Source organism: Thalia democratica, chromosome 4 (assembly GCF_965202585.1).
Source record: "Thalia democratica chromosome 4, ktThaDemo2.hap1.1, whole genome shotgun sequence".
Taxonomy (NCBI): domain Eukaryota; kingdom Metazoa; phylum Chordata; class Thaliacea; order Salpida; family Salpidae; genus Thalia; species Thalia democratica.
The window spans coordinates 30,106,598-30,178,686 of NC_139168.1; the positions used below are offsets into that span (position 1 = coordinate 30,106,598).

Below are 72,089 nucleotides of genomic sequence, written 5' to 3' on the forward strand. Positions count from 1 at the left end.
TAGATTTATTTTTTCGACTTATTGATTAAAACTGCAACAGGTTAAAATTGTTAGTATAATTCATAGAGGAAAGCGTGTTTTTGTTACAAACCCTGTCGTATACGGATGTGAACAAAACAGATCTAAAGTTATCACTTACAAACAAAACGGTAAGAATTTTTTCTACAATGTAACTTTAAGGATTGATAAACATAGGTGACAGTAGTAGTCTTAACTTTTATTTTTGTTACACTGTGTTTACAATAATATAACAGACTACGCAAAAACTGATACCTTCTTCATCATTGAAAACTGCACTGAGGAAGCTTTAGCGGCTGCTGGCAAAGAAATTAGTAGAATGACTGAGGGTGGAGAAAAAACTAATGTTGAAGTGAAAAGTATTGAAGAAATGAAAAACTTAATAATTCTGTGCTCCCAATGTGTTCAATTGTTTCATTTGAAAGTTACCTTCACTGAAATGGAAACTTATAATGATATGTTTGAACTACTGTTGAAAATCTTACAGCTCCAAAAGTTGAACGTAAGTTACTTTTAATTTTTTTAAAAAGTTTAATAACATCTAGAAAGAAAAATAACTTTGACGGACGAGATTAGAACAATACCTTTGTTAAATACTTTTATAAATAAAAGATTTATTATGTTTAAAGTATAGGAAAAAATATGTAATTTGCCATTTAAAAGTTCTTACAAGTTTGTCAATCTTTAAATAGCAGTTGTTTTGATCTTTTAGTTACAAATTTTAACAGTTTAACTAATACATAACTATCAAACTGTTTAATTTTAAGATGATAAGTTTTTTAATTTCCATATTAGTTTATAATTATTTTTTAAATTGTCATACTTTATTAAGTGATCAAGAAAGTTTTCTTATTTATACATTTGTAAAAAAAAGTTTATTGAAAATTAATTATTAATTTTTGTTGATTGTCAAAGTAATTTTAAACGTTCGAATACAAAAATATGTGTATAAAAAAGTTTAAAACTAGCTAATTGCTAAACTTTGTAAACATAATTAAAAGTTATTTTACGGTTAGGTTAAACTACTTCGTATTTTTCAAATCAAGTTTAATGACATCCAAGTGCTTGTTGAAAATTTCAAATGTTGTCAAGCTGATTTAGATTTATATTGCACGGAGGAAATAGATAAGTCTCAACTTTCTTTGATGAATACAACTGAATTCAAAAAAGCTGTCCTGCAATCTAGTGCAATGCTTGTAAGTTTATTTGTACTTAAAAAGTTTAAAAAAATAGTTAAAAACTTACCAAATAAAAGTATTTTACAAAGTATAGTAATTTTTTTAGTTTACTTTTTGAATTTATCTCCAAATCTGAAGTATGCTTTAGCTTGTCGTAAAATGGGTCAAACTACAGTTTAAATTTTTGATTTAGTAGGCTCTAAGTCAAAGTGGGTTCGGAATTAGTTAAATTGTAATTTTAAACTAAATATTACACTTGGATCTACTAAGGGATAAAAAATACTTATATTTGGTTTTTGTTCTTGTTTAACTTAATACGGTTGAAAACTATGAAATCATGTTATATTTAAACTACAAAGGTTATAGATACTTTTTTTAATAATACAAAAAACAATTTCAAACTAACTTTTTTATGTAATTACGCTATAACAAACCTTTTACTGCCAAGACGGAATAATAGTATAAAAAGTATTTAAAAACGGGTAATTTAAAGTTTTTTTGGAATCAAATCAAGTTTTTAATTTCCTGAAAACGAATCAAAAAATGATAAAAATTTATTTCAGGTTAAAGTTTCTACTTTGCCTTGTTGTGTGGTTTTCGACGAACAAGGAAAAGTGATCGGTTTGTCACAAGGACTAAAAGAAATGTTTAAAAAAATAGATATTTAGCTTGCTTCGAACAACAAAAAAACTGAGAGCTGCCTTTTCACACACAAAGTTATAAAACTTTAATAGTTAAATAAGAAACAACTATCTAATAAGATGTTTGTATTTGAAACCTTAAACTGAATTAGTTACACTATTGAACTTAGTAGTTGTAGACTAATTAAAGTATTAATTTTGACAAAATGAAAAATGTATCATAAAATAGGTAATTTAAAAGAAACATTGATAAAAAAAAGTTTTATAGTTAATACTAATTTTACTTGTTTGATGATAGTTTAATCTTTTTTTGTTTTATAAAACCATGTAGTTAACTGTTGTCAGTTTTTATGTATATAATAGGTTAATATTCATTTAGTTTAAAAGAAAATTAAACAAAGTTATCGAGGATATTATTAATTTTTGATTCAGTAAATTTTTTATTAAAAAAATATTTACGTTTAAAAATCAGTCTTAACACTCCAGTGTATAACAGACTATCATTTTGTTATTGATTCAAGAAGATTAGAGTAACATGTTAAACTTGTGAAACTTTTGTTTTTTTAACAAAGTTAGACGTACGCATAAAAAAATATTTCTAAAAGTTTCTTTTTTATTTCGTATTTTACTCACAATAGTGTTGAACTTAATTTGCTACGTCGAGAGTTGTTTACTATAAATCTGCAATTTTTTATGATCAAACATAATAAACTAAGTAATTAAAGAGTTTATTTTATTTATTTTCAGATTTGTGGTAAATAAATAGTGATTGTAATATTTAAATAGACAAAAGAGAAGCTCTTCAAACGACTTATTTCTAATAGAAGAGTAAAAAGTTTTAAATTTTTGCATTATTCAGCCTTGCTTATACCTATGTAAATTTATAATCATTTAAGAAAATTGATAAATTTTATTTCACACGCTCGTTGTACAAAGAATCAATATAAATTTTGTAAGTGGTCAATAAAAACTAATACAACCAATTAAATGTGTTTCTACTTAAAGTCTTTGTATCTACTTTTCTACTAAATTATAAAACTGTGTTGACACACTCATGAAAACGCAACTAATAAAAAACTCTGTTTTTTCATTTATAGCTTTACAATTTGTATATTAAATAGTATCTTAGTTTGTTTATTTTTTTTATATTAGAAAATTTGGAACATATTTTATCGCGATTTATATTTTTCAAACATGTGTGCAATCGGCTTTACTTATTATTTTTTTGGAAACTTAATAACTTGCTTAACAAAACTAATTTCCAGGAATAATTTTAATCGATAACTTTTGTTGGAAAGTATACTGTATGATATATATTTGTTTTAAGTCTTAGTACTGAATTTTTTTTTCTACACTTTGAAAAAATTAAGCATAGTTGTGAGTGTTCCAATTGTAATTGTTCTGCTTAAAAACTTATTACTGTAATCTTGGCATCCATATATAAACGTAATTATAGTTTCAGATAGGTTAAATAACCGTTGTATTGACATAATAATATAAGGAAGATCATATGAAAAAAAAAGTGACTTGATTCTAATTTGATGTGATTGATGTACCATTATAAGTTTTGAACTTATTTTGTAAAAACCATTTACATTTAAAGAATTACAAACATTATCGAAAATAGCAAACTAAGCGACGAGTAGAATATGTTTATTTCAACTTCCTCGTTTGCTTTAAATTTTGAAAACATGCTTTGTTCTGAACATTCTCGTTTGTGAGAACTATTACGTTTTTTGATGTATTCATCATGTATAAGGAAATATTTTTTTTAACAAAAATTAAATACAATAAACGTACCGTGTGTAAATAAATTTTGTTAGACTTTTGTTAATGCCGTTCTACTTTGAAGCTTGATGCTGTCCATAAATAGAGTCTAAAAGTAAAAAACTAATAAAATAAAAGATTATCTTTTATAATAACTTAAAAATTTTATGTGAGTTCTTGATCATAATGTAAAACAATGACTTTTCAGAATTCAGCATATTGTAAAATATTTAACAATACTTCTGTATTTTTTCTACCATTTTTTGTATTTGCTTTTATCAAGTACGAATATTAGTTAGTGTTTAGCATCTTATATAATGCTTGAAATCTTTTGTTAATCAATGTTTAAATTAAATAAAATAATAACAAATAACTATTAGCTTATAGAGTAATGATTGGAAATGTTTCTGTCTGCAGTAAATCTAAAATACAAGAAAAATCTATTCGAAGGCCTAACTTGTTAAAAAGTAATTAACGATCTGCATAGTATTATAAATTGTAGTTTAAAAAGAGTAAAACATACATTTTAAAAGTAAAATACTTTAAAAGACTACAACACATTTATCGGAAAATAATATTTTAACTCCAAAAAAGAACATTTATTCAGTATATCAGTACTTTTTATATCAGGAATTCTAGTTTTAATGTTGTGTTATTATGTATTAAAGTCAAACTAGGAGTAAGTTTTAATTTTTAGTTATTTAAAAACTCAATTTAATTTGACTCGCTGTTTTCCTTGTATTTCGCTAGCGGGCTGTACAATGCCAACTCATATTATATTAAGGTTACCTTTTATAATTTATTTAAACTGTATGCAAATTTGATAAACTTAGTGCTATAAACAATAGTATAAAAAACTCATGGTACGTAAAGGTTACAGAGAAATTAAATTTCATATAATTAAAATCTTTGAAAAAGTAAGTGTTACATCTCAAAATTAAAATTTAAATTAGACAAATTAGAATTGTTCCTTAAGTTTTAATAAATAAGTATATAATAGTATAAAAAATGATCTACTAAATAACTAATAGTACATAAAGGTTACAATAAAACTAAATTTCCTACTATTCAAGTTCTTTAAAAAAAAGTTGTGCTACGTCCAAAATCGGTATTTAATTAAAAAAAATTAGAGTTGTTACTAAGTTCTAGTAAAAAAGAATATAATAGTATGAAACTAAAAATAAAATTAAAAGTAAAAAGTTAAAAATATCTAAATACTTTATATTTTATTAAGTTTTGAAGTTTTTTTAGTAATGTTTTTAAAAATAACTTTAATCTGTAAAAATATACAATTTCCATGAACTTAAATACTTATATTATGACAGCAAAAAAAATAAAAACGAAAACAACATTAATAGAAATAGTTCACAATAGCTAAGAAGTATTGGAACATAAGTTATCGGTACTCAAACTATCTCAGAATCGTTTTTTAACTAATTTGATTTGTATAACTTCTTAGTTTTAAAAAATTATCCGAAATAAAAGTGTCTAGTATTAAGCATTACATATAATTAAGCAAACGTTATTTGCTATTCTGTCTTCAAGCTTTAACAAAAAAAAAAAAAAAACTAGCTGCACGAAAAACTTAAAAAATATTGTATCATTGCATAATAATAAAGTGGTATACATATAAAAAAATGAATACAAAACTCTGCCTGTCTAGTAAAAATACAGTAATCCGGTTTATTGCACAACAGTTATTAAAGGCGTATAAAAAACATTTGTATAAACTTTAATGAATTTACCGGAACAAATCAGTCTTGTATTTCATGTAACCTTATGTTTTACGTCTATGTTTCTTTATTGATAAACCCGTTTTTTGATTTAACTTGTTACTTATTTTTTATATTTTTATTTCAAATTTCGGGTCTTTTACTAGTTACTTACTTATAAGGGCAGATAAAGATTTAATTTAATCCAGGAATTAATAATTTAGAGTTGTCTTTAAATATATAATTTTTTATGTTAGAATAGTTTTTAAAATCATTTTTTATATAAAACTTCTTACTTAGTTCAAGTATACTATTTTTTTTACTATAAATCTGCAATTTTTTATGATCAAACATAATAAACTAAGTAATTAAAGAGTTTATTTTATTTATTTTCAGATTTGTGCTAAATAAATAGTGATTGTAATATTTAAATAGACAAAAGAGAAGCTCTTCAAACGACTTATTTCTAATAGAAGAGTAAAAAATTTTAAATTTTTGCATTATTCAGCCTTGCTTATACCTATGTAAATTTATAATCATTTAAGAAAATTGATAAATTTTATTTCACACGCTCGTTGTACAAAGAATCAATATAAATTTTGTAAGTGGTCAATAAAAACTAATACAACCAATTAAATGTGTTTCTACTTAAAGTCTTTGTATCTACTTTTCTACTAAATTATAAAACTGTGTTGACACACTCATGAAATTACTATCATGTTCTACTTAAATTATGTACATATATCATATAATTTTCAAAGTCCAATGCAGTGTAATACGGAAAAACTGGCAGTTGCAGAAAAAAATTGAAAAAGTTGTTAAATCTTATAAAATAGCTGTCTAACAATTGTTCACCATTTTAGTCTTGTATTTCATGTAACCTTATGTTTTACGCCTATGTTTCTTCTTTGATAAACCGGTTTTTTAATTTTACTTCTTACTTATTTTAAATATTTTTATTTCAAAATTCTGGTACTTTACTAGTTACTTACTTATAAGGGCAGATAAAGATTTAATTTGTTACAGGAAGTAAAAATTTAGAGTTATCTTTAAATATATAATTTTTTATGTTAGAATATTTTTTTTACTCATTTTTTTTATAAAACTTCTTACTTAGATCAAGTATACTAATTTTTTACTATAAATGATTTAGGGCATTGTGTATTTTTGTTTACACCTGATAGGTTGTTGATACAGCAAAAAAACTTGATTTGTTAAGCAAACATATGCTGATTACACCTACCTTGAAAAACAGCCACTTTTAAGGCGTCACTAGAGCTTTTAACCTAGCTTGCTTGCGAAGTTTTAACGTAGTATAATTTATTGAACAACAAAAAAAGCGCTCAAAATATTTGGTCCTAGGACCTGGTGCACGAAAAAACTTTTTCGTTTATCAAGTCGCACACGACGGATACCTTTCAACGTCTTCTCCAGGAAAAAAGTACAGAGATTAAGCATATTAAGTATTAATCATGAAAAATATAGCACAATAAAACCAACTGTAGCAGTAGTTTCATCATTTTCGACATTTTTTTATTGTCTTAGTGTCCTAAGTTGTTTAGCAATGAATGAATAGCTACAAAATTTATGGTACTAAGTAGTCCCTCAGTTGCAAATTTGTACACCTTGCTTATTAAACTAAAAGAAGTTAGAAAATCGGTTTTAAAAATAACTGATGTTGCAATTTGCAGTCTGCAAAAAAAAATATTTTAAACTTTTTGCTTTCTAGAAAAATAAACATTATTTCTTTCGAATGATGTGTTTGTTACTATCAACAATTAAATTAAAGCATACATGCTTGATTTAGTTTGCAGAATAAAAGTCTAATTTTTTAGCTTCATGAACACCTTATATAACCAAATAAATATATCTTTATAAGTAGCTTATTTGTTAAAAATTATCTACAGGTGTTGTAGACTATTTACAATCATACTACTTTACTTCTTTTTTGAAAGATACTACAACTTTGGGAAAAAAATAAAAATTGTTATTTTAACAGAGATGAGCTGAAAAGGTGTTGCATCAAGCTACAACTTCAGTAAATGTAACCATTGTCTCAGTGATGAAATTAGCCGACTTGGGAAAGGTTTTTAAAATGAGTCAACATAGTTATGTTACACATTTACTTTTGGTTGTATTTTGAGTTGACGTAGTTTAAAAAACAAGTTTACATAAGAGTTTTGAAACTTTAAATTAATTATAGTACTTTTTTACGGAATTTTTTTTTTATTACTTCAGATGTTTACAAAGATGTACATATATGGTGTTTAACAAAATTACTTTGAAAAAGTTATTTAAGTTCTTTACAAAAATATATTCGAAAAAATTAACTAAAAACCGTTAAAATGAAATAGAAAATAAATCAGTAAAATAAATATAAAAATGTTTTTGAGGATAGCTGGAGAGTACAAAAAGTAATAAAGTTTTTAAAGATAAAGATTTTTTTTTCTAAAAATTAATTAGACTTCAACTGTTTTATGTCTTCTTCCTTAGAAATTTTGTAAATTTTGTTGTTTGAGTCAGTCACTGTAAACTCTTTTCCATCAAAGCTCGCTAGCCTAAAAAATTCAAGTAACATTTACAGAAAGCTTACAAGTAACAGTAGTTTTAATATCTTAAGCTATAAGCAAATTCAAATAAAATACTTGTAACCGTAGTCTTTTGCTCTGCTTAAGATAAATCGTTTCAGTTTTTCAAAATAGTTTGTCAATCTTCGAAGGACAAAAACGTTTTTCCTGTTCATCTTCTTCTGATTTTTCATCAAGTTATTCTTTTTGCCGTGTTCTGAAAACCGAACAATTACGCTAGCGTTATTTTTTCTTCTCACAAAAACAACGTCTTTTTTCTTTATAAGTTTTTGAGGTAGCAATGATATGACCTGTTATGTGTAACGTAATCATTAAAGATAGAACAAAATTTGACAAAAAAGTTCACTATACATGAAAAGTATTTGACAAAAGACAAAAAAAAATTAGACGCTTAGCCTTTTTTAATGCACTTTTGAATAACCTATATAAAGTAAACTAGTTAAGCATTATATTTACTAAATTATCGAAAACAATTGTTATACAATACTACTTTTTAAACTTGATATTGCATAAAGACTAAAAAATTCAAGTTATTTACCCATGATAAATAAATTGTGTTTACATATTTCAAAACTTCAATCATGTAAAAAACACTTTTTTTACTTGTCAAAATTATTGTAAGTTAATTTTGATTTTAACTAAATGACATAATATTTATTATCTTGTCTATGCTTAATAGTAAGCTTCATAAATAAAAACTAGTTTGATGCTCAAAAATTGTTTTTCAAGTTTTAAGTTCTACAAACTTAAAACTTTTATATGCACTTAAAACAAAAGTAAAAAAAAACTTTGAGAGCATTTTTCAAATGATTGTTTTCGTAGCTCAACTGCTTGGTTAGACAAATGTCAGAAAAAAAAAAGATTAAATAAATATAATGTTAAACATCTTACTTTGTACATTGTACATTTTTGATGTATAGCATAAAAATAAAAGTACTAACAAAAGGCAATAAAGACTTGATAACATAAACGTTTTTAATAACTATTCAGTACACTGTAGCTTTACATATAAAGTTTATGGTATGTATATAAAAAAAACACTTTTTCTGCAAGCTCCTTGTGAGTTTCTTTCGCTGTCAAGTTAACTCCATAAACAACTACGTCATTATGAAATCTTAGTTGCTGCAACACATGCACGTTGTTAGACAGCTCGGTGTTTTTGTCTTCCAGTTCTTCGACTTTCATTTCCAGTTTGTTCAGTTGGTTGCTTATACCAGTGTAAGCAGCCTTGAAAAAGTCGTTTCTCATTCCAGAATCTGAGTTTTTTTAAACTTGTCACAGAAACGATTGCAAAAAAAAAAACTAGTATACTTTTAAAGTATATTTAAGCCTATTCATAACAAATTAAAGCAATTTTCGAAAATTTACTTTTCTTATTTAGCTTAGTTTTAGCTTTTTATTAAAGTTTTAAAATTAGTTTAGTAGTCATTGTTAGTAAGTAGTAAAAATATTTAAACAAAACTACCCATATCGATATTTATATACATTCATATAAGTAAAAATAAAACAAAATTTCAACTTATTTAACTTGATTGCATGTTTGAACTGAATAATAAATAAAAATATTTACCACATGTAATTTAGGGCATAAATTATAAGCATAAATTATGCCTCATAAAGCTTTTTCAGGAAATTGTTATAAAAAGAATGCTACAAAAAACTTTGACCATTCAAATTTGTTTACACTTTGTATTTAAGTTAATATTTTGAGTTTAGTTTACAAATTAACTTGAGCTGCGGCAGAAAAATCTACTATTTAGAGTTTAATGGTGAAAAACACGTTGCGAAATAACATCCTATCTTGTTCGTTACAATAATTGTCAAAAATTGAAGTTGTTACTGAAAAGTTAGTACCTCGTTTAACTGATGTAGTCTTGTTGTGGTCTATATTTTCTGATCCGGTACTAATGATGTCGAAGTCCAGGTTTTCTTTTGGAACTAATTTTGACTTTAATTAAATAGATAAATAAAACGTATTTCATTATTTGTTTTGTATGAGTAAAATGTACTTAATTTTTAATAGAAAAACTTTTTGTAATAAACTTGTAGCCACCGCAAGTTATAATAATAACTTTTACTTAATCATTTACTTTTTTTTGACGCATCTTTCATCAATTTATACTTTGAAACAAACGTACCTGATACATCAATTTCCTTTTTCGAGCCCCTCACAATGTTCAGCATTCTTTTTTCTATGCTTTCGTAAACTTCCATGCTCGGCGGCCTGATGGCGTGAAAGCTCATGGTGGCGAACTTTAGTATTTGCGGCAGCCTCACCTCGTTTATCCGGTCTAGAAGACAACCATCGCATCGGTACCTGCCGAAAACAAACTGGTGCGACATGACATTGTTCCACACGTGGAGCGCTGTTGAGAAGGAAAGCAGTTTAATTTAGATTTTAAGGGTAAATCAAAGACAAATGATGTACCGTTTGAAACCGATTGACTTTCTTCATTCAGTTTTTTGTTTAGTTCAAGGGACAAGCCTGTAAACGTAGAAAAATCTTTTAGAAATTTACTCATAAATACAGCAACAAAATTTTGTACACAATTTTATTTTTTTAAGTACTTAAGGTTTTTGATTTATAGAATATTTTAAACATTTTCAATATAATGCAAGGACAAAAAAAAACTTCACCTTTTGTATTTCTAGGAAAAACATGCAAATTCTATAATAAGTGCAATAAAATAATTTATGCATTGTATTTAAGTTAGTTTTAACTGAAAGTGTATAAAACAGTATAATTAAAACTTTTAAAGCATGGTTTTTAACTAGGAGAAATATCAAAGAAAACCTTTCCTCGTAGCGTCAGCAACTTCGTTATTAACAGATTTGAATACTGAAAAAATACTACAATCAATAAAAACAAATTAATTAATTTACAACCAAAGGCGATTAAGTATAAAAAATTTATATGTTCATATGCAAACAAACTTACGTTGTTTAGTACTGAACAGGGTAGCGTTAAATGTTTCTGCTTTTAAAAGCATCGACTCAATGACTTCAACAGATCTATTCAAAGCTGCAAAGGCTGAATACACCCTGGAATATTTGGCGGGAAAATAAAGTTTGCAGTATTCGTTGATGTCTTTCAGAATTTCAGTTTGTCTCAGCACGCTTTGGTTGATTTTTTTGTTAAAGTGAAAAACAAACTCTTTGTTGTAGATGTTGATAAAGTACCTAAAGTACTTTTCGTTTACTTTTGTGTTAGTTTTTATTTCTTCTTCAAGCTTTTTTCCAATTTTTATCGCTGGTTTGTTGTTTGCTTTCAAGAAAATATCTAGATTCAAATGTAAAATTGCTTTGTTGCATGTTTACTACAATAAAAAAATTTAAGTTTTTTTCCATACACATACATCATTGTTATTTTTCTTCTTAAGAGGTTTAACAACTTCATCAAAGTGTAGTTTTTAATAATCATTACAAGTCTACAAATAAAGGTTTATCTTTTTCACTTACTAATGATTTATGTAAAATTGAAGCCGAAATGTGAAAGTTAAAACACATATATAATTAAAGTGTTATTTTTTATGACGTTTGATAAAGTATGTTAAACACACACTTCTCAAATTTGCGAACTTCTTAAGTCTATAATTGACTTTCCAAATCCTTCCCTGAGCTCAAGTTACAAAGTTTAACTCTTTAATAATAAATACAAAATCTTTTTTACATAACAGTGAAAAGTGAAAATACGTTTTTAAACCTAAAAATTGTTAAGTTTTATTTTAAGAACAAAACCGTTTGTTTTTATAAGATTATTGACAAAATATATCAAAATCGTTTTTTGACGAATATAAAAATTTACTTACATACAAAGAACGCTATAATAAAGTAGTTTAAACTTTTACCTTCTGATTTTTGAAGTATTTTACTTACTATAGACTTCGTTGCATTCAAATTTATCTCTGTGAATTTGCCTAAAATATTTATTTAAGAAGTCTAAATGTGATGATTAGTAAACAAAGAAAAACGGTATATATTTTTCGAACAAGTTTTATGAATATTTTTGATATTAATTTTTAATATAAAATGTATGAACAAAGTTATTTAAAGTATAACCACTCTAAGCTTTACTTAAATGCTTCATTTCTCAAAAAAAAATTCTACAGTATAAGTTTTTGTATATTTAACTATTTATATTTCAAACTTAATACAAAGTTACTAAAAAAAAGATTACTTGTAGTTTTGTTTTCTTTATTTAAGAAATTCTCAATGCTTGCTTTAGCTTCGTAATACTTATTTTCAAGTTTTTCTACGTCTTTAATGTAGCTACTTAAATTATTTTGTAGTTCGAGTCTATGTTCAATGACTTTAAATAGGGTCTGTTTTATTACGTTTACTTCACTGAAAAGCTCTTTTTGCGTGTGTTCGTTAGTTCGAAATATAGTTGAGTACCCGGGCATAACTGTGGAATTAAATAAAGTTAACTTGGATGTAGTACATAACTATTACTCATTTATTCTACAACAGCCCAGTTAAATTATAACTATTTCATACAATTACTATAGTTTGTAATGTCTAGAACTGTAAATGTTGCGATAATAAAAGAATGTTAGATTATAATTGTCAAGTTAACTAAAAAAATGCAACTTGTTGAAAATTGAACATTATTGAAGCATATTCTGTTTGTTTTTAAAGTATCCGGGTTGTACAATGTAACTTTTGCTATCAGATTTTTTGTTTCATCTAACTTATTTGCTGGCACCCAAAACCATGTTTGAATTCTTAAGTCCTATAGTTAAGTCAAAGTTTTAATAAATAATAAAAGTTGTTTTTATAGTATTAAATGTTTTACTATATAAACTTATAAATTTCTATTTATTTGCTTAAAACTTGATAAAGTAAAATAATCAGTTTTGTTTTTTTACAAGTTTATAAGAAGACTATTAAAAAAAAAACTCACGGCCTAAAAAAAATTTAGTATAATAAGGCCTTTGTTAAAAGTATGATAAATAAATTTAAAACTAATTAAAATTTAATAAATTGTTTTTTGAAACAATGAATAGAATGATTGGTATAACTTCTTTGTCTTGTGGTAAGGAATAGAGCGGTGGAATATCTATTGAATATTTTGAAACATCTAAAGCTCCTTTTTGCGCTAACGATAAAACAAATCTTCTTATTTTTAGATGCTGTTCTGAAGATAAAAGTTTTTTGTTCACGTTTAATACGTATATGATAAGCAACTTAAATTTACTCGCTTGTAAAGCTAGCGTACTAAAAAGTAAACAAAGTTAACTCAAATACATAATCTGAATTTTTTATAATTTACTTCAAAGAAATGAGTTTATTAAGTTTAAAGATTAAGTTAGCAAAATAATATTGGTTTAGCAGAATAGTATTGCAGACTTTCAGAATACTTGAGTTCCCAGAATACTCTGAAGTGGTAGGCGGGCCGGCCGTATTTGAACTGCTTTGTGAACTGAATCAAGCACTTCGGCGTGCCAGAGTGGAATATCTCGTGTGAGCTTTCAGTGTTTGCTGTTTAAATATGTTACTATTACTTGTTGAACGATTAAACAAAAATTTCATTTTAATAAAGTACAAGTACAGCTGCATATTACAAGTTTTAAAGTTTTATTTAAAACAGAGCGTCTCACTACTAAAAGATCAGCTATATAAAAAGTGTTTCAACATATAAAGCACTGTAAGAAAACTTGGTATCTTGTTAAATTGAGTTTTAACATTTAAAATTTCTATTGTTTCAAATTAGTATTTAATTTTTTTCTTGAGCATTTAGATTAAGTTCCTAACCGCTTACTCCTCTAGTTACTTTACAGCCACCCTGCCTTCCTAAGTTTTCTTCGAAACAAGATAGTTGGTGGCTTGATACTTTAAATACAAAATAAAAAAAAGTTAACATCACAAAGTTGAAAATTATCTTAGCATCAGCCATTTTTGTGCTTATTTTACTAGCTTTACTACTTCTAAGACTAAAAGAAAAGTTAAAGTTGACCATTAAATTTTATTGTTCATCAGAATAACCAGTCTATTAAAACTATAAAAACCGGCAATAGTTCGAGTTGTTTTCATCTTAACATCGCTTATTTTATAATTTCAAAAAACTGCTAAGCTTCATAAGAAAAATAATATTCTGAAAAGTATATGGAAAACAACTAGGTAAAAACTTTTAATAAAAATACTAACTAAATATAGAAACTTTAAAAATTTTACTAATATTTAAAATATCAATACTAAAGTTTTATTAGTATTCACAGTAATTTAATTTTTTGAATAAGAAGTTAATAGTTTAAATTTATAAATTATTAACGTCAAAAAAAGATAATCTAGTTTCTACATTACTTATCAACAAAAAAACAAACTTAAAACGTTCTTTATTTTGTGTTAGTATATTAATGTGGTATAATTTTTTTTCTGTCGTAAACTATAAACTTATTCGTGATGAACTTGAAAAACTATTAAGCTCAGGATGTGTTTGATCTTTTATTACGTTTTAGCAATACGTAATGTTACATTATTGAAACGGAAACGAAAAACGTTGCATGACTCAATTGGAACGCACTTAGCTTCAAACCAAGTCTGGTTAAAAATAATTAAAAGTTCTAGAAACTCGTGTTGGCAACACAACTCACGTAAAGCTAGTCGTAATTTTGGTAATAAAGTGTAACTAAAAAAAAACGTAACAAAAGTGTTTAGTAAATTAGTATCTCAAATAATTAATAGTTTTGTAGGAAACGTCGTTAAAGTCATATATTTTAGACATTACACGTAAGTATTAGTGTATACGCTAATTGTTGAAAAGGTTTTATTTTGTAAATCTATATTTTCAAGTTACGTTGTTTTAAATTGGTGCTAGTTTACCTGTTTGTTAACTTAATGATTTATACAAACTAGTATAACGAAAATTCTAACTACTACTAAAAACGTTATGGGTTTAGGAAAAAAAATACTTGAAATGCAATAATGGAATTTATAAAAAGGTTTAGTTAATAAGAATAATATTGAAAAAAAATAATAATAATTAAAATTCGCAATTACTAAAATTAACTTTAAATTTATAGTTATGAACTATACTTATTTTGAATTGTTTAGTAAAGTTTAAAATTTCTTTTAGCCATATCAAACAAACGACTTTAAAAAATAATCTACTATAAAGTCTAAATAAGATTATAGTGGTAAAAAATGTTCTATAAAGTTATTAAAAGGGATAGTCCTAAACAATTAAAAGACTTTAAAATGTCGGAATTTGAATTTTGAAATGCGGTGCACTTCTAAACTGTAAGATGTTTAAATTCTAGTCTTATTTACTGAAAGACAAAATATCGCAATTCTCATAATAATAACTTGTTTGTGTATAGTTTCCAAAGACATTGCTCAAAATTTATTTTCTAGTTTTATTTAGAGTTTACAAGTACAGGTAAAATTTGTGCAAAAGGCTAAACATATTTTACATTAAAAAGTTACGATTTTTTTAAACACGTGTAGAAATAAGATCGTGTAGACGTACGTAAACAGTAAGAAGTATAGGTCAGAGGTTGAAACATACTTAAAACTTGAAACTGATACGTTGGTAGTATTTTTAAAAATGTCATATTTGATTTTAACTAAATAATTTATAAATACGCAAAAACTAACGATAGTATAAGCATCTTGTATAAACAACATTAGTTTATTAAAAAACTTTAAAAAAAAAAAAAAAAATTTTGTATCTTTTTATTATTTTACTCTATAGTTTTAAAACACAACAAGTCAAAAGGGAACTTGATAAAAAAAAGTAGTTTAAAAAAATTATTAGGTTTTCAGCTTATATATTTAATTAAGATTATTTTAAATAGTTTTAGAAAAACCTCTATAACTTGAACCTTTAAAATTTACTTTTTTAATGTCTATATTGGAAATTATATTTAAGTTTTCTGAATTATACTAAAATAAAATTACTTTTGTCGCTTTTTATTTTTAAATAATTCACTTGTATGAAAAAAAATAAAGAAACTAACTAAATGTTTAACAAATATTTATTAAAAATTAGTGTCCTCTTATGTGCAAACTTTTTTAACAACTTTCTTATATTTAAAGATGTTGCAATTTTTGAAAAAAAAGGACTTAATTATGTATAAAAGTAAATTAATCAGTTTCAATTAAAATCTCCACAAAAATCTAAAATAAGTTATAAACAATTAAAAAGAAACCAATGAAATGATACAAAATTTTAATTTTCAATAAAAAACGCGTATAACTGTTATTATTATTTCAAAATTTTTATTGACTTAACAAAGGCGTTTACCTTTTCAAGTTTCAAGTGTTAATTAGTTTATATTTTTCACCAAAAAAAAAATTTAAAGCAGAAATATTTTAGTAGTGTAGAAAAAATAATTTAACAGTGTATTCTAAAATGTTTTGTAATTAGTTTTTTAAAGAAAAAAATTACAGTTGTATCTGAAATTTTTAAATTCTTCAGTGGTTTCAAAAAATTTTGAAACATTTCTAAAAAAGGAACATTTTTGAAACTATGGAACAAGTTCGGACTACTACTTATTTAACACGTAATATTAAATTTATTTTTTACGTCATTATCTAATTACAAACATAAATGTAATATTTGTGTTTAAATTGTTCTTGGTTTTTATAGCTTCCAAAACAAGGACAACATTCATTAAAGTCTTCAACCAGACTGTACACACAGCTATAACTAATTGTAGTGTTTTTTATATGATTCGTTTGAATTAATCTGTAAGAATATTTAAACAATTTCCGATTTCTAAATACCTTTTTTTTTAAATCATTTAAACGTTTTTTTTAAGTATATAGTGAATAATAAAAAATTATCAAAAATTTATCTTTTCTTGTTCATAATTTCAGCCTGATCGTGGGTAAACCATTGTGACATAACTTTTTTTATTAAATATAACCAAAAATTTTATTAAATAAACATGAATATGCAAAAGTTAAGAATAAGAAACTAAAATATTACTAAAATATTGGAGACACAAAGCAACCTTGATAAAAAACAGTACAAAAAAAAAGGTCCGTTGTGAAAAAAAAACAGATTACCTTTAAACTTACTAGCATTACTTTAGTACAGCATTACAGCATTAAAAGTTTGAACCGTTATACATTTTAATTATTACAAAAACACAAACATCTTAACAAAAATAAGAATAAACCATTATTTTTGTTCTTTTAACTTTTAGATCGTTAGTAAAGATTTTTAATAAACATCTGTGTATTTTTTAAGCATATCTTAAATTATAAAGGTTTACTTAAGTTTACTTTAACGGTTTACCTCAGCTGAAGTACGTTTAAACTTTACTCATATGTTTTTTTTGTAAAATATTATAATTGAGAAAAACACATTTTTCTAAAATTAATACTTTCAATCAAATATTAAAAATATAAATCATATGTATAAAAGTTTTGGAAAACACGTATTTATCACGATTAGGTAAAACCGCTAAACGAGGAAATTTAATTTAATTTCGTATACAGGTCGCCTAGAGGCAAATATAAGCAGAATAAAAGATAGTTTTTGTAAGTCAAAATCACACACATGTCAAGCTACAGTAGCTTAAATGCAGAAAATGAGTCTTAAACTATTCGTTAATTGGCTATTTGAGTTTTATGAAAAAGTACACGATATATTATTACAAGTCCTTGCTAGTAAAACATTTGTGTAATTTATCAAACTTAAGTTAGGACAGTACATAAGTGCAACTGACATTTTAGAATGAATTTTAACTTTGAATTAAAATAAAAAGCTTAATAAAATACCGTAACAGGTAGATATTATAATGAAGTCACTTTCAGTAATTTTATTGGTGCTTGTGGGCACTTGCCTGTCACAGGACATAGACTGCCCTGCCATTAATGTGTGCATCGTCGACGGAGAAGAAGTTACGTACGATTGCAATCACATCTGTTGCGGTTTGTGCTTTGATTATGTACTTTGTTTAATTGAAAATTATGGAAACAATTACAGTGTTTTATATTTTTTAGTGGTTTATTAGTGTTGTATTTGTAGTATTAAGCTATTAACTACTTAAAACTACTTTTAATTTTATTTTTATCAAAAATATTTTTATAGTTTATTATCCTGCAAACAATATTTTTAGAGCAATGTTAGCTTTATTATAAAGTTTTATATAACTATTTTAACTCTAAAAGTAATTTCAGTTGTTTAAAAAAAGATCTTATAAAAACAGCTAAGCACAACTAAGAACAAACATTAAATTAACTTTCCTACAAAGTTTAAATATAAAAACTTTCAAAGAACTAAATTAAAAAGAAAATTAATATTATTAAAGTTTATTCTAAACCAGTTAAGTTTAAACAATGAGTCAGCGTAAGAGCTTTAAAAACTTGAAGCGTAAGCATATAGGTGGCAAAAAGTAAAAAAAAATAATTTTTGTTAATAAAATTAAATTTTGATTCTTTTACTAACTTCTTTAAGTTTCAAACAAACCAAAAAATAATTTCTTAAAATTATTTCATAATGCAAGGTTTAGTAGTCAAAACAAATCAAAAATACAAACCTAGAGACTTTGTCTTACTTTTTGTCCGTAAAAGCATTTAAAAATTAATCTGAAACAAACCAGTGAGACTGCATTCATGTTGACAGGCGGGCAAGTGGTCGAGAAGTCGCCGGGGCTGGCGTGCTGCGGAAGCGAGGAGCTGGGATCCACGTACGTGGAGGGGGAGCAGGTCTGCTGCAGCTGGTGGTTCACCGGGGAGTACGCCGTGTACGACAACAACAACGAGGTTCGAAATTAATTACACAAAAGTAGGAGTTTATTAAAAATTAGGTTTTTAAAATGTCATGCCAGCTTGATTTTAATCTGTTTTAACTTTAATTTTAAGCTTCATATTAGTAAGCGATCCTTAAAACGTGTTGTGTTTTGAGTAGAAAGTTATTTGGAGAAAAGAAGTTTTCAGTAAACTTAAAAAACGACTTAACAAAATAATAGTTCTAAATAAACACGTAAGCTTGATAAAAAATGTCAATTAAAAAAAAACATATCGACAACAACAATGTGGTAGAAAAGTAAACTATTTGGAATTGTACTCAGTCCTTGAAACGTGTAATATTTTGAAAATAAAATCGTTTGGACAAAAATTGCTAGTACACTTGAAAAAGCGTATATTGGTTTTACAAATACCATGTAAGCTGTTTAAGACAAAAACACTGAGGTTTGGAATTAAATAGTTTAGCGCTTCAAGTCGGTTAATTAGCAAGTAAAACGTGTAGCACATCGAGTAGAAACATGTTCATAGAAAGGTTTTTTTATTACAATTTATAGTAAAATATGTTTATCAAAACAATGGTTTGAAAAACGTCGTGTAAGCTTAGTTTAACATAATGAAACAAAAATAGCTCTAGTTTAAAACAAAAAACTAAAAAAAACGTATATATATTTACTACTTCTGTTAAAAAATAATTTTGATTAAATAATTTTCTGATTATAAAATACTTACATTAATCTTATACTTTTAAACTTTCTCAAAATTGGTTGAAATTTAAAATTAGTTTCAAATTTATCTTGATGCTAGAAAATTGACAGTAAAATTCACGTTGCTTGTTGTTGTTTATATATAAAGTATAATCTATAAACTTACTATTTTGAAATTGAGTTAAATAAAGCTAAACATACCAGTATAACTTTATTTTCATTTATAAAATATACTTACGTTTTACATTTGCTATTTAAATATAGCCAAAACAAATTGTGAGCCAAGTTTTAATAACTTTTATAAGTACATTTCATAATTTTTCATAATTTCATGCATTTGTAAATTTAAATTGTTGCTTGAAATCAATAAATAAAATTAATATATTAAAAAACACAGGGCGAGCAATGTTGCGGAACAGAGCTGATTGTAAACTCGATGAGGGGAAACTTTTCTTGTTGCCAGGGATGGAAAAACGTCACTTTGTTCAACTACAGAACTGAAATGTGCTGCGGCGGAATCGCCACTTTTGTCGGTTTGTTTCTCCTAAATTTTATTGTATTTAAAAATATTAGTTTTTTGAAGCGGAGTCTTTTTTTTACAAGAGAAAAATAATTTGAAGTACTATAAATATATCTTTTATTTTTTATACTATCGAGTAGTTTTTGGCGATACGTTCATCGTTACAATAACAAAAATAATTTTATCTATTTAACTTTTTATACATTAGCTAGTTCAGTAAAACTTATCAAAATAATAGTCACCTAAAAAAAGACTTACTTCATAAAGCTAAAACAAAAAAACTTATTCAGATATTTTAAAACTTATTAATAAAAAAAAATAAAAAAGTTTATTTTTTCAATTCGAAAAAATCTCGGCATTCGACCACCAACTTTTTTAAACAGTATCAATCAGTCAGCTATAGTTTAGATAAAAATACTAAATTAAGACAGACAAAAAAATTACCAAGCATAAAATCTCAAAATCAAAAAAAAAAATTTCCTTCCGCAGAGGACACCGCGTTCGGACAGTGCTGCGGCGACGTCGGCTTCGACAGGAGGACGCAGTCGTGTCCGTGCGGGCAGGCGCCCGTGGCGGACGTGCCCCAGAACGAGGCGCAGTGCTGCAGGAGCAGGGACAACCAGGTGCAGACCACCAGAACCAACGACCAGGGGTGCTGCGACGGCCAGGCGTTCGACCCGGAGAGCCAGTTCTGCTGCAACGGCGTCCTCGGAGACGGCGCCACTTCGGTGAGTTTAAAAACAAATTTGAAGACCAAGTGAATTTCAAGTGAATTTTGACAAGCTTATACGGCTCATGCGTTCTGGTTTACAAAAAAAAAGACTTTGAGTATGAAGTTGATGAAATGGTTTTATACGTACTGTTTTATAAATGTTTTGATTATACAAACTTCTGTAAAGAAATATAAATGTTTAAAAAATATTAAAATGACGGAAAAATATTTAACAGGCAGCGCCACTTCGGTGATTTAAAAGAAGTTAAATGTGAAGTAAACTGAAACTAAATAAACTTAAATCAAACTTTTATAGCTTATACGTCCCAGTTTGTATAATAAAGAAATACATTGAGTAAGATTTTTTATAAGAAAGTAATATGTAATATGCACCACTTGATACTGTTTTAATTACACGTACTTTTCACAAAAACTAAAGCATTTACAAATAACTGAAAAAAAGGCAATAAAAGAAAAAAAATCAGGCATGCTGCAACGGCGACATCCTGCCAACGGAGCCGGGAATGGGGGGCGCCGGCATGGGGTGCTGCACCCTCGAGGACGGAAGGAACGTCAGGTACAACGCCGACGAGCAGGCTTGCTGCGGCGGTCAGCTCACCGATCTCCAGGAAGGGGTTCGTTTCTTAATCTGACATCAATTGAGTTTACAAAGGTTTTGTACAGATTTCATAAACTGAATAACTGTAACGGGTTTTATGCCTGCTGAGGTGGTAAATTGACTGATCTTGGTCTGTTACTTGATCTTAGTCATTTTTATGAATTATACTCATTTGATTTGTTTGTGAGCTCTTTTAGCAAAACTTTGTTTGCAAAAACTCATTTAAATTTTTTTTTTTAGGTTTTGTAAAGTTATAAAAAAAACGTGTAATGTCTGAGAAAGTTTCTTCTTTAGAAGTTTGTTTAATACAATAACTTTTTTTTTCAGATTAGCCCGTATAATTCTTACTGAGCTATTAAACCTACACATAAGCGTATTATAACTTTGTTGAAAAGTTTTATAAAACAGCCTGTAATTTATTGTTTTTATACAACTCTGTTTTTAAACTCTCTCTTTTGAACGTTGATAATGAAAATAAAAGTTGGATACATTAAGTAAAATAAAAAAAAAATCAGGAAAGGGGACTCTGTTGCGACGGAAACTTGTACCAAAGCCCGTCTGATGGGGATTCCTGCTGCAATGGGCTTCCTTTCAGTAGCAACGGATCTGTTTGTTGCCAGGGAGTTATCGGGGTTGGTTTTAGTATAAATAAAAAAACGTTTAAGTAGATAGATTTTCAGACTGATGTTCAAGTTTTATTTTTTTATTTACTCAATCTATAGAGACAAAAAAGTTATCTTTAACAAATTCAGGTAGGAGATTCTTGTTGCGTGGAGGAAGCTTTCTTCGGCGACGAAGCTAAATGCTGTGGTGAAATGATCCAGGTAAGCTCTGAAAAAGTATAATTTTCATATTTTCAAAAAGTCTGAAAAAAAAACTAACTTTCAACAAACAACAGAGCACTGAAGGGTTCCACCAGGCGTCCTGCTGCGTCAACGTCACTTTCGACGCCACTTACGAGACCTGCTGCGGGGCAACTGTCTACGAAAACCCAACTATTGAAGGACCTGAAGTATGTTTGAGTTGAAAATAAATAGTTTGACACTCGATTTACTAAATATATTCGAAGTTAGCAGGTAGTTTTGTTTTTTAAACAACTGGAAAAACTGAAAATTTAGATGATTTAAGTCATAAAAAAAAATATATTATTACATTAAATTTTAAAACGAATTCTAAAACAGACTTATTTAAAAACAAATTTAGTTTTTTAACTTTAGTTTTAAATTTTTCTTACTAGAAAGGTATTTTTCGAATGTTTACTAGTAAAACTTACAAACTTTATAACTTTAACTTTATTTTTAAAGGGGTTCATGAACAACACCAGTACCCACACGAGGTGCTGCGGGGATTTTTCCGAACCCGAGACCCTTCGCCCCTACGACTACTTCAACTCCATGTGCTGCGGCGGAGTCATCCACGATCTTGGTAAGTCTCCAACTTGTTTCCAACTCAAAGTCATGGTTTTATATTTTTTTAAAAGTACAGTAGACTACCGCTTAAGTACGCAAATTGAACCCGACCAAAAAGTGCGTACTTAGCACGGGTAGTGCGTACTTTTTGACAACATAGTATAATATGAAATTTAATCGTTTGTTTTCTTTCTTACAACTAGCCACCAAATAATTAAGCCAAAAAAACAAGTCTTTTTATTTTAAATAACATTTAATACATAATTCTAATATGCAAAATTTTTTAATAGATTTTAAAATGATTTATTTTTTCTATAAAAAGTTTCTACATAATTAATACATACATTTAATATAGAAAGTCAACGTCAGTCAATGATATAAAAAAGAATATTAAGCCATATTTTTCATATTTTGTTTTGTTAGAAGCAAAGTACCAAACTACATTGTGTTTACCAAACATTTTCAAATATTAATGTGTGTACATTTGAATTAAATTATGACTTTACTATGTTGTATTTGTAGGTTTTTTTAAATTTGTCATCTAGATTTATTTATTTTATAGCATTACAGCTAAAATATCATTATTCTTTTCACTTTTCTGCAACCACTTTATAAATATTAAGTTTATTAACATTTAATAACAGGACTGTCACAATCTCAGGCCACTTAGACTACTCAGGATTACTCACCTTAGTTTAAAAGTTGTGAAAGTCTCAGGCTAACTCAGCAGGTTGGCCATTCTACTTGGAAGCATAAAATAATCTGGAAAAACTTGATAATTGAAAAATTAGGCAATAAAACTGGAATCATTCTGGATAAGTGCGTACTTAAGGCGGGGTGCGTACCAAAAAAAGTGCGTACTTAAGCGGTAGTCTACTGTATCTGTTATTTCAGCACTTAAAACAGTTTTAAATGCCGTAAGCAATTCCAAAACGAGCAAAAACGTAAGTATCTAAAGTTGATCTAAAAAAATATAACTTAACCTACATACTACAAGGAAGGAAAGTACACGGTGATTGCAATGCATAAAATATCTCTTTTACTAGTTAAGTGTTTGTGATCAATTATAAAATTAGTAAAAATCTATTAACGTATTTAAAAATGCAAAACTTAAAATTTTACTCATTAAGGACCGATTGGATTATTTAAACTAGAACTTTTTATGGATGTTATTTTAAAGCACACTTTTATTGGATTATTATGAATAAATATTCTTACTCTAGTGTAGTAGTTCTAGGCAGCTCTAAACTAAAAAAGCCACCTAAAATTTGTTTAAAACACAAAAAAACATCCGCTAGGTGCCGACAGTGTGGTGGCGATGAGCTGCTGCGGCCAATCAACTTTCAGCGGCGAGGTGGAGTTCTGCTGCGACGGAGTGACCTACGCCAGGTCCGACTTCGGGCTGGACGCTTTCGACGACGTCAACTGCAACGTCCTGTTCGCGGACGTCGAGGACGATTCCGCGGCGGAAGGAGATGAAGCAGAAGACGAATCTCCAGTCATCGAGATCATGCTCTAGATGCATCCGTTAGGTGTCGCAACATGACGCACGCACGTTGTTGGGATGAAACTCAACACAATAAATCAAAAAAACTGTTTTAAACTGTAATATTTTGACGTTTTTATTTATCGTAATGCCTAATAAACACTGCAATTTGTACTTATGTAGATTTCATTTCAAAGTTTTATTTATAACATTTTTCGATTGTTTTACTGCTTAGTAGTTGTTAGTATCAGTAATTGTTATGAAAATTAAAGCAAAAGACGACGAGTCTCCCGGCATCGAAACGATCCTCTAGAGCAGGGTTTCCCAAAGTGGGCAGTATCGCCCTCTAGGGGCGAGTTTAGTAAGTTGGGAAGCAATAAATAGTAAAGGGCGAATGGGGGAAATTTTAAAACTTGAAGCTTACACTAAATATTCTTGAGTTGCTGATGAATAGCAAAGAAAAAAAAAAGGTCTTAGGTGTTTCAAATCGTAGTCTTGTTGGAGGGGGCAATAACCTTTTTGCTTTCTTCAAAGGGTGCAAATTGAAAAAAAGTTTGGGAAACTCTGCTCTATAGTCTAGATGCCTCCATTAGATAAATTTCGCCATACACTGCATTTAAAACAAAAAAATATTTTATAGTAGTACTTTGTTTTTATATACCGTAATTCCTAATAAACACACTGCACTTTAAGTACTTAAGTAGTTTTGTGATATTTAAAATGAAATTTTTATTTTTATTTTTTCATTGAAGTTTAATTTTTCAGCTGTTTAAATAATCTTAAATTTTTTTTTAAGGAATTGTAACTGTTTTGATAAAAGCTGACATTTCAGTTAAAAAAATTCTAATAACTTACGATATGCTGGATTAACAAGTACTTAATTGCGTAATGTAAAACTCATAATTTGCTTATTTGACTTAGATTTATTTCATTGCCTAAATCAAGTACATTATACTTTATGATATTTTTTATTTATGATTTAAGCTCACTTAAATTATTTTAAATACGTTTTAAAAATTACTAAAAGTTAGTTTACCAACAATCTCAATTGTTATTAACATTAGACAAATTTCAAAGGAGTTTTTTTTGCAAAGAAACTTTTAATGAAGTCTATTTAGTGTTAAAGCAAACTTACAAGACAGTCATATTTTATTTTTTATTACATTTTCTATACTTGTCATGGTCGACTTTCACACAAGTTTTCAATTTAGCTACAAATATATTGAATTTAATGCGCAGTGGTGTTAGAAAAATATATTTTGCAACTTAACTTATATAAGGAAAAAAAAATCTGTTTATAATTTTTTAAAAATCGTTTCTTAACTAGCTTGTGTTTTGTTTAAAAAAAAATAAAGATAATAACATACAAAAACAAAAGAACCAGTTGTATAATTTATAAACATGCAAAAATCAACAACTAAAAGCACAAAAACATATATAAAATCTTGTTACAGAAAAATGTTCACCACAACTGCCACTAAACATACACCGCTGCCTTGTTCACAAACTCGGGACGACCGAACCGTGAGGCGCGAAATTCCGACCAACTCGACACGCCCCGGTGAACAAAGGCTTGCTCGGTAGGAACGAACTCGAAACTGGCAACGCAGGTGACGAACTCGCCCTCCGAGTAACGGTAAGCATCGTTTCCGGTTTCGTCTGAGTACCAGTAAACAACATGGAGATTTTTACCGTTGGATGTCACCACTGCGTCTTCCAGAATCTGAATGGATTCTTCTTTCAGGTTGTTGGGCCAAGATAGCTGCACTAGTTTGGAAGTGAGCGTTTTTAAGTTGTTGATCGCAACGTTAAGTACAAGCTCGCTTCCAATGGACGCTCTGCTTTCGATCACAAACGCGAAACCCTCAAAATTCAAAGAAAATATAACTCCGTAGCCGAAAATATTGTTCAATGTCCTGCTCATTGACACTTCATTTGTATCCAGGCTAAACTTCAGGGTGTACCTAGAGAAAGTTCTTTGATTGTCAACCTCTAAGCAAAGTATGTAGAATATGCCCGCGTCGGCTAAGATATAATCTAAAAATAAGTTGTTTTCACAGGGAAAGGTATGCTGCTTTATTTCGTTCCATTTTTTCTCAAATGGTGTGTATTCAAAAGTTTCCAAATTGAATCTTTTCGGGTCTGACTTTTCTATCGTAAATATGTAAAGTTTATTATTGTATGCGCACATAATACTAGCAGCAGTTTCTTTAGGATATCTGATACTTTTCCAAGTGCCTTTTATGAGGTCATACTCGTAAATCTTGTACAAGTCGTTGAAGTAAATTTTGTTATTTAAAGTTACCAGAGCGTAGTAATCGCTTTTCAATTTTAGTTTAGGACGCTCTAGCTTACAAATTTGGTTCGAGCCCTCGCCTAACATTTTGAAGCCAAGACGGTTGTAATTCAGCTCGATAATGTACATACCGGAGTATGTTAGTCTTTCAGACTTTTTGAACTCTGTTGCTATTTCCTTAAACTCGTGGAAAGAGATGTCATCTGCAAAGGACTTCAACTGTGACTCCACATGGTTCATATTGAGGTTTTTAGTAAAGTACTGCAAGCAAAGATTTTTCAGACTTTCGCACTGCAAATAACTGGAAACCGAAAATATTTCCATAACGTTGTCTGTACTCAAACTTATTTGACTGGTGTTTATGTAAGATATAACCTTTTTGATGTTTTCAGGACTTGTTGGAAAGTTCAACTTCAGCGTGTCTGACTGGTGGTCGATAAAAGAAGGGTTTAGAATCTTTTCAAAGTACTCGGAGCTCAGAATTGCTTTTTGTTTTCCCACTTTCAAAACCAGGTCGTCATTGAACAGCACTTTCAACGAAGCTTCAGCATCACTTTGTTCCTTGCTGCTCGGTGATTTTTGATTTATTTCCATGCTTTTCACTTTTACAACAACAGCTGATTTAAAAATGTACAGGTCAATTCTATTTAAACAGCTGTAAATAAAACCAATTGAAGATATTTCTCACCGGAATATCTTTAAGATTATCAAAGTAGCTTATATTAATCTTAATTAGTTTTAGTGCCAGAAACATGGTATGATAAAAAAAATCAAATATATCTTGAAAACTATTGCTACTGTTAAAAAAGTTAGATAAAATAAAGTAAATTTTCTTGTGTTCTAACAACAAATTGTTTACTTCAAAGTAAAATAGAAAAGTATAAATAAATTTTTGTATTAATTTAGTTTTAATTTGATGTAAGGTAGCTTTGGTTGAAAATTTAAATTTATATCACTTAATATTCTACTACTACAATAAATTAAATGTTAAGTATGAATTTTTCTATATCGCTTTCAGAAAGTAGCTAATTGAAACATATTTAAAAATTAATCTAAAACTATTATAAACTTTAATTTAAAAGATTAAATAATCTTATATGTAAAAAGACCATTCACAAAATTATTAAAAACAACAAAGCATTTTCAATTTCTTTGTCTACAAAAGGCACCATTTCTAAAGAAATAAGTCTGTATATTTAAAAATTATTTTAAATGAATTAAAAAGAAGTCGAAACAAAATTGCATTTCTATAAATACTTTATTTTCCAAAAGAAGTTTAAAGTTAAGTCTTTGACTTTGATTCTAAATGTTTACACAAAAGTAAATATTTAATGGATATATATCGCTTATTTTGCTTTAGTAAAAGCAAATTTTAAGTTTAATGTTTATTTTAATTTTACTAAACCTGAAACACAATTGCATAAAATTTATTTTAATTTTACCTAAGGTGTTGATTACTTGATAAAAAAGACTAACTATGCAAATTTAATCAGAAACTTTATGAAACTAGTATCTTTGTGCAGTGCTAATTTTACCAAATCTAAAGTACCACGATTATATAAAAATACTCTTTAAATTAGAATATAAAGTTATAGAAAGTTTTGCTTTAAGTTTTCTTAAAGTTAGGAAAAAAGTTTAAAAAAAAGCATTAAGTTACTGTATTTTAAGAAAAAAAAAAACATTGGAACGGAAACTTAATATGAAAACTAATTAAACTTAAAACTGTCATTAAAAAATAACCTTTTTATGTTTAAAAAACAAAAGTGCATTAAATCTAGATCGCAAGATAAAAGATTACTATTTACCATCAATAAAAACGTTTACTATTTTGTTTGGTAAAAAGAACCAGTAGGAAAACTAGGATTTAATCAAAAATATATAATACAGTAGTTAGATAAAAAAAAAAACGGAATGTTTAAAAGTGTTATATCTGTCTTTTTTAAGCAGCTTATAGTTTTAATTTACAAATTGTATACGATAATGCAGTCTGCAAGCCGGATGTAGGAGCTTTGTGTACAATATTATTAATTTTATTATCGATTTAATTATTTATATATTTAATTATTTTATTTATTATTTCTTTATTATTTTTATTTAGTTTGTTTATATCTTTAACATTCTAATTTAATTATTAATTTAACAAAAATATAATTTTGATTACCAATCGTAATGTATACGATAATCCAATCTGCAAGCCGTATGTAAGAGCTTTTTGTAGAAAAATGACAGGACATATATTTTTGCGGGGTTTTGTATGATTGTAGTAAAAAAAGACTGATTTTTTCAAACTACCAAATTATAATAAAATATTTATATAATTACAACTACAGATTACCAACATTTGAAAATATGCTATGTTTAAAAATTTATTTTTATAATGTTGTAAAATTTATTTTTACTGGTTTTGCACAAGCTTATAGAACTAAAATATAATTTCAGACCAAATAGATATCCTTGAATATGCTTCTGTTGAACACCCTTGCTCAGACAAAAATTGTTTGCTAAACGAAGGTAATAAGTTTTAATTTTTTGAACTTATTGGTATTTAATACGTTAATTGTTATTATGATCATATAAAGTGGTTTTAGCCAGTTTTTTAGCAAAAATGATCTTAAATTTGTTTTGATGGCTATCTTACTATTTTTAGTTATAAAACTATCATTAGTAATATTTTGTTGATAACTTGTAATCTGTTGAAAAACTAAAAAAATAAGCTAGGTCGTTTTTTTTTTTGAACATATTATTTTTTTACTATACAACAGTTTAAAAAAATCGATAAAGTAGACTAAGTAGACTTTTAATACATCTTGCAATAACTTTTCAATTTTAGTATATTAAATAAAGAGAGAAGAAAGTCAGTAATACTACTGTTATGATTTAAAGATTATAACACATATTTCGTATTAAATAAATATTGATTATTATTGTAAAAATGAGCTATTAAGTAGTCAAAAAATAAGTAGCTTTTAGCTTTTAATAAGCCAAAATATAAGATTCTAAAAAAATCATCAAAGTAGAAAATATTAAAGATACGTTTGTGTTTAAACATTATTAGTAAAAATAATAATCTTTTGCACTCATTTGTAGATGCTTAAAAACAAATGTTAGCAGATTGAAAAAATATAACATACGGCTATAAAAATAGGCGTTAGTAGCTTGACATAAAAAAAGAGCTAGAGTATGACACTTTGTGAGTTCTAATAAAATTTAATTTATAAACCTTTTAGTCAACTTGTTAGTAGTATCTTCAACTTCAAACTATTTTACTAAAAGTTTTAGAGCAGCTAGGTAATTACATTTTACTTATACTAATGTAACAGTATAGTTTAGGTTGCAACGAAAAATATAGTTGTGAGGTTGTTTAGGGTAAAATTTTTTGTTTAACTATAAAAACTATTTGAAAATTATATCTTATTTATTAAAAGTTCTAAATTTATGCTTAGATTTATTATTACAACAAAAAATAGTTAATAGATGTGCCATAAAAACATTTAGTTAACTGAAATTGTTCAAAAACTATTACATTAAACTTGTTTAAGTGATTCATAATCTTTCGTTTCCAATTAATGACTTCAATACGAGTTTCAGTTAAAATAACATTAATTGATTTTTTCTACTGTAGAATAAGTAGAAAGAAAGAAACTAAAAACCCATAGCTGACTCAAACAAATATTACTTGTTGTGCGTTAAAAGTAGCATGTAAAGGAAAACTTCACCTATTCAAAATAGTTTTAAAATTGTTTTCGCTTTTTAATAAGCATCAAAATAAATTTTTTTAGCCATACAGAAATTTAAAAACAAATTACTAAAACTAAAAAAAAAAGTGATATCAAATGTTTTCAAAGAAGAGCTAACAATGTTAACATTTTTAATTTTATAAAACACTTTTTTATTATTTAGCTGTTATGAATACGTAGTTTGTATTAAACACAACATAAGATAAAGGCCATTAATAAAAAAAATTAATAACTTTGTTTTGCTTTATATTTTTGCTGTTTCAAACTAAGAAAATTTAAAATAAAGCATCTTCGTTTTATATTTAATTTAAGACATTTAAAGTAAATAGTTGGTGAGCAGCCTGATGACAAAAAGGTCTTTCAATACATCAGGTCTTTTGATTATATTTTGACTTTGATTTTAAGCTTGTATAACAAGTTTTAAATTACAATTTTAGTTAACTATATAACAGAGACCTGCAACTGCATGAGCTTTTGTATATGATTAGTTTTTTTATACTAGTAAAATTTAAAATCAACTTTTAGATTATTTTTTGCAACACTTATGAAACCATTAAAATATTTACTCCTGCTTTTTGCAAGCTTAAAGTTTGTTTCATCACTGAAATGCCATTATTGCGAGTCAGTAAGCATTGATAATGTCACCACAAAAACGTGCAACGAAACTGAAGAATTGGTTTGCGACGAAACAGTCTTTAGAGGCGGAGCATCCTGTATAAACTTGCAATACGATTTTCTAGGCATGCAACACAAGTTCAATGGATGCCATGAAAAGCTCAACAAGTCATCGGGATTCCTGAGAATAGATAAGTTAAATGTCACGGCGTTTTTCACAGCATGCAGTGAAGACTTGTGCAATGGCTCAGATGCTTTTAACTTAAAGAAGAGGTTTTATTCTGTTTTTCTTGGCATAGTTGTAGTAATTTATGCGGTTTGCGTATAATTTTGTTGTAATATATTGCATTGAACAACAGTTTATGATAATTAAAAAAAAAAGAAACTAAAGTCATGTGAACAACATAAGTAAACAGTTTTACTTTGTGCCTGAAGTAATCTTAAACAAGATTATGTAAAATCAAACAAATTAAGAAGAGCTTTTTCTTTAAAACGTTTGAAAATATGTTTTATTGTAAAATTCAATATATACTATCAGAAAAAAAGTGGTTAATAATCTTGATTTGAATAACTATACAAAATCTAATAGCTAAGAAGTGATAAATTTCCAAGTAGATCTTTTTTTGAAAAATTAACTTAGTGTAGAGTAAACGATTTATACTTAGAATTATGTACTTAAAATTACTATTAAAAGGTTATTATTAGTAATCGAAGTTAAAAAATACAACTCATAAAAGAATAATGTTTTAATTATGAGATTATATTTTTTTATTAATTTTTTTCGGAGAAAAATTTAGCCTAAAAAGAACATAAATAAATAAGTTTTCATTTTTTTTTTGACTGATATCTTTTAACTAGATAAGTTATAAAATTATTACTAGTTTGAAAAACTCCTCATAATATTTTATCCTTAGTTGTTTATAAGTTTACCAGTAGTTATTAACTTTTAGTTTTCACAGAGAAAATGTAGTGAAAGTTTTATTAAATAGCAATTAGATAATAAAAGTTAATTTTCTGAATATGCTAATTCATCTATTAAAAATAAAATAGCGTCAAAAGCGTTTTTCAATTTTATCTTAATAATACTTTTCTGCTAGTTAAGAGTTTCTAGCTTTAGTAAACTTATTGATATGCAAAAAATTCGCAGTCAAAACTTCTGACAGCAATTAAGTTTTGTCATAAAGTTGAATAATATATTTCATACTCTAAAATTATAAGATAGTTTTTAAATCTTAAAAGTATGTGGTATACAAATACTAAGCTGGTAAAGTTTACTAAAAATGTTTAGTTCTAATTTAAATAAGCTCTAAAAACTACAGCTTGTTCATTTAAATTCATTTTCAAAGCATTCTATTATTACAAACTTATATCTTTGAGTAGCAGTTTAATTTTAACATTTTCTATTGATCTTAAATTAATCAAATATCACCGAATTACATAAGTAGTTGTTTACAAATGTAATGAAGCTTGCAGTCTTATATTAATGCTACTGTGTTACAGAGAAGCAAAAAATGTATAATTTTTTTTAAATAAATGATGTTACGAATGTTGATTTTGTTTTTAATTTTTAAGAAACTAAATATGATTTTAAACTTTACATTAAAATTACTACTTAAAAATTTTAAAGTACTTAATGATTAGTGAAAATAAATATATAGATATTTATAGTTTGAAACGAACCAAAAAAGCTCAATATAGCTATAAATGGATAGATTTAATGATAACCTGTTTTGCCTAAAGCAAAAACAAATCATGCCAATTTTTTTTTGCAGCGCCTCACTTAGATCTTATCATAATCACATCAAATACCAATATATGTTTACATTTTGATAAAATTCTTTTAAATATTTCAAAGATCAAATTACAACATTTTTTTACAATATTAGTTGTTACACAACCATTAAAGTCTTAATATATTATGTACTTTATAAAGCAAAACTTTGTTTGGGATATAGTTTAGTAAAAAGTTCGTAAACAAAAATAGCAAGAAAGGAGTAAATTATTTTCTTATTTTAGTGAAAAGAAGTAGTTTTACGTAAATAGCAAGGTTGATATCGACTCGGACTTCGAGGAACTGGCAATTTAACTCATATCGCTCTTTGGGTATTTCCCACCTTAGATACCCTCCTCCTCCTCCTCTTCTTCGAAGGGGATGTTGCAGGACATCTTGTCGAAGTCGTCATGGGAGATCTCCGCCTTGGCGTACACCCGTCCCTCGCAGCAGTAGAACACTCCGGCGTCCATGCACGCGTCCCCGCAACACTGCGCCTTGCCCGGGGAAATCCCGTCCAGGGCGCGGGGAAGTCCCGCGCAGCAGATGGACGATTTTAGGTCGATGACCGCGTCGCCGCAGCAAGCCGTGTCGTCGCCGAACTCGCGCGGGAAAGCCCCCGACTCGCAGCAGATCTCGTCGGAGCCGACCGTGATGTTTCCGCAGCACTCGGCCGCCCCGAAGTCGATGAAGTCTGAAAAAAACAACTCTAACTCAATTTTACGAACAATATTAGACACTTTCAAATAAAAACTAATTCGAATTTTTTTACAAGCCAATGAAACCTGAAAAAAGTCATAAAAATTTTAGAGTTTTAACTCAATGCTTTTATTGGTACTTTACCAACAACGTCAGTATACTTTTAACATAGTTTTCATGGGATATTTTTTTTATTAGTGAATTACCGATGCTGTTCACGTTTCCGTTGCAGCATACTCCGCTGAAGTAATCGTAAGCGATCAGGGTCGACTCATCCTGGAAATCGCCGCAGCATCTCGTGAAGTGGCTCACTTCCATCGCTTCCTGTGGCGTGTAAATAGTGTTTCATCAAAAAAGCGGTTTTTAAAACTTTTGTAATTTAATAGTTTTAGTATGTTTGCTGTATGTTAAAAAATACCCAACATGAAAGCACAAATAAAATGGGAGTATTAAAAAGTTTTTTTTAATAATTTAAGTCCGGTTTTAGTATATTACGAAATGCTAGAATTTAACAAAACTGACCCCTGTGAAAGTTTCCACCATGGGGTTGTCCAACACCCTGCTCCCACAGCAAGTTTGCACGTAAGCGTCGTAAGGCTCCCCACCGCAGCACGAAGGCCAGACTGAATCAGAACTCTGTTGAGAGTATTGAAAAGTTAAATTGTAAATGGGTGTAATGATTTGTGTTTTTAAGCGATCATCAGAGTTTAAACAGAACTCTTTAGAAGATATTATTGAATACTCACGTTATTAAAAGGATAATGTTTATATTTAATGCAATTTTCCATTTTTAAAAGCGGATTTTTAAGGATTTAAGAAAAAAGTTTTAGGTGCGCTCTGAACTGTCTGTTGATCATATTAATACAACTATTACTTCTTAATGATGTGATTTTTTTATTATCAAAGTCTTTTAAGCTGTTGAATGGAAAAGCATTAATACATTTTTTTAAAGAAGTTTGAACCAGTTTTTTAAATATTACAATTTTTAGTTTACTGTAGTTATCCCTTGAGAATTCAAAACTTTGGTATGCAAGGATTAGCATTTCAACTTAAAAGTTTAGGTTTGTGGTATTTCGAAGCCAGATATTTTAATTTTCTATCCGTTGTAATAACCACTATAAATAATCTTAAAAATGTTAATTTAACACAACAAGTTTCTTTGTACTCATATACATTTATATGCAAACAAGTGTTTTAGCACCAAAGCATCTGGTATTTACAAATCCACATTGCACCCAACCGTTCTTTGTGTTTTAAAACATTCAAGCCCTGAAGCTTTCCGAGTAACGCAATTTTTATAAACACACTTCCGACGCAAACCAAATAACCGTTATCGCGTTAAAATTTCAAGCAGTGAACTGAAACTTACACCTGGTTTACCCTGGCAACAAAGCTGGTCTCTGGGGTAGTACGCTGAATCCCCGCAACAAGCTTGTCCTGTCTGTATATAAAACAATGTGTCGATTGTTCAATACGGTCAACTTGGTTTATAAAAAAAAAAGCGTGAATAACACTAAAGAATAAAATAGTAGAACAAGTAGAGAAACTGAGATTTAATTTAGATAGTTCTATTAAGTTGATGGTAATTTAGAAATTTTTATAACAGTGTTTAGAGATAGAACATTGGTAAATATATAAATGTATTAAAAGTAAAAATTAGCTTAATTTAATTTTTGTTCGTCTCTAGCAAACAAAGTTAGTTACTTTTAATAATAAAATCATGTTTTAACATATTTCAAGACAGTATACAAGCAATAGGTGTTATCCCATATATATTGTGAAACTCAATATATACTATCAGAAAAAAAGTGGTAAATAATTTTGATTTGAATAACTATACAAAATCTAATAGCTAAGAAGTAATAAATTTCCAAGTAGATCTTTTTTTGAAAAATTTACTTAGTGTAGAGTAAACGATTTATATTTAGAATTACTTAAAATTACTATTAAAAGGTTATTATCAGTAATCGAAGTTATAAAATACAACTCCTAAAAGAGTAATGTTTTAATTATGAAATTATATTTTTTTATTAATTGTTTTTGGAGAAAAATTTAGCCTAAAACGAACATAAATAAATAAGTTTTCACTTTATTTTTGACTGATACCTTTTAACTAGATAAGTTAATTATATAATATATATGTTACCCAATAAGTTTGGGTATGCAACTCGATGACCGAGAGGTCTTTTTGCTATCCAGGTCATTGAACCAAAACATTTTTGAGCAAAAATTTTTGTTTTTTTCGCTTTTGGTTCAATAAACTATAATAATAGTAAAAAAAATTGTTGTATTGTTTTGTAGTTTTGTAGATTTAGTATTAAAAAACACGTTGCTAATTCCACAAGTTAAAAGCTAACGTAAAAATTCAACCAAAAACTTTCACTGCAAAAGCATACGCAATAAACAAGTTGAAAAACTGATAACAAAGTGTGAATTCAAAGAAAAAACAAATGCTTACCCCAACGAAACCGTTGCAGCAGACCTGTTTGTTTTTGAAGAAGGGAAGGGAACCGTTCACACTGTCGCAGCAGGCGTCTCCTTCCGAGGTGACCAAGTGCACTTTGCCGGAACAGCAGATCGAAGGTTCCTGTGAAGAAGTTCGTGTTTTAAATGGAGAAAAAACTTTTGATAAGGGATAAAGCTAAGGTTAGGCTATTAAAAAAGCTTAACTGTCAATTTTTAGAACTTATTTTTATAATTATAATTTGTTTACTTCTAAGTTTAATTGTACCCTGAAATAAACTGCTTCAACTTATGTAAAACTAATAAATTTGTCTAAACTTTATTTTACTTTTAGTTGTAAAAATTTTAAAATTAGTTTGAAATTTTTTTAACTTAAATGTAAAAAAATAAACTTTTTAGTTTGTTAATTTAAGAAACCGTAGTAAATTTTATTTATAATGCGCAAGTGCAAAATACAAACATCCATAGGAAGAACTTCGTTCCCGCAGCAGATTTCCGTTTCCATGTTGTACGTCAAAACGGTGCCGTCGTCAAGGGAACAGCATCCCGTGTGGGTCGGGTCGTCGCCCGGCTTGCGATCGACCAACTCCCCGTCGCAACAAACCTGTTGTCATAGCAACCGATATCAAAGGCTCGTTACCAATAAGCAACAAGATTAAGTACATGAAAACTTATGTTTGTTTACATAATTAGCAATCTTAAAATAGAATAAAAACATAAAGTTACAACGTTTCTTCGTTACGGAGCTTCCGAATTGAAGTTTATTGACTTGGAAGTTTTATGCAATAAGAATTGATATCAAGTACAAAGTTGAAAATTAACTTAACTGTCTTTAATTGCATACACTTTACTTGACCTTTTACTAAAATAGAATTCATATTTTTTTAACAAAAAGACTGTTAATACAAAATACCGTTTAGTTTATATCTAAAATGGTTTGCACTGGAGTTAAAGCGTTTACAAAATGAATACACGACTACTTATTTTAAATAACAAATAAAAATATTACAAGCTTGCGTTTACTAAAACTAAAATAAAAATTGCATAAAACATGTACAGCAACCTCTCGCATCTTTACGCACTCGTGACGTTACGCACTCTCGTTTAGTTACGCATTTTAGAATTCTAAAAAATTTAAAAATATAAGTTTTTATTTTTTTAATAGTGCACAATTATTATGAAGTATATCCTTATGTGTGCAAAGGTCAAATTTAAAAAAGTTGTAGTAACAAAAACAGTTTTTATTAAAAATTTTTCTTATATTTTATATATTTTTGTTCATAAGAATAAATCAATTTCAGCATCAAATGCATATTTTCTTAAAAGGCTATAGAAACAAATTTTTATAAAGACACCACACCATTTCTTAATTGTAACCAAATGCGTAATTATAAATTGAATTTGCTAAGTAGAATAGAATACAAATGTTAAGTATCAAATAAGTCACATATAAATAAAGATAATATCTACTTATTATTAAAATTAGTAAAATTTTTCTGAAAATTAATTTTTTTTTTTAAATTTAAATCCTTTTGTTTTTAATATATGTTTAGTTCTATCTTTTGTTTTCATATTTATAAATAAAGTAAACAAGTTGTTAAAAATGGGAAAGTCCACAGTCTGCTTTTAACTAGAAGCAATATCAAAAAACAGCCATTATAGAAAGTATATTTGGTACCTCTCGTATCTTTACGATCTCTCGTATCTTTACGAAGTTTTTCTGTGGACACAATGTGCGTAAATAAGTGAGAGGTTACTGTAATAGTAAATTATATACTTAACAAGAATACTATATTGCAAAGTTAATCAAGTATCATTTATAATATAATAGTTTTAATTTGTATAACCAAAAGTTGGTAATTAATACCGTTGCTGAGTTAACTTGATCAAACAATATTTTAAATATTTAACATACACATTAAGCATTAAATTAAAAAAGGCTTTGTTTCAAAAAGTAAACATAACCTAGTTTAAACTTTAATCACTTAAACTACTTTAAAAAAATACGATTTATAACATACAACTGATCAATAGTCATTTTTTTCACATGAATAACAAACAAACAAAACTAACGTGTTTTTCGGCGTCCCCAACAACGTCTCCGCAGCAAATTTCTCCCTCCAGCGCGTACGCGAGGCCGTCGCAGCAGCCCTGGCTGTCCTGGTTGTAGTTCTCGCTCCTGGACTGGTCCGCGCTCTGGCAGCAGCCGATCTTTTCGAGGTCTTCGGGGCTGCCGAATATGGGGGGAGCGACCAGGCAGGGGCAGGAAGCGGACCTCCTGTCGAAACCCACGTTGCCGCAGCAGTTGCCGTAAGCGGTGTCGCCTGTGTTGATAATTGTTTTAATTTTTTTACTAACCCATAAATTGAGGTGTTTGTAAATGACAAACTGGTGATGTTGATGTTACGTATTTGAAAAAGGATTTTGACATTCCAATGTTACTTTAATACCATAAATTCTTTTTTGTATGTTCATTTCTTTAGCTAAAATCAGTAAACTAGTTAGAACACAGACTTATACACCTTTATATATTACCTTTTATACAAACGGACTTGTACACATTTTTTACACATTTATACTTGCTTTGGGTTGGCGAACAAGTTAACAAACGTACAAACTTACGAAACCAAAATAAATAAGTAAAACGGTTCATGTTAAAACGTTTAACTAAAATTAATAAAGCATTAAAACAGGACACTTCAATCCAACATATTTTATAGTTATGAACGAACCGACAAACGAGACCATTCCCTCGCAGCACATCTCGGTAAGGACGTTGAAAGGTTTCGGCGGGGTCAGGTAGCCGGTGCAGCAGGAGAACCCGTTGGCGTACTTCTCGTTGTTGAACCTCTCGCTGCCGCAGCAGAAGTCGTCCTGGTAAATACAAAGTTGAACAAGAAACTTGTTATATCTTACGAATATAAAGCATACATTTCAAGCACATTTGAAAATCTTTTTTTAACAGGATGAAGTTTTTGTAAAACAATTAAACAACTCAAACACCTAAGAATATCAAAGAGATTAATTAAAAATGCGCAGCAGCTTCAAAGTTTCAATAAAAGTAAGCTTTACGGGTTTTTGAAATTAAACTCCCACGTCAAATAAGTTCTTCACTTGCGTTCGCAACATCAACTCAAATGGTATTTAAATATTTATTCTAACGACACAAATGTGTACAAACAACTCACTGGCGTTTCCCTGTCGTACACCTTTACATCCGGGTGTTGGAAGCAGCAGATCTGATCGTTCTCGTTGTAAGCTTCTCCTATCTCCTCATCTCCACAGCAGGATATTCCCACTCCTCTCTCCACCACTTTACCTCCTGCGATTGAAAAGTAGTTTTCATATCAAAATTTATTGTTTCTTGCGAAAAAATTGATATTGCTTAGACCAGGGGTCGGCAAACCGCGTCCCATTAGGAGTAAAAAGGCGGCGCGCAAGCATGCAAATGTTGCCTGCAAATGAAAATTTCGAAACTTACACTATCAATTGTTGGGGCTATTTTGCGGTCTGCTATGAAAGTAAAAACTAATACTAAAATTGCGACCAGCGTATATCTTTATTTTTGAAGTTCGGCTCCCGACCAATAAATGCCTGACGACCTCTGGTTTAAACTAACAACTGGAATTTTAAACGTGTGAAACTATTATTTACTAGTGATATAAGTGTATTGATAACTCATAAAAAACTTAAGATATGTTAAAAAGTAAAGTTTAATGTTTTTTTAACTGTAATTTTTTTATGACCAATATAAACTAATCTGTTTAGTGCTGAATTTTAAATTCCAAAAATTGTTATAGAAGCAAATTAAATGTTCATCAATTTTATAAAGATACTAATCTGACTTGTTGTGTAAACTGAACTTTAATATGGGTGTTTTGAAAACCAATTAAAAATACATCAAAACCGTGTCGCTTAAAACGCCTACAAACACAAAACACTCATTACTGCCTTAATTTAAGGATACCACAACAACATCAAGCCTCACATCATCCATCACACTGACAGGTAAAAACGCTGATGACTGTTACGTAACAGTACTTTCACTCAAACGAGTGTAGTAGTACTGTTTTGGAAATTTCTCATCGATTTTATCAAGCAAATGAAAAGTAGAAATGAAAAAAGTATTAACATTTCAACCCTTTCCCTAACCTATTTCATCTTAAAGTTCTAAATATAAACCTTTGCCCCTAATTTACCTTACCCAAACTCATAACAAGCAGTACTTTTATTACTTAAACATACCCACAAACCGAATAAGCTTAAAATAAACAGAAAACAGCCGATATAATTCGAGCAGTACTGCTGCAGCCGTTGGCAAACGTACCGCAGCAGAGGTGCTGGCAGTTGTCGATGACCTCGACGGAAGTGGTGTTGGTGACCGGGTCCAGCACGTTGCACTCCACCGTGGACCTCTTGCACCTCTCCCCTGGCTTTCCTCTCGGGTGGTTTTCTATGAATTGTCTGGAAAGCGCCGAGCCGACGACGGCCAGCAGCACCAGCAGAAGCAGCTTGTTCATGTTTGATATCGTTTTTTAGTGACTCTGTGAAACTTTTCGAGAATGAGTGAATAAGTTTTTATTTCGGTAATTAAGCAGCTTGAGTTTTTCGAATAAGGTTATACATTTCATTCACTTGATTTTATAATACAACTCAAACTTATTGTTTAAAAGATATTTCATACTTTTTTTTTTAAGCTAAGGCTTGTTTAACATAATACAATTGTTTAAAAAAATGTAATAAATACTTATGAAGTCTACTTATTTTGATTTAGTAAGGAGTCTTCTCTATAACTTTCATTATAGTAAGGTATTAAGTTTAAAGTATCTTTTATTTAAAAACAATTTAATCGTAAAATAAATCAATTATTTCATGAACAATAATTAAACTCAGTTAACTAAAAATACCATTTAGTTTTTATTTTATAAACTTTGTTAATATTTTGAATTATTATATAATTTTGCTAATAAACATTACAACGATAATTCTTATTGTAAACAAAAGTTTTACAATTTTATCATACGAGTATTGTATAAGTATCAAATACAAACTAATTACTTTTTTTTAGTGCTACATGCAAAATTTTTAATAAAGTGTTGTTATAATCATCTCGGAGCAAAAACATATTTTCCTGTCAAATTTTATTACTAACATAATAAACGTGATACACCAAAAGACCACTTAACAAAAATAAGATATTATAATTGCTGTTCAGTATTTATACCAATACTTCCAAACACAAAACAAACGAATACACAATTAAACCAAAAATTAAAACTACTTAAAACTCAAGGGAAACAGCTACTGCTTTTGTTTTATGTCATCAAAGTATACATCACAAACAACTGTGTTCACCTGAACGTTTCTGCCTTTTTCGTTCTCACGAAGCGACACACACAGTCGCCAGCGGCTACGGACGAACGTACATTGTAACAAATGCATACGCGACAGTCAGATCCGTTCAGCAGGTTAGCTGCTCAGATGTGTATCAAATTGCAAGCAATTTAGACCCGAAATATTTTTTGGTATGCTTTGTGTTTTTAAGCTAAGTGCTCTGCGAAGCTGCCTGGCGAGTTTTTAGTGCGAATAATTTAATTTTCGCCAACGCATAAATTTATAACTAGTTATAATGAAGCGGTTTAAATTAAATTTGCGGTCAAATTATCGATGTTTTTAAGTTTTTAATTTTTATCCGTTTAATATGTCTGATGAATTTAATAAATTCATCTTTGTTCTTGTTAATAAAAAAACCAGCATAAATTACAGCTTAATTAGTAACTTCATAAAATGTATGAACCTTTGATAGATCAAAATTTAAATACCGTTTTGAGTTTACTTCTTAAAAAGTCTTTTTTACCAATGTCTACAGCGGTTTTGTAAACTTGTAACCAAATTTTAATAGACTTCTTATTAGTCGTAAATTTTTAGTAATGATAGATAATCTACTTCTATTTTAGTTATATTTAAATTTTTCTTAAACTGTAGTCTGTAAATCCATCTATTTATTTGAAAGTTAGGTCTTTAATTTTTTTTTTTTTTTTTAAAACAGTCGGCTAAACAATAATAGTTTGTACAGTGATTTAGAATTTTGAAAAGTGTTAAACTTACGAACCAATTGTCTAATAACCGCTTAGAAAACTAATAGCTTCTTCAATATCAATAAGCAATTTTAAAGTCTTATTACGTTTTATAATTTTTTCGATCTAAAAAGAAAATAAATGTTTTCCATGAAGTACTACATTAAATATTGACATTGAATAAAACTTTTTAACAAAACTACCAAAGCATGTTTTAGTAACTTCTTTACACACTTTTATGAAAAAAAGATTGTTGCTTTAAGTATATAGCGACATATATAATGTTTCATTTACAAATTTATTGACGAACTGGCAAGTATGAAAAGTTTCTTATATAAAATTTCGTGTTCTAAAAAAACATTAAACCTAAAATTAAAATACTGTTGCGAGAAAATTACATAGTTGCTAGAAAGACGTATTCTCAGGAAACAGAAAACTTTGCTAATTTGTTTAATACGAATTGAGTAAATGCTACGATTTATAGAATAAGTAAAAGAATGTTAATATATTTTTATTATTCATAAACTCTGCATTAAACTATTTAGTTTTATCAAAAAAATAAAATATTACTTAAGTAAATTTTGTATTCAGGTAAAATTAACGATAACAGATATTCAAAGTTGTAAAAAGTATAATAGACAGTAATAAAACCTAACATTTTTTAAACACTTTTATAAAAAGTAGTATAACTTGTTGTTTAAACATACAAAATGTAACAGTATAATAAACAATAATAAGAGCTATCTTTTTTAATCACTTTAATAAAAAGTAGTATAAATTATTGTTTAAACAAATAAAATGGTTCATAAGACAATTCTAACTTGAAGTTTAATTTTCTAACAATATTGGTACTATTTTATTATATTTTTTTAAACAGCAAATAATTACAAGTAATTTTGGATGAAAGTTTTGTTTTGTTAAAAACCTTTATTTTAGCCCTTTAACCGCATTTAAACTTTTTGAATTCTTTAGCACCAATAATAAAATGAAGCAAATGTTTGTTATCATAACCCAGTGATTTGTATGGATGAAATTAGTTTTTAAGGTTTAAAAAGATATACCGAGGTTGTTAATTAACAACTGTTTTACAACTTCTTAGATTAGTAGGTACCACTTTTCAATAAATTTTAATTAAAATTGTTTGTGATTACAAATAATAGTTTTAATTTATTTATTTCTTTATCTACCATCTTTTTTAATAGTAGAGCTTATCGTACAACGTATAAATACACTGGTTTTAATGCTGTATTGTAAAAACGTCTTTTTTTTAAGACTTTGAATTATTTAGGTTCACTATTTTCATCACGTATTTTTAGTAACAAAAGCGTTCGAATTGTTTTGAAATGTATAAGCTTTGCTCTTTAAGCTTATAAAGCGTGAGAGCTAAGAATAATTAAAGAATATTTTTCGTTTAAACCATATCTTTGTAAACAAAAAAAAAATTAAGTATAAAAAGTTCTTGGGAGCAAATAAATATAAAAACAAACAAAGAAACTATAAAGTAATGACTTTTTTTTACAAATTTTTTTGCTTGTCGATTTTTTAATACAAAAAGTTGATAATTGAGAGTTTATACACACTATAACTTCGATAAAGTAAATGTTTTTACAATCTAAAAGTTTTAACTTTAAGTTGTATGTTTCTCGCATAAGCTTTAATTTTGATAAAATATATTTTTTAAATTTTCTAGAAACAAAGATTTGTTATATAAAACAGTAATGTTTTGAAAAATCAATTAGGTGTCTATTAGCAGTTTTAATTTACACTATTCATAATTTTCACAATAGAAATTAATAGTCTAGTCAAAATAGAATACTGATCAAAAAAGTAATTAACAATTAGGAAAATTGATTTTTAGAACTTGCTATAAATAGTTGACAATTTCAGCTCAATTTACAATTTTACCTCATTAAACATTTCTTTGCTAAAAGTTGTGGCAACAATTGAAATAGTAGAGGTTCAACTCTAAGTTTCTCAAAAGAACTAAATTTTATTAAACTATTACTAAAAACATTTATTTTTTCTATAAAAAGAATAAGTAATATTCAAAATAGATTTAGCACTTAAATCAAATTTGTTTGAAATTTATAAAACTTAACTCTTAAGCTATTAGAATCTAAAAGTATTCAACCAATAGTAAGCAAATAGCAATTTTTAAATTTAAAAACTGAAAATTCTCTATAACACACTAAATATCAAATTAATTATCTAACAGTTTTATGGTTTTTAGGTGTTATTGAATTGAATTAAAATGGCAAAAGTTAACGCACATGTTGAAGTTGGTGAATTGCTTTTAGTTAGCGGATTTGTAGTTGCTGGGGCTTTATGCTTGGATCACTCCTGCAATGATGGAAAGGCTCTCAAGTTCTTGAAGGAGAAACTTCCCGAAATTAAGCAGTGGTTTGTAGGCGGTGGGAAGACTGAAGGCAGTGAAGCGAAACAGAAGACTATTCGAGGTGGCATCGTAATGAAAAAGGAAAATGCAGTGAACCACGATGTTTCAGGGGCTGGTGACCATACTCAGGGGCAAAAAGTAAAGAAAAATACAGACCGAGTAGCACCGAACGCTGTGGATGAAAAACCACATGACAAAGTTGATATGCGTCAATCACATGTTGATGCGGATGAAAATGTTGTGGAACCTGAAGCTGCTGTTGCCGATGGTCCTCTACCAGCAGATGATGTTCTTCCTAAGCCTGAAGAGAACCACAATGAAGCAGAGGCTGGTGTCCAAGCTGCCGATGTTGAGGATCAGACCGAGCAGGCAGAGGAAGGAGAGGAACAGACGGAGCAAGCGGAATGAAATCAGCTGTGATGGTGCGTTGGTTGATGTGTGTTGTTTGTGTTAATTCATATTGCTGTGTTTTGTGCATTTCGTTTGTCTTGATTTTTTTTTAGTTTATGTTGATATTTTACTTCATTTAGTTGACTAAGCAATAAACTCACATAAAGCAACTCGTCATATCATTTTTACACATATATGAGTAAATAATATTACGTACTTTGTACTTAAAATAACTTAAACCTAATGGAATATTAAAGTATCTTAAATACAAAACTAAAAAAGTTTAGTCAATTACTGGTAGATTATTGTATTATTAAAGCAGAATAAAGCCAACATAGATATTAAATTATAAAATTTATATAACTTCTACAATATTAAGTTAATAACTTATATAACCATATTGCTAGACTTTTTCATTTACATTGGCTAATATAATGTGTTATCATAATAAGCATTATTCAAAGTTGGATAATTTTAAAAAGCTCATTTGTTTTGAATTATATAAATTTATGATAGTTGACAAATTGTTAATTTAAATGCATAAATCTTATGTGAGCTAAAAACAAGCTTTACAGTTTAAAATTTATGCTAATCAATTAAGTAAACCAGAAATATAACACACAATTAGATTGAAATGTATAGATAGTTCTAGTTACGATATATAAACTTGAGTCGCGTATTAGTTTGAACAACTTGCTTTTAATTACCTTGTAAAACTACTGATTAATTGAAATGTAGGTTTTAACATAATTCCAACTACTACACCTAATTTAACATTTACAAAGAAATGAGTACAGTTCGTAAAATCGTAGGAGAAAAGTATATCAAAATTCAAAGTGTGAATGTAAGTTGCAAAAAGTTTTTGAATACAATAGAATCCCTTCCGACTTAACCAGATAAAATAATGTTTATGTTTTGTAATTTTTAATACTTTTTGCAAAATTGTTGTACCTAATTTTACCAATGAAATAAACCTTAAAAAAAATGTTTGGATACTCATTCAATGTGAAAGTTGTAGTCAAAAAGTTTAGGATAAATAATTAAAGTTAACTTAAGGAATGCAATCTCTCCGCCAGGACAGACCTCCGATGTATTTTGGTTTAATAACTAAAACAAAACCTTCAAAAGTAGACGTATGAATTACGATAAAGAACAAACTAAATATCATTGAACTCTTGGAAAACTGTGCAGTCTTCTGATTATTGTACAGAAAAATGTTTTGTTTGCGAAAAGATCCTGCTAATATCTAATTAAACCATTTTATAATCCAGTTTGATAGACTTGAGAAAATAAATGTCTTTTAAATATATTTTTATACGAAATGCAAAAATATAAGACACCAAACAATTTATTGTAAATTATGTACTATGTACTCTTCTATAAAAGATTAATATAATATATATTTGCACTGAGGTATCAAAAGTTTTTTCATTTCTTAGTTTTACTTTTGAACAGAACCTATGATTAACAATAAACAAACTAAATGACAAAGGAAAACTAAAAAAAAGTTTCTTTTTATGCAGCTTCATCTGTAAGCTTAATTAAAACTTACAAGATCTCAGTATATCATGCTTAGCATTGTAAAAAGTTCGCAAAATATTTGCTGTTTCAAAGGTAATGTAAATTGACAAAATGTAAGTAAACAACAATGTAACTCAGAAAATTAATTAAGGCTTTAAAGTAGGGTATATTAGCTTTTTTATTCAAATCGAAATAGTTTGTTTTGCGTCTGCGGTGTATTAGTTTTATATAGTTTAAGACTTAAGTTTAAAGGAACTCTTTTACATGTGAGTTTAACATTGAAAAATCTTGTTTGTTTATATTTGAAAAACTTAAAACTGGAAAATAGTTTTATCAGCTTTTGTTTCATTTTTTGTTGTCCTCATTAAACTTTTAAGTGCAAATAATAATAAAAAGTGAAAAAAAAACTTTTGGTGAAACCTACCTAAGAAGTTAATCTGAAAAAAACAGTATTTTGGTCCAAGGAATATTTTAGATTCTCATTATATGACATAAATGCATAAATAATATTCTAGTAATGTAATTAAAGACTATGCAGGGGTTAAAAAATTAGGAGCTCGAAAAGGTAAAAATAAATGTTTTGTGGTGGTTAAAATGTTTTCCTGCTAAAATATTAAGCAAAAGTTTATAAAATGTACATAATATTTTAAAATTTTTAGATACGTCTTTTCATACAAAGTGGGGAGGCTGATTTGAGGTAATCGTAAGAAACATTTTATGTTCTATTTTACATTAAGAACTGTATATGCGCCGAAGAAATGGTTATTTACTATCTATAGTTGTCAAAGTAAGTTTAGTTTCTAACTGTCTTTTTGCATTAAGTTCTTGATTTAATCAATAAATTTATCAGAAAACATATAGTTGAGAAAAAAAGTATGAACTCATTTTTTAAACATTTAAAATATGCATAATTTTGTTTTTAAGTCGTAAGAGTGATTTTAAAACTTGAAAAAAAAACTAAGCACAGCATATTGCGTAAGAAAGTTTGTGCACACTAGATTATTCATTTGTACATTAAAAAAAAATTAACTATCTTAATATAGGTGTTCTAATAAACATCAAGGTATTTAGAAGTTTTGAGTTTAATAGCTTATAGAATTACAGAAAGGTATACAACATTATTTAACAAAGTCTAAAATTTTTGTGCTCTAACATTATCATGTAAAGTAACGTTTAGCTAGAGTACAAAAAAAAACTTGTTCAAGATTTTAGCTTTTGAGAGTTTTACTTAATGCATTTAGGTAAAAGTTTATTTTTCAGTTTTAAGATATGCTCACTGTTTACTTTATACAAGATTGATGTTTTGCTTGTAGTTCAAAGCAAAAAAAAAACTTGCGTGTTTAAAGGAGATAGTGTGCTTAATTTACTGTCTATTAAACAACACAAAGCAACTCTGCTAAACTAGTTAGTAAATAATAACTAATAAATAAAGCTGCCGATTTATTATAAGATAGTTATTTGATCGTGGTAATATTTTAATAAATGTTGTGTAGCAAGTTAAATAAAAATGTATGTACATTTGTTATTAATATTATTATTTGTTTTAAATAATTAAGTCTACGTTTTTTTCTTAGATAGAGGCTATATTAGTAACATAAAAATAAATTGTTACTTTGTACGGTAAAAAGTTGTAATAATAAAAACAAAAAACTCTTAATTTAGAAAAGAGTTAACTAATAATATCAATATTTATTATATTTAAAAACTCGTATATACTTTTAATAAAAGCTTAAACAACATTCTAATCTTTAATTTAAAGAATGGTTTAGTTCAATAAGTTTTTATAATTTTTTATTATTTTACAAAAAGGTATAAATATAACTAGTTTAAGTTTATTAATGTATTTGGATATCTGACTCAGGAAAAGTATGCATAAATTCGTTTATTTAAAACATATAAAACAACTAAGAACTACTCGAAGCTGTTCATTTTGTTGACTCACACAAAAAATTGAATGTTAAAAGATTTTTTATACTTGATTAACAAATTAAAAACTCAAATCTTATAATTGGGTAACTATTCCAATTAACCGGATTTATTCTGAAGATTCGAGCTAGAATTGGTTGGGGAAAAGAATTTGCCACCACTGTTTGAGTGTCCGTGTTGCCCGTGAACAACTGAAAATTAAGTTATTTTATTAAACTGTAAAGAAAAACTTTGTTTTGTTCAGGTTAGTATTTTGACAATAAACAAGCTAAATTTTTACCTTTGCATCCGTAAAAATGTACTAGTACTAAAAGTGGAAAGTACAAATTACAAATGAAAGTTTCTACTAAAGACAAGTATTTTGAACTAACAAAGGGCTGATTTGAGTCATCCTTGACAACTTCAAACGTGTCGGAACCGTGTGTTTGGTAATAAACGTGGTATGACGTCACCCACTGTTGGTACTTGTGCCCCCTTCCTTGCGTGGCAACTCCTTTAACCAGCTTGTTTGATAAAAAATCCACTTGGATCCAAATATCGGTGGATCCGACACCTTTGAAAAAACGTTAAAACTCAGAAAATATTATAATCGTTCAATTGTAAATTATAACACTATCAACATAGATTTTCTTAGTAAGCATTTAAATGTAATACTTTTACATATGAGCAGTAGCGATTAATAACACAAACGCAATATTGAGTTTTTGGTTTTAATAACTGTTGTTCGAAGATTATATTTCAAACTTTAATGCGTTTCAACTTAGATTTTTAACAAATATTTACTTGCAGACCGGTTTTTATTATTTATCAAGCCAAAGATTTTAAAGTACTATCAAATAATTTTTTAAATATATAACTTAAACATAAATAATATACAAACTAATAAATTTAATAAACAGCCCTAGATATTTGTTTCTTTACATTGACTTTTATTAGTCTATTTATTAAATAAATTTATATAACTAAGTTGAGTTATAAAAATAAAAATCAAAGTTCATGAGTTTTATTGAAAAAAATAATCGTAAAGTAATTTTTAGCTTGAAAAAAAGTTGTAAAAATCAAATATAATAGATCAACACAGTAGTGCACACTAATTGTTTTCTGAACTGCATCTTATCTAAACAATATCTTTCAAGATAGTAAGACTACATTAAAAAAATAGCGGTCGGTTAAGACTTTTTTTACCAAACTTGGCCAGCGAAGGACTTTTCTTGAAAAATTTGCTCGACCTTTTGCAGAGATTTACTTATCATAAAATCTAACTTGCACTATAGTATAAATGACATGTAGAATAAAGTTACAAGTAATCAAATATAGATAAGTTGCATTATGTAAGCCCTTATTTAAACAGTTGTGTAGTTTTAGCTTGATGATTTTTTACAACAAATTTATTGTAGATAATATTTTCGTTTACCTTTAAGTTCTAAAGTTATACAAAAGCAAACACTGAAAAACATAAGACTTAAGTAGTTGACTGTTGATTTTTTTTCTTTCTATAGAACTTCATGTCAAAATAAAGTTATGAAGTTTAACAGTTATCCATATAGTATATAATCAAAAATAACAAACGTTGTTTTTTTAACAACAGTTTTTCTTAAACTGTAGCTCTTAAAAACATAACAGACTGAAAACAAATGAAATTGAAGTACAGTTTTTAAAATCTAATTGTTATTTAATTTTTGGATACCCATTTACAACATAAGCACTTACTTTCTATCTTAAAAGGCTAAACGTGCAAAATAAAATACTGTCCACCGTTTTTTCAAACGCTCAGTATTCTTTCTTCCAGAAAAGTAAAAAATACTTAATTTTGGTCTAATAACTTCAGCATAGTATCTAAAACGTTACAATTTTTACTACCAACCATTTTTACGACCGTTAAGATTATCCGTCGCCCACCCTCCGATACCGGTGGTTCCAAACAAACGTCCGTGCTCAGCAGAATGTTGCTCGTTGCAGCAGTGACTACCAGCTGTTATTTGATCGTCGGGAACCACTTCTCTATTTTGTATCCCAGCACCGCAAACTTTACCTACAAGTTTATTTGTTTATACTAGTTATGAGAGAAAACGTCGGTGAAAGTCTGTCAGAGCCAAAGTCTGAACCTATACGTGCCGTAAAACAAGTTCGAGTTAACATAAAGAACATAAAACCTCAACCATCAACCTACAAGCCTTCGGTAGATCGAGACCCGGGTTTCGTTCTCATTGAAGCTTGTCAATCAGCCGCAACCAAAAAAATTTAAATTCATTGATCTACAAACGATTTATCATGATTTAACATGAAGCTACCGTTTGCTAGTACGAGTGCTAGTTACGAGGAAAACTAAATCTTTAGTGAAGTATAAAGCAGATTTTGATATAGTAAAAAACTGTATTTAAACTTGTTTTTTGTTACTTATAAATTTGAAAATCACAACAAAGTTAGAAAAAGGTTCTAACTGTATCTATGTTTTTTTTTTATATAATAGCATGTTTTATTTGTTTTTTTAACAATAGACCCTAAAACTAAGTTTAGTTAAAGTAAAATTAGGAGTAACATTTATTGACATATTTTAATTTTGTAATAATAAGGTTTATGTTTTAAAAAGAACAAAGTTACAATAAAGTTTTAAAATACTTTCGGTAAAAAAATTTGACAGTAACAATGAAAACTGAATAAACAGTTATTGTGTGGTATTTTGATATTTTATAACCATATGTTTATGGTTATCATTATATATTAATATACAACACCATTTATAACTTAATATTTTTGTAAATGATACTCAACAAAAAAAAAGCATCAACTTTTAAAATAGTTTACAAGAAAAAGTTTAAAAGTAAGCAACAAATTACTTTTTAGATTGCTGTTGTATTGCTTTAGAATCCGTTTATTAATATTTTCAACTTCAACGATCCTATTTTCCAGTCTGCCAATCAAATCACTGTTATCTGATCCCTTTTCGCCTCTTGCTCCGACTTCGCCTTTTTCTCCCTTAGCACCCTGTTTACCTCGCCTTACAGCTTTTCCAATGGAACCAGCAGAGTCTGAATCACAAACGACTCTGCATGAATCGGTACAAGTCTGACTGGTAACAAGTACGATAGAAAACGAACAAAAGTATATCGCCAAAAATACTATTTTATACATAACTTTTATCCTATTTTTTCTTAAATGTAATTTATGTAAGTTAAAATTCAAAACTTTTGCAACAAATATGCTATCTGTTTTTGATATACATTCATCAACTAAAAGTAATGTACAAATTTTTGTATGTTTTTGTATAGAAACTTCTACTTTTTGTAGTTGCAACAATAAATTTACCACTTAGAAACTCAACTCTAACTCAAGAAAGTAACTAGATAGAAACTGCAGATGTTACACGATACATTGTGAGAAAAACAATAAGTCTGGCAATTGCTAATTAATATTTTTACTTAACTTTTTCTTTCTTTTATTTATTTTTTTTTTAATTTTCTTATTTAAATGTTGCAGAAAATATGCACTTCACATATGCAATATCATTGTTTTGTATTTGTCTATTTATTAAACGTTTTTATGTCACTTTTAATTTTAATTATGAATTTAATTTCAAGTTAAAACCTACTGTACAGAAAAAAAAAAGTTTTTGAAATAGCGTTTTACTCAGTGTCAAAACAAATGTTTAGTGCACCATTTAAAAAAATTAAAAACTCACTATAAGGTTCAGCAAAAACTCAATACTATATAACAACGTTCTTTTCAAAACCAGGGGTTTTTGTAGATGCAAATTAATCAGAAAGTCCTAGTATTAAAATAAAGGAAGTTATATTTCAATAGAACTACGATAAACACACCCTTTATTAAAAAAACAATTTTAGGCTTAACAAAAACTACAAAACCACAAAACAACTTTCTTTTCAAAGCTAGGGGTTTTTGTAAGTGCAATTCAATGAAAAACTTCTTAAAAGTTCTTAGTAGTATGGTAAAGGAAGTTATATTTCAATAGAACTATGACCAATACATATTCTATTTTCAAAACAAAAAAAAAACTTTACAAACCGCTATAAAACCACATAACAACTTTCTATTCAAAATAAGGGTTTTTTTCAAATGCAGTATAAAAGAGTTCATAGTATTAGAATAAAGGAAGTTATATTTCAAAAGAACTACGTAAGTATTGATGCACTCAAAAACATCCAACTAATTTACATATATCAAAACAAGACTAAGAATACAAAATGTTACTTATAGTATTCTAATTTCAACTTTTTTTTTTATGTTTTGGTAAGGTTGGTAAGGTGTAAGAGTATAGACCAGGGTTTCCCAAACTCATTTACTAAATCGCCCCCTTTTCAGAAATTTGAAAAATATCGCCCCCCACGATTTTAAAAGGTAGTTTTTCTCTTAAGTACAAACTTTTGAGCCAAAAAGGTTGTGTTTGAAATGTAATTTAGTCTGGTATTTCTTATGCACGCACTTTTGGGCTGGTTTCAAAGTAGTTTACAGGGCTTGAGGAAATAAGTTACAATTGTTTTCTTATTAGCCCATTAAAGTGTAAAAAAGTACTTAATTATTAAAAAGCCTTGTGTAATCTGTAATCGATCCTGTTTAAATATGAACTGTTTTGAAACTAATGAAACTTTTAGGGTAGTGGTGGACAACGTTTGTAGTCAGCAATTCATATTTACTAAAAAATATTTTTCTAGTTTCAACTCGTTAAAAAAATATAATTGCGGGCTGCATAATTTAATAAAACAACATAAAATAAAATTTAAAAAAACTTGAGCAAAATTGTAATAAAATGGTTTAGTATTATTGTGATCTAGTAAACACTATTGTGAACTGAAAACCAAATTGAAAATGTATTTCAAAATATTAAGTATCAAAAAAACTAAATTTTGTTTATTTTGGACAAGTAGTTTTCAAGTTATTTAGCGCGTAGAAATTTGACTGGATCTTAACCGTACGTTACCCATATGAAATCTTAACTGAAATCTGTTATTATAATAATCTCTCATATAACGAATTTCGGACATTTAGAAGTTAATACTAAGTAACTTATTTAAGCCGTTTGTTATTAGACTATAATAATTTACCAGAAGAAAATAGTGTAAAACTAAAATCTAGTGTTGAACTATTAAAATAAACAACTCATTCTGATTGCTAATATAATAAAAATTAAGATAAAACAAAAAACAGTTGTATTAATAGTTTAAAATTCCTTAATATATATATTTTTTTTAACAATAAAAAGTCAAGTTAGAAAATAAAATTTAATTTAACAATCTTTTAAATAAAAAATTTAAAGTCAGCTCAAATAGAGACTTCAAATCTATACTCTTTTAAAACCAAAAAAAAAAATTTGAAATAAAAACTTTAATGGTTATCAATTTTTTTTTACTTATACAGAATAAACAAGTGATAACAAAAAGATGTCAAATAAACTTTTTTCCAACAAATACTTTAATCAAAACGCTATAAAAACTTTTAGTGTAATGTAAAACGACAAATATAAATACAAAATTAACCAGGTCAAAATATAACTATTAACAGATTTAAAACATAAACCATTTAATAAATACAGTAGACTTCCACTTGAAATCGCACTTTCAACAAAATCAAAATGTGCAAACTCAAAAATTATTACCATTTTTTTTTTACAAAATGATATATTTAAATATGTTTTATGCAATAACTTATAAATAAACATGAAATAAACTAAAACATAAAAAAAACATTCATCAAAAAAAGTGGCTATATAAGATATTAAATATTAATTATTTTTTGTTTTATTAATACTTAGTTAATAATAGACTTTATTTTAGTTAAATTTAAGAAAATATAAATTTGCACTTTTTTTTGGGTAAAAATAAGAACTCAAGAGGAAGTCTACCGTAATTAATATTTATTAGGCATTATGCAAACCTGTTGTAGAATAAATAACTTAATATTTTTTTATTATAAAAAGACTACTTAAACACAATACAAACCAGGTTAAATAAGAAGTATTTTAAAAAATCAAATAAAATAAAAAAACTTTCATAAAATACAAAAATGCTACTGAAGTCTAATATAATGTGAAGGATGAGGTTCGTAACTGCTTGCAATTTTTTCTAATTTGATTCTTAATCAGTAAAATAAAGCCTCCTTTACAAATATCTAGATTAGATATTTTGCTCAAGATGTTGATAATGAACTAAAAGCTTTCTCAACAATACAGCTACAAGGAAAAACTATAACAACAATCTAAATCCCCCTAATGATTGGATACTTTTTCCTTTATTTTTTGTTGGGTCAAAAAGCTTTCATATCGTTCTTTAGAAAACTTTACTTTAAGTTCAAGGTCAGTTTGTAAGTCTGAGAAGGCTTCCTGTAAGTCGTTTACTTCAAAAAGATCTGCCTCGAAGGGATCCATATTTTTATCTATATGATAGCTTTTTTGTGTCAAATCAAAATTTTCTTTCTTAATATGTTGAAATTGTTAAAAATTCTAGATTTTTTAGGTTTTTTATTTGCCTAAATTGTCAAATTCCAGGTTTTTCCAGGTTTCTAGGTAAATTGGCAACCCTGTATAGTTTTATTAATTAGTGTAACTTAGTGACTTTTCAAAAAACAATTGACAATATCATGAGGTGATAGTTGATAATAGATAACATAGAGTTTTACAAAGCATTTTTCATTCCAAATAGCATATATGTCAGGTTATAAAATGGTAAGAGGGATTCCGATCGTCTATGATCTATGTAATTGTTAAGTAAGAAAACATATAAATGAAAATATGTAATTTACTTAAAAGTAAGGGTCACAAGTACTTGATTTTTTTCTCTATACTTTACTTAAACAAAATAAAGTTTTTTGTTTAAGTTTTACCTCAGGGTCAAATATTTAATAGCAAGCTAAAATTAGTAACATAGCAAGATAAAAAGTAAAAATTTTATGACAGCCCAAAATTTTAAAATCGCCCCCTTTTCGCCCCCTTACTAGTTATCGCCCACCCTTTCGCCCCCTTACTAATTATCGCCCCCCGACTTACTAAAATCGCCCCCAGGGGGGCGATATCGCCCACTTTGGGAAACCCTGGTATAGACTCATAAAAGTATATATAAGACATGTATACAATGCCTGAAATGTATTTTTTTATTTTGTTAGAAATAAAAAAAAAATTAAAAAGGATTTATGACGACTGTTACAAATTTCTTTTTCAATTTTTGTTTGTATTGCAAAGGTTGTACACCTTACAACCCATCGTCAACTAATTAAACTAATGAAAGCTACTTGCATGAAAGTTTTTAACATTTATTTATTTAAATTATTGTTTATGTCAACTAAGTTTTAAATTTTCTGAAACTACAACGTGTCTTAAATAAAAACTGTTTACTAAAGGTTATACTTCAATTTAATACTAAAACGTGTAAAAATAGAATCTTACTGTTTAAGTTAATGCCAAACTAAAACTAGAAGGCTTTAGAGTTTAGAACAATAACTACGCTGTTAATTTTTTTTATCTATAATTTAGCTTTAAAAAAACTAATGTAATTTTATTTGTACTAGTAGTAAAGTAATTACGGATAAAAGTTTAGCATATAAAAGCATGGACAAACTTTAAGTAAAATTGCTTAAACTTAAGCTATAATTTGTAACAAAATAGTATTAAAAGTTACAAAAAACAAATATTTAACACTAGAAACATATATAACTTAAAAAAGTATTTAAAAAAAACAAAATTCAGTGTTTTGTCTTCGACTGCTTTTATAAAATATTTGCTAAAATTATGAATAGTATAGTATATGTTTTACAATTTTGTAAATAAGCAAAAAAAGTGTAACCAATTTAAAACAGTAAAATGCTAAAGATATAAAATATTTAGTAAAGTCACAAAAATGTTTTAGTTATTTAAAAACGCTAAACATTATTCAAAATAATCAACAAAGCAAAAGTTCGAATCTAATCACAGGAATATCGTTCCAGCTGATTGGGTGAATTCGAAATGCTCGAGCCAGGATTGATTCAGGAAAATAATTTGCTACCACTGTATTAGTATCCGTGTTGCCCGTAAACAACTGAAAATTAAAACGTTTTGTAGAACAAAGTTATGTGTAAACAGTATAAATATGTTACAATATTCTAGTAATATGGTATTAGTGTAAAGTTCTGAGGCAGCAACAAACAAAAAAGAAATTCAAAGCTATATTAACATGAACACTTATCAAAACATGATTTAACTCACCAGAGGTTGATTGAAGCTGTCTGTAACATATTCGAAATCGTTTTCTTGCCTGTATTTCACGTGGTAACTTTTAACCCATTGCAAAATTTCCACTTCTCCCCTGCCTTGGGTTGCGACTCCTTTGACGAGCTTGTTCTCCAAAAAGTTTACTTGAATCCAGATGTCATCAGAATCAATACCTGTTTTGTAAAAGAAGGGAACGTCTGTTTAAACTGCTTATTTTTGATATGTTATATATTTTAATAACAAGTTTTTTAATATCGTGTAATTTTTTTAAAGTTTTTTCTAGTTACTAAGTATTTTTTAAATAAAAAGTGTAGTTTTTACGGTTTAAAGGAGGTTAGTGATAGGTATGATAGAAAACCAGCGACTACTTATATAATATCTTTATGACTTTTAGATTTTATTAGAAGGATTTTATTTTAATTATAATTTTTTTTATTTAAACAAGTTTTGAATAAAAACTTAAAAGTTACAATGGCTGCTGTAAACAACTTCTTACGGTCATTAAATTTTAATTGAACCAACAAAATGCACAACTCACCAGTTGTGCGACCATTCAAGTTGTTTGTGAACCATCCCCACTTTCCGAACAAGCGTCCGTGTTTAGGGGAATACCGCTCATCGCAACAGAACGACCCAGCACTTAGTTGGTGATCGGCCACCTTTTTTCTATCTTGGACTCCAGAATCGCAGATTTGACCTTTAAAATTAATATTTTTTTTTAACATTTTGTGATGCGCGCTTTTAAACGTATTTATTTAGATATATATGACAGCTTATTTGTAACATAGTTTGTTTACAGTTGATCAACAACAGTAAGTTACAAAGCAAAAATGCAGTACAGTACATGTATTATGATGCTTGTTACAAGTAATTAAGTACATTATTTATCAAATTATGTGTATTAAAGTTTCTTTTAGTGTTTGTTGACTTAAATTACCAGCCGTATTTGTTTAAAACTCATTGCAAAAGTAGTATAGTTTTTTCGATACTGAATTTTTGTAATACCAAGTGAGTAAAAAGTTTTTACTAATTATTACTTTTTCAAAATCGTAATTAGTAATTTTCATTATAAAGTTATTTCAATGTGATTAATATTAATAAAATATACCATAAAAACTTAAAAGTTGTGTAAAAAGTTTTGTGTATACATTGTAAAAGTTTCGTGCAGTATTTACTTAATTTTTTTTCATTAATAAAGAGTTATACTGGTAACAAAATATAAAAGTTGTTTTTTCTGATTATTTTTTATTGGTAATGGAAATCAAACAAACCACAACTTACTTTTCAACTTGTCATTGACGTTATTCAACAGAAACTCGTTAAAATTTTCCAAGTCACTGATCCTACTTTCCAGTTTACCAATCAAATCACCGTTATCTGATCCTTTTTCACCTCTTGCTCCAACTTCGCCTTTTTCTCCCTTAGCACCCTGTTTACCTCGCCTTACAGCTTGTCCAATGGAACCAGCAGATTCTGAATCACAAACGACTCTGCATGAATCGGTACAAGTCTGGCTGGTAACAAGTACAGTATAAAACGAACAAAACAAGACTAAGAAAAATTTTAACCTACGCATTTCGCTTCCAGCAATAACAAAGTGTTTGATAAAAAATTGAAATATTTAACAAAACGGTTTGTTTAGTGAAGCCTTTAGTAAACTGAATATTAATGAGTGTATTTACTTAGGCAGTCAATGTATAAGATACGGTTATACACTAGGTGGTAAAGTAAACAATTTTTGCTAGATTTCAAAAACTATTTGATTAAATATGCTTTAGAAAACTTAAGTTTTTAGTTTTTATAAAGCCTCTATGCTTATTATTAGCAGTAAAGATTTACGAAATAAACGCGTAGCAGTTGCTTTAATTTATATCTTCGTTTTGGTACCGGTATCAAGTATATGGTTAAAAATACAAAAATGACTTTTTAGAGAGTTAATAGGTATAAGGATGGTTATTGATATATATCTTTTTCTGTTGTTCTTATTTTTTCTATAAAATAAAAGAAAAATATAGCACAAAACAAACAAGTATGGTTTTCAATACTAATCAAGTTTTTTAACGCCATATAAAAGTTTATTAAGTTCTTAATAGTTAATAACTTTTTTGGTTAACCGTTTTAGTTAAAAAACAAACAGCTGTTTTTATAACTTTTATCTATCAATATTTTGTATGTCTGAAAACATTTGAAATAACGTTGTGAATTCGCTATACTCTTCTACAAATATTTTTTAAGTTGATCTTATCAAGTTTAGTATCTTTGGTGACAGGTATCGCTTTGAATAAAATAATTTGTTCAGGCTGAAGGACTCGAAAGTACAAACTAAAAATTAGTTTTCTAACTTACTATTTTATTTGACTAATATAACATGAAACTCCCCTGTAAAGTATTTACAAAAAAACAAATTTTAAAGTATATTCATACTTTAAAATATATTCATACTTTTTAAATAAGAACTTTAGATTAGAAGCGTGAACCTATGTCTTTGAACATATTTAAACAAACATATCTAATTATTAGTTTCTTCAAAGACTTAGTATATATTCTGTCAAAGTTGGTTTATTTAGCCTATTTTACAAATCTTATCTACTACTAAAAGACTTATTTCAATAAAAAAAAACGCTATTTTTCATAAATTAAATGTTATTTCGCTAATTATTTTTCATTAATCTAACAGTTTTTCATGTTTTTGTAGCTGATAAATCTAAACAAGAGGTACTAACGTACTAATATTTACTATATTTATGTTATGAATTATGGTAAAAATTCGATGTAAAATTTTAATAGATTGAAATTGAACAGTTTAAAAACATTTTGTCATAAAATGAACACGACCTTGTATAAGAACGTATTTACTTATACAATTAAGGACTTGTTATTAACATGGCAATTTAAAAACAACAAACTTTTATAATACTTTTCCGAAGTAAAAATAATTATGAAACATATTCATAATTACAATTGTTTCTAAAATAGTAAATTCAACTCAAAATTACCATAATTAATAAACAAATTCAATATTTACTTATTTTCATTTCAACATAAAATGGATTTTTGAGCTTTTTGAAACAGTGATAAATTGTTACTTTAAATTCAATGGCTTTGTGAATTTGAAAATTTAACCTATATAAGCGAATTAATTCACGTCGAGTAAATGCATAAAACAACTTAGTACTTAATAATTATTAAGTTCAAGTAAAACCTTCAGAAGCACTTTCTTTGAAATAAGTAAGACGAATTAGTTTTTTGAATTTATTGCCTTAATAACAAAGTAAAATACAAAATCAACATAAATTACAACAAAAATTAGTAAGACAAACGAAATGCACAAAACACAGCAGCAAGAATTAACACAAACATCACGCATCAACCAACGCACCATCACTGCTGATTTCATTCCGCTTGCTCCGTCTGTTCCTCTCCATCCTTTTCTCCTTCCGCATCCTGCTCATTCTGATTCTCAACATCGGCAGCTTGGACACCAGCCTCTGCTTCATTGTTGTTCTCTTCAGGCGTAGGAAGAACATCATCTGCTGGTAGAGGACCATCGGCATCACCAGCTTCAGGTTCCACAACATTTTCATCCGCATCAACATGTGATTGACGCATATCAACTTTGTCATGTGGTTTTTCATCCACAGCGTTCGGTGCTACTCGATCTTCATTTTTTCTTTCTTTTTGCCTCTGAGTATGGTCACCAGCCCTTGGAACATCGTGGTTCACTGCATTTTCCTTTTTCATTACGATGCCACCTCGAATAGTCTTCTGTTTCGCTTCGCTGCCTTCGGTCTTCCCACCGCCTACAAACCACTGCTTAATTTCGGGAAGTTTCTCCTTCAAGAACTTGAGAGCCTTTCCATCATTGCAGGATTGATCCAAGCACAAAGCCCCTGCAACTACAAATCCGCTAACTAAAAGCAATTCACCAACTTCAACATGTGCGTTTACTTTTGCCATTTCAATATTAATTTGATAACACCTAAAAACCGTAACTATTATTACATGTTTTCTTCGCAATAAGAATTATAAAATTGAATCTAGTAAATTATTGACTTTAAAATATTTACTTGCCTACACATTACTTTAATACAAGTAGGTTATAGACTTGGAATTGATTTTATGTTTAGTGTTTAATTTTTATGTAATTGTATTAATTTTTTTAATGCTATAACTTTAAATCATTTGCTTTAAGTATCTAAAAGTATATTGGCCGTAACTAAATACTTAAAGAATATTATAAACTCTAAATATTTTTCATTAAACTTAAAGTCGGATCCTCTGTATACATTATATCAAACAAATGTTTCTAAAGATGAACACATAAACTACTATTTATAGCAAAACAGCAATAAGCATTTTTCGTTTTTTGTTGATTACTATTGAACCAATCTTTTACTTTTACTAAACAAACACTTTTTAATATGAAAATTATGAGTAGTGTATATCAAAGCTGCTCATAGACTTAAACTTTATTGATATTAAAACTTTTCTAAAGTATTGCAGTTGTAAATAATGAACCTTTGCTTCTGAGGGGTTTAGAAAATTATTTCAATATGAAAAATTTAAATTCTAAAAAATTATGCAAGAAATGCTATAGCTTAAGTTTTAACTATATAGCTTTAAAATATCTAGATTTAAAAAAAACGTAGTTTATACAAGTTATAGTGTTTATAGTTTCCTATTTATTGAAGCTTCGTATATAAACATAAAAAAAAGTTGTATGAAAATGATAAAAGTAAACGGTTTTTTATTTGAGTTTATGTATACTTGCTTCTTAAAACATTTACACTTTATTGAGTTTATTTTTACTGAAGTATGATTTAATTAAACAATATAACTCATTTGATATTCTAAAATTTTAGCTTTTTAAATCGGCTACATGACTATTCAAATTCGGACAATTCAAATATGACAATTCAAATTCCGACAACTCAAATTCCGACAATTCAAATTCCGACAGCTCAAATTCGGACAATTCAAATTCCGACAACTCAAATTCAGACAACTCAAATTCCGAAAACTCAAATTCCGACAACTCAAATGCAGACAATTTAAATTCCGACAACTCAAATTCGGACAATTCAAATTCCGACTACTCAAATTCTGACAATTCAAATTCCGACAACTCAAATTCGAACAATTCAAATTCCGACAACTCAAACTTTGACAATTTAAACTTCGACAACTCAAATTTGTTCAATTCAAACTTTGACAATTCAAATTCGAACAACTTAAATTCCGACAATTTGAATTCTGACCATGCAAACTTTAATTTTTTAAATTTTGAAACTCAAATAGTGGCAATTTATATTTCGATAATTCAATTTCGGACAAATGAAATTCGAACATTTTAAATTCCAGTAATTTAAACTCCGACATTTCAAACCCGACAATTTTAATTTTGACAATTCAAATGCCGACAACTAAAACTCCGTTAAATAAAACCAACAACATAAAATAAGGTTTCAAAATTATCTATTTTTGTAGCAAGTAACCTCTTTTCAGTTTTTGCTATGTAAGCTTTGACAGCATTAATTGTTTTATTTATTATTATCTTAAACAATAAAACTTAATTTTTAATTGTATACAAAAGAAAATAAAAGTAAAATTATATTTTATAAAAAGTTTAACAATAATAATTTTTTTATCTTAATTTTTAATTGTATATCTCCATACTTGTCGTTTTTTAGCGATGTGATTTTAAATTTCTTAAGTTTTATTTTGAAGTCTGTAAGATATTGTGTTGGCTTTTAATCTCCTATTCTTATAGAGTAGGGTTTGGCAATATACGGCCCGCGGGCCAGACCCGGCCCTCAGGTGAAAATGACCGGCCCGCTAAGGTAGAAATTACAAAACTTTTAATAAACTGTATATCATAATTTTACAATAAAAAACTGTAAGAATTTGATTTTGAAAAACTTAATTCAAAAATTGAATTTGTATTTATGTATAGTGATAAAAACATATTTTTCGTCGTAACATTTTGTTTAGTTCAAGATCAGAGGTAATACCTTATTTTATTCTTCTACTGAGGTAACTTCAGTTAATGTTAAACATTTTTGTTACTTTGCGTATGAATGCATTATGAGAGAGATATTATTACCAATTAAAGTTAATTAGTTCCTTTCAATATTTAATATTTTAAAATTAGTTAAATTTAATTACTGTTAAAATGTAAGATGTTATAGAAGTTATTGTTAAAAATAAAACTGTTACTAACTTTTGATTATATTTAATTAATTAGTGTGCAACTTTTGATTTAAGCAGGTTTCAAACAGCTTGTTTACTTTTTAACATGATTAATATAGTGTTGTATAAAAAATTTTAGAAATTTAAACTTGTTATGAATAAAAACTATACTAAATGTAAAAAAATTTCGTAGTGTATAAAAATAATAATGTTTTCAAACTTTAAAATTACCTATATTATTTTTTATAGATTTTTTAATCGACATCAACCGACATAATTTAATAAATATTAAAAAATTTACGACAAAATATAATATCGCATAAATCGTGTTAATAAAAAAGTAATAAGTTATCATGTAGCTGTGGTTTTGTTTCAATATAAACAGTAATTGTTTGACTTATACTAATTTGCATTTTTTTTTTATAACGAAAGTAATACTTTTCAATTACATAATTGAATTAAATTGATATCATCATAAGCATAACCACTATAAAAAAGTACTAAAAACGTATTCCCAACAGTTTGTAAACATTAAATTTTGTATTAAAAAAAAATATTAAATATAATATTTATTTTAAGAAAGGTTTGACTATAAAATTGTATGTCATTAAAAGAATACAAACATTTTCAGTTTAAAATGTTGATAAAGTTACTTATTTAAATCTTGTTTAATAATTATGTTAGCATATGAAAGTAAAATATAATGATAATATGGTAAAAAAAACAAATTTCAGCTATAAGACATCGATATACTGTATTGTAATACTCGTTTTAGTTGTTGCAATCAGAATTCGGGTCTTGGTCTTGTCACCGTGACTCGGTCCTCAATTTCTTTTAATTGACTACATTGCATAAGTCTAGCTAGACTATCGAATTATTATTTGTAATCAGTTTATTTCTTATTTATATTATATATGTATTGGAAAAGAGGTTTTGTTAAGCAGTTTCTTGTTAAGTAATGTTTTAATGATGTTTAATATAATTTAAAAAAAAACTTAGTATAAAACAGCGATAAGTAATTAATTTTTGTTTTAATGACATCAAATCTAAACAAATTAATTTATAGAACTACGCTTTGCAAATAGTAAGTTTACTTTATATCATTACATAAAAACTTGTTGCTATTTTTTAATTCGGTTTATGCTTATGTTGTTAATACTATTATTGTTATTATTTATTTATTTTCTTATTAAAAGCTAAAATTTTACAGTACTTATCTTTATCTTTTCGTTTATAGTAGTTAAATTCAGTTATGGTAGAAATAACTTCTTTAAAATTATTATAAAATATATAATAGTTTATTTATCTACAAATGTAAAGTTTTTTTTTTTACTTTTCAGGTAAAATTATTAAATAAAATAAAATTAAACTTTAAGCACAAAATACTGATAAAAGTAAACGTTAAAATTATTTAGCATATTACATTTTTAATTTTTTTTATAGAGGTTGTAATCTATCATTTAAGTATTTACATGTTTCCTATAAATATTGTTTGTCTCCTTTTATAAATAAATTTAGAGTAATATAAATTTGTTAGTTATTATGTAACTGAACAAGTTTTTAAGTACATTTTGAACACAAAACTCAATTAATATTCGTTTAGTTTGTTCATATTTTGTTTCGTTTAATTGATTGTTTTATTACTAAAGATTTAGATAACTAAATGATAAAAAATAATGTAATAGCTCGTAAGAAACTTATAAGCATGTGGTGTACGACTCGATAACCGAAAAGTTCCTTTGTACCACAGGTCTTTAGACAAAACTTGTTGACCGGTTTTTTTTTATCTTTCAATAAACAATAATAATATTGATAATTTGTATACTTAAAAAAAATATATACATATTGTTTAAGATCACTTAATTTTTATGTCTAAAATTATTCAAAATCTTTAAATATTATCTTTATAGTCGTTTATTTCTATTAAATAATTTTATATCTAATAGTTTATTTATTTTTTAGCAAAACTTATACATATTTTGAAAACTAAAAAAATAGTTTTATAAAAACTTTAATATATCAAATCAAAAAAGAAACATTTGATAAAATTTTTAATTCTCATTAGATAATTAATTGTAACATATCTGTACATTTTAGTCGTCTTATTTAAAAAGTTCAATTGTCTTAGTTTGAATTATCCGAATTTGAGTTTTCGTAGTTTGAATCATCAAGTTTGAGTTGTCGGAATTCGAATTTTCTGAATTTGAATTGTCGGAATTTGAATTGTCCGAACTTGAGTTGTCGGAATTTGAACTGTCCGAATTTGAGTTGTAGGAATTCGAATTGTCCGAGTTTGAGTTGTCGGAATTTGAGTTGTCGGAATTTGGACTGTCCGAATTTGAGTTGTCGGAATTTAAATTGTCCGAATTTGAGTTGTCCGAATTTGAGTTGTCGGAGTTTGAGTTGTCGGAATTTGAATTGTCGGAATTTGAATTGTCGGAATTTGAATTGTCGGAATTTGAATTGTCGGAATTTGAGTTGTCGGAATTTGAATTGTCGAGTTTGAGTTTTCGGAATTTGAATTGTCCAAATTTGAGTTGTCGGAATTTGAATTGTCAGAATTTGAATAGTCGTGCACCCTTTTAAATCTAACTAATAAAACTATTATAATTCGAATAGAGTTCGAATGCTTTTGTTATTAAAAGTACTAAACAATAGTATACTAATATAGTTCAAAGTTTAAAGTTTGAAGGAAGGTTTTTACAAAATTTATCAAAATGAAAATTTTAAAAACATTGTATGAAAAGCTTTATTATAACAAAAGTTAAAAAAGGTAAATAAATAATAGAAAAAGGTATTTGTTGTCTTAATAATATGTAAATATAAAGTTGTTCGATACTTGTTTTTTAATAACCTTGGCTCATGCTTCGAGAATTCAAAATTAATTGTAATGATACAATCACTGAATTATTATATTAAACGAGAAAAAAACCGCTCAAAATATTAAGTCCTAGGACCTAATGTACTAAAAAGCTTTCGATTGTCAAGTTGTACATCACTCGAATACCTTTTAACTTTTTGTCCAGGACATAATAACAAACATTTTCTTCTTTAAGATATTCGAGCTAAAAAAAGTAATTTATAAAGTTTAAATGCAGTTAAAAGAATTTTATAAAAAAAAACATTCATCTGAAAGTATACAACAAGAAAGTTTGTTAGAATTAGTTAAATTCGATATCGATTTTATAGTAAATTTCTTTAATTTGTTTTAGACTCTAAATTAAATAGATTGTTTTTTACTAATAATAACTTGTCTAAATTAAAAATCTATAGTTGAAATGAATAATAAACAAGCGACAAAAGAGTAAAAAGTATATTTATTATATAGTTTTTCATGGCAATTCGAATTATAATTAGCTAAACATGAAAAATTAACAAAAGTATAACTGTGTTTAGATATTCTTCAAGTGTATGTAAATAATTGTAAGTGTTTTTTCTTTTAGATTTAAAGACGATTTCAGACACAAAATAAACAACTTCAGTTAAAAATAAGTTCTAGTCTTTGTAATTTAAATTGAAGAATGTTTACGAAAACAATCTAATTTTACTATTGTTTTATATTTGTCAGTTAAAATTAGTTTTGTGTAGAATATTAGTAAGACTTACCTGTGTTAATTTATAAGGTTAAAATAAAAAATGAGAGAAATGTTTGATAGAAGAGATTATTCATAAACAGTAAGAATTATTAGTTATTGGTTAATTAGAACTTGAATAGTCGCGCATCCAGCATTTATAAGTCTTAAATCAAGCTTTAACTTTTTTTGTAATTCGGTCTTAATTTTCCCTTAAATTTTACTTAAGCAGAGCCGATTTTGATAAAGTTTTTTTTATTAGCTGCTTTAAAATTTCAATTTATTGACCTAATCTTTTTAAGCTTATCACTTTGTCTAATTTTAAGAAACTAAAGCATCTACAATACAACCGCTATATTTATGCGATTCTTGAAAATATGCACATGGAAAGTGGCAACTATGCCATAAATAGACCTTTTTAGAATGCATTAAATAACATGTTCAAACGAAAAAGAAAAACAAAAAAGAATGAAATTTTAAGTAAAACTGATTTTTTTAATAAAAAATAGACAAAGCATACATATGTATGAATAAAAAGATATATAGAAGCTAATTAAAAAAAAATAAAACATTATGAATAAAAAAAAAAAGTTTTATTTTATCGTGTTTATTTTACTATTACACTTTTAACTTTTGGTACCATACCATGTTTATTTTTCATTATTTTCTAATAGTTAACTGTTTATAGAGCAGTAAGATAAGAAAAACCAAACTACTTTTCGATTTCCCTAGCAAAATTTATAGTTGCTAGGGGTAGAGTTGAGTTGAGACTGATGTTTTTTGAACAAAAAATAAAAAGTAAAAAATTTTTTTTATAATTTTAGGCAGTACATAAATGCTGATAAAACTAGCATTCAACTTAATACCATCACTTAGTGTTACCCGCCAAGCACAAACTAAATAAACTCATGTAATTTGCCATTTTAGCTAGTACTATTGTTTACTACACAAGATATTTGCTTATATTTTATGTCTTTTTATATACTTAAAAACAAAGCTTTAAAAAAAGTTCAATGTTTGCTTTTAAGGGCATAAGGGGCTAAGGCACTATTTTGACATTTTGGTTTTAAAGATCTTCAATTTAGATAAAAATTGATTTTTACTGTTTCTTACAGTGAGAATTAGTTTTTGAGATATTAGGGGACAAAGTTGGAGAGTTTAAGGAAAAAATTATAACAAAAAATAGACAATTCCAAATAGACTTAATTCATTTAATCTATCTCCTGCTGTGGTTTCATAGCGATTTTTCTCAGTTTAATTTTTACTCAATACTAACCAATCCTGTTTTATGAATTTCAAAAAATTTGAGTACAAATATACTTTTCTTTTTTTTGTCATAAGTTTTATTTATCTATTTTTAAATTGTCATATAGAAGTTTTTTTTTAAAGTTCAAGAAATATTTCTTAAAAATTTTGGTCAATAGCTTAAAAAGTAAAGGAAATAATTTTAACCATTTTTAAACTTAAAAAATTAAAAAAAAAGGAAAATTTTTAATATATATATAATTACTTTTTAAGTTTTTGTTTTTATCTCTTATTGTTGTTTTAAAGTTAGCTCAAAGTATTAGTTACAAGTAAATGGTGTGCATCTTGATGACTGAAAGGTCTTTCTCCATATCAATCCATTGACCTTAGTTGTGAGCGTTCATATTTTTTTTCTTTCTTTCTTACTAAAATTAAAAAAATCTAGGAGAAAATTAGTCTTGAAAATTATTGACTTCATACGGTTGTATAAGAATTTTTTTTACAAAACTTGTTATATCTCAAAAAAAAAAGAGTTATTTATGATCCATTTAAAGTACCTTATAGTTAGTGTGTACACTCTAAACTTTTTAAAAAGAGCCCATTTTATTTTCTGTGAAAAAAATGTTAGAACTCCCCTATGCCTTAATGATTACAAGCTATTGTCTTTTTAAAGTCTAAACTGAATTTTTTTTTTTTTAAATTTGTAAATGATTTAGTACTATAATAAAATAAAATAATATCAACATGTCTAACAAAGTTTTAAGTTTGTGAGTTGTGTTATATAGTTTTCACAGGAAGGAAAAAAAAACATCAGTCTTACTCTTCCCTCTACAGTAGGGTTTCCCAAACTTTTTTTTAGAAAGGGCCCTTTTTTTCTTTAATTATCTGATCAAATTAACGTGTTACATTGAAAATAACTGGGGAAAAGTTGGATCCATGACCTATTGTTTAATTTTGTGCTGCCTGATAGCTTCTTGGATATCCTTGCTACTCATTTTTAAGACAAACAAAGCATAAAAAGTTTAAAACATTAACACTAAATTTAACTCATATATAAAGAAATTAAAAACCTATGGTCACCTCCAATAATATTTCTGAAAAAAAAAACACTTAAAACCTTTTATTGTTTGCTCTTCACCATCAACTCCAGAATATCTAGTGTAATTTTAAATTATGACCTCATGGCCCCCTGTGGCCCATTTACTGCTCATGGTCCCCCATTTGACCCCTTTTCTGCTCATGGCCCCCAAAGAAAACCCTGCTCAACAGCAATAAAGTGTTTTGGAGTTAAATCAAATGAGTTAAATCAGGTGTAGTACTACTTGCCTTATAAAAATCACCAACATGTTGCCAAAAAATTACGTCAATTTTTTAAATTAAAAAACTTTCATTGACACATTGTTAGGTAAACATTTGCCAGGTTCCATACAAAAAATGATTGCAGATAATCATAAAGATTAAGCAAGAGCTATATATACATACTAATAGGCTTACTTGATACACATGATGTTATACACTTGCTATTGCATAGAAAACATTTATTGTTGCTAAGGGCGGAAAAACCAATCTTTTTTGTAACATTTGAATATATCTGTAAAGAAAAAACTGTAGCAAAAACTGCATCAACATTCTATTTGTGTATGTCTTCACATTTTATGAAAATACGTAGAGTAAAACTTTTAAAGTTGTTTAAATAACGTTTTAGTAGAATGATTTGACTCAAATAATAAACAGTTAAGAGGGTTGCCACACACTCAGGTTACACAGTATAGCTCAGGCTAACTTAAAGTTTTTGAAAATCTCAAGCTAGTGCAGGCCAACTAAGCCTAATTTAAGCTTTTTTGAAAATCTCAGTATTGTTTGTTTTCTTAGCAAAACCCAGACTAATTGTTATTTTTCCTAAAGATCAGGCTAGTTTTTTGAATTAAATTGTTTATTTATTTATTTTTTATTGAGTCCTTATTCCTTATGTTCTTCTTTTTAGGCATTTATGCTTTATAAATAGAATTTTTCAAAGTATTTGATTATCTTTTTCAACTTTCTCATCAAATAAAACTGACTCAGTTTTTGGTCATTTATACCTACTTATTTGCCTTAAAAAAGTGGCAACCTTGCAGTGAATGCAAAACTTTTTATTGAAATAGTTACTAAAGTAGTTGTTCAACAAAGATTTGAATTTTTAACAAACACTGTTTAGTTTTAATAAGTTAAAAGATCTTATAATAAAGGTGCTGCTTTATTAAACCAGTTTTAAAAGAAACTTATATTTATCTTAAATTTTTGAGTTTAATAGTTTTCTTACTTGTTTGTGCTGCCACTATGAACCAGTTTTCAAATAATTATATATTTATAACTTCATATATTATATATGAGGTTATAAAGTATATAAACTTATTATTATATGTATTGGTTACAAGAAAACAAATAAAGAGATCTCAACTACTGGAGGAGATATTAATGAATTAATTTTTTCAAGAATTTATTTTTCAAACTAAGTTTTGGTCAAAGATTTCGTCAGTGCTTAATAAATCTTATTCAAATAGAATTATATTAGAGGCGATGCCTTATCATAAACTTATATTAGAGGTGATGCTTTTTCAATCAAGTTTTAAAAAAGAGCTGGGAAACACTGTACTCGGGATAACTCAAGGTATTTTGAAATATTTGAAAATATCAGGATAACTCAAGATATTATATTATTAAATTTTAGGCTGACTCAGGATAGTTTCAAAATTTTTTAAGAGTCTCAGAACAGTTTTATTTTCTAGATCTTGAGGGAGGTTTAGTTGAATCAGTTTCAATTTTTTTTATTGTTTGTATTAAATTTTGTTATAGAACTTGATTTTTGTTGATTTTGAAATACTTAATTAAATTTGTTTTAGCTTTGCAGCTAGATCATCTACTCTTAGATAAAGAATTGTAATTTTTGTATTAAATCTAGAATTAGTACTTATCATGGTTTGAATTATTCAAAACATAAGCAATTAAATATATATAAAAGTTTAACAATACATTGTAAAGTTTTAAATAAACTATATAATTTTAAATTATTTTTAAGTTTATTGAAATTATATTGTCATATATTTCTTAAGTTCATAAACAAAGTCGTTTGTTATAACTTACAAATACTTGATTTGTCAGTCAATCAAAATTAAAACAACCAATAATTAGAAATCACTAAAAATCTATCTCCTCCTACGTTTTTTGAGATAACTACCTCAAATTAGAAAAAATTAAAAAAATAAGATTTTATGACAAAAATTTTTTTTTTTTTTTCTATTTAAGGTATTTTGATTTTATTTTTCAACTTTTTTGAGTTCTGTTCCAACAAAATTTTCGTAATATTGCAAGAAACATTTCTTAAAACTTTGAGGTATTTATCTCAAAAAACATAGGAGAAGATCGAATTTTAGTGAAATAGTCTGTCGTTTTAGTTTGTGCCTCCCATAAGGAACCTATTGTTGCCTCCAACTTAAACCTGCTATATGTCAAATACTATTTTGAGTTTCAAAATCAGTAAAAAGCATCTTGTAGCTTAGTTAAATTTAAACTCAATAAAATAAGATCAAGTTGTGAAAAAAGTGATTAACCCCCTATGCTTTTAAAGTATCAAAAATAATTCAAACTGGTTTCTAATGTATATAAAGTTAACTAACATGGTTACATAAAATTATCTACAAGTTTTGTTTTTAAGTCTCAATTATTTAAACTTTTTATGTTGAATCTTCAAACAAAACAGTTTGCCACGAAACCTGGAATCTTGAAAAAGCCTGGAGTTTAACTATTTAGGCTAAAAAACCTGGAAAATTTGGAGTTTTGAACAAAAATCACTGAAAAACCTGGATTTCAAGCAATTTTTAAATGCCAAGTAGTAAAATTTTGATTTGAAACAAAGAATCTATCAAATGAATAAAAACTTTTGTCATCATCAAACTTTTTTAAGTTAAAAAACACGTTTAAAGTAGCTTTACAGTATCTTTTCAATAGTCATATACTATTTAACAGTTTTTTACCTTAAACTTAATTATAAACTCAAAATAGACCCAAAAAGGTGTACTTTTATAAACCTGGAGGCTATTTTGAATACCTTGAGAACATTTGTCACAAACTAGTGGCAAACCTGAAAACAGTATTTCCAATATGTTTAGTGAACATCTAACTAATGCATACAACCTTACTATTAAACATGAGGTATAAGTAGTTTGTGCCAGAAACAAATTTTTTTAAACAATAAAAAAAAACTCCTATTACTTGCGGTTTTTGGTATCTCAAGGCATTTTTTTGACATAAAGAGTTGCAACCTTATTTATATTTGATCAGTTTTGTTCAGTTTTTCATTTATATACATACTGTTTGGGAACAGGTCAAATATGCACAAAGAAATTTTTACACAAAGGGTCGAATATGCACAAAGGGACCCTTTTACCAAAAGAGGCATTTTTGCACTAAGACACTTATGCACAATGGGTTGCTTTTGCACAAGAGTAAAAAGTTAAAATTAAAAATAAAAGAATGAGGAGTTTATAAAAGAACAAAAAAAGAAATATAAATTACCGGCCAAAGTTAAAAGTTAGGGGTAGCAGTGATAGTGAAATAAAAAATAGCTAAAAATAATTATTAATAAGTTTTGAAATTTTAGAAAATCTCTAAAGTTTATTTTTATAAAATTTAGTAATTTAAAAGCCTTTTTATGCCTTAATGTTTTATAGTAACTATCATTAGGTCAATTATATCGACTTTTGAGAAAACTTTTAATCTTAAACTTTAATTAATATGCCAAATACAAGATTTTAAACTCAAGGTTTTAAATATTCTAATTATTAACCTTTTTAAAAATTCTTGTTTTTTTATGTTCTATTTTTTATGCTTTGAAGTATATTTTTACAGTTTGTACTATACAATTTTGCAATATATTTTTAGCTTATCAATTTATTTTAAAAC

General features: G+C 27.4%; 3 protein-coding genes across 4 annotated transcripts; 1 reads left to right on the plus strand and 2 right to left on the minus strand.

Moving 5' to 3' along the window:
* Nucleotides 1-7,585: 7,585 nt before the first annotated feature.
* Nucleotides 7,586-13,819, minus strand: LOC145834581 (uncharacterized). Of its 2 annotated transcripts, none has more exons than XM_082942045.1 (14): nt 13,659-13,819; nt 13,254-13,385; nt 12,926-13,041; nt 12,495-12,636; nt 12,082-12,309; nt 11,753-11,821; nt 10,843-11,169; nt 10,699-10,743; nt 10,333-10,389; nt 10,043-10,270; nt 9,759-9,842; nt 8,946-9,160; nt 7,962-8,194; nt 7,586-7,874 (listed from the first exon to the last, which is right to left on the minus strand). In XM_082942045.1, exons 1-14 carry the CDS (start codon nt 13,798-13,800, stop codon nt 7,772-7,774), a joined length of 2,121 nt encoding a protein of 706 aa, XP_082798171.1. In that variant the 5' UTR covers nt 13,801-13,819; the 3' UTR covers nt 7,586-7,771. The 2 variants fall into 2 exon arrangements, with proteins under 2 accessions (XP_082798171.1, XP_082798170.1); XM_082942044.1 differs by having other exon boundaries at nt 10,843-11,184.
* Nucleotides 13,820-17,623: 3,804 nt separating this feature from the next.
* LOC145833776 (uncharacterized) lies at nt 17,624-24,229 on the plus strand. Its single transcript, XM_082940954.1, has 10 exons — nt 17,624-17,786; nt 18,481-18,620; nt 19,707-19,842; nt 20,319-20,557; nt 21,027-21,176; nt 21,676-21,792; nt 21,913-21,984; nt 22,059-22,172; nt 22,465-22,585; nt 23,868-24,229. The coding sequence occupies exons 1-10, from the start codon at nt 17,654-17,656 to the stop codon at nt 24,086-24,088; spliced, it is 1,443 nt and encodes a 480-aa protein (XP_082797080.1). The 5' UTR covers nt 17,624-17,653; the 3' UTR covers nt 24,089-24,229.
* Nucleotides 24,230-32,380: 8,151 nt separating this feature from the next.
* On the minus strand, nt 32,381-40,185 carry LOC145833999 (uncharacterized). The gene is made up of 10 exons (XM_082941300.1): nt 39,964-40,185; nt 38,825-38,958; nt 38,369-38,510; nt 37,710-37,960; nt 36,097-36,240; nt 35,632-35,760; nt 34,543-34,614; nt 33,696-33,809; nt 33,380-33,497; nt 32,381-33,168 (listed from the first exon to the last, which is right to left on the minus strand). The coding sequence occupies exons 1-10, from the start codon at nt 40,154-40,156 to the stop codon at nt 32,819-32,821; spliced, it is 1,647 nt and encodes a 548-aa protein (XP_082797426.1). The 5' UTR covers nt 40,157-40,185; the 3' UTR covers nt 32,381-32,818.
* Nucleotides 40,186-72,089: the final 31,904 nt, after the last annotated feature.

Coding starts and splice junctions, on each gene's coding strand:
- LOC145833999 (XM_082941300.1), bottom strand. CDS start 40,156: ATGAACAAGCTGCTTCTGCTGGTGCTGCTGGCCGTCGTCGGCTCGGCG. Junction 38,959..39,963: donor CTGCCAGCACCTCTGCTGCG/GTACGTTTGCCA, acceptor TTTCAATCGCAG/GAGGTAAAGTGGTGGAGAGA. Junction 33,498..33,695: donor TGGTGGAAACTTTCACAGGG/GTCAGTTTTGTT, acceptor TACACGCCACAG/GAAGCGATGGAAGTGAGCCA.
- LOC145834581 (XM_082942044.1), bottom strand. CDS start 13,800: ATGGCTGATGCTAAGATAATTTTCAACTTTGTGATGTTAACTTTTTTT. Junction 9,843..10,042: donor AAAGGAAATTGATGTATCAG/GTACGTTTGTTT, acceptor AGTCAAAATTAG/TTCCAAAAGAAAACCTGGAC. Junction 7,875..7,961: donor GCAAAAGACTACGGTTACAA/GTATTTTATTTG, acceptor TGAATTTTTTAG/GCTAGCGAGCTTTGATGGAA.
- LOC145833776 (XM_082940954.1), top strand. CDS start 17,654: ATGAAGTCACTTTCAGTAATTTTATTGGTGCTTGTGGGCACTTGCCTG. Junction 21,177..21,675: donor TCACCGATCTCCAGGAAGGG/GTTCGTTTCTTA, acceptor AAAAAAAATCAG/GAAAGGGGACTCTGTTGCGA. Junction 22,586..23,867: donor CGGAGTCATCCACGATCTTG/GTAAGTCTCCAA, acceptor AACATCCGCTAG/GTGCCGACAGTGTGGTGGCG.